Source organism: Marmota flaviventris, chromosome 4 (genome assembly GCF_047511675.1).
Source record: "Marmota flaviventris isolate mMarFla1 chromosome 4, mMarFla1.hap1, whole genome shotgun sequence".
NCBI classification, from domain to species: Eukaryota; Metazoa; Chordata; class Mammalia; order Rodentia; family Sciuridae; genus Marmota; species Marmota flaviventris.
In genome coordinates, this window is record NC_092501.1 from 98,956,401 (window position 1) to 99,028,489 (window position 72,089).

Consider the following 72,089-nt stretch of genomic DNA (forward strand, 5'->3'; position numbering starts at 1 on the left):
ATAATAGTGGCTCAGAATGAGGCAGTTGGAGCGAGATGGGGAGGAGGGAACAGAGTTCAAGAATGTTCTAGGAAGTAGATGTTTTGGAAGGGTATGTCAAGGGAGAAAAGCGAATTTATTAGATATTATGACTTCAGAGTATCTTCCTTGGAGGATGGTAAATTTCATTACTCGAGGTAAGAAGTGCAGAGAAGATGCCCCTGAGACATGCACAGGGTTGGTGCAGGTAGGTGTTGCGGTCAAAAGGGGAATCTGCATTGGACATTAGGAATTGACAGTCCTCCATCTGTTTGACAGAGAAAAGTGTGTAGTGAGAAGAGGAAAGAGGTGAAGAAGGAAAATAAGAAAACACAAAGAGAAGGGTGGGTAGAGGAAAAGTGGTTGTGTAGAAGAGTTGGAGGGATACTTGATCCTCCACTCCCCCTCATACGGGAAATGGTTGTGGGCATGAAGGATGCTTTGTTTTGTTTTAGGGAAGCAAATCCTTTCAGGAGTGGTATAGGGCACTTTGCAGTCTTTTCTAAGGAGCACAAGATTTAGTTTTGGTTTTGCTCCTGAGGGTGCTGAGCAACTTTGTGAAAGCTGATTCTGCTTTTGTTGATAGAGCCACTTTCTAAGAGTAGAAGCACACAAGGACGATGCAACTACCTCAATGTGTCTTCAGCTGCCTTCCTATTAGAGAGAGCTTATTGCCCATCACTTAAGAAGTACTTCCTGATTGGAAAGAGCTGGTGGGGTGCTTGCTGACTTCCAAGAGTCTTTGAAGCCTAAAAGCCTATGATTTTGTGAAAGTGCTTGGAAAAAATTAAGCTCATCGTCAAGGAGACAGTGAAAACCAAGCTATAGTGATGGAGCACAGTGAGGAGATTGAGTTTTCCTTCCACATTCTCTCCAAATTGTGACACCTCAGTCCCCCTCTCCCTGCATTGTGATATTCAGGCTTATAACGTGAATTAAGCATTCTAGGGAAGGACTGGGCAACTTTGCTTGTACTGTTACCCTATCCATATTTGAAAACGGGGGAACAAGTTTGTAACTGTTTGCAGTCAGTCAAATTATAAATATTTTTCCAGCAAATAAATGACTTATCATAATGCAGATTGGTTAATATGCTAATTCACAATTAGAACCTGAACATAGACTAGATAGGGTCACTCTTATTGTGGCACTAAAATGCCATATCTGATATACCAAAGAAGACTTGGACAAGAGACATCCATTACTCGTGGGGAATCCTTGAGAATTCATGAAAGGGAAATAATCAATTGTGCTGGTCACATTTGATTCTTTCACAGCCAGCCAAGTGTGTTAGGACCAGGAAGTCTATCGCTTTTTTATAGGGAAAAAAAAAAAAAAACAAAAAACCCAACCCATTTCTGATGTGGGACATGGGGATTCAAATGTCAGGATTAGAACTAGGAGTAGACTTGACTGAAAGTTGGGTTGTTCACATAATTTCTTCTCCTTAACGTGGATTTTATTCTACTAAATTACAATTTGCATCATTCAAATGCAAATGAATTTTCAGAGTTGTGTGTGAGTTTCATGTAATTCTTTTGGGCAAGTGCTGCTCAGTGTTTCATTTATTTGAAAGAATTTAGTGGTGCAACTGATTCCAAAGGGGGAAATACTTGAATTTGAATGTGCTCTTCATTTTGGAAGGGACGGTATAATCAAATCAAATTCACATCTGGTTGTATTTTCCTGTTTCTCCACTTGGCTTCCCTCAAGTATATGTGACCTGTGGGATGCAATGCTCTTAACTTGGCTCTGCCTTGTTTCCCAGACTCTGATTCTTTCCAGAGTTATGGTCCCACTTAAATATTGACTATAAAAGCAGGAACACACAAGAAAGTTTTGAAAAGCATAATAAGCTAATGATGTTATGGAAATGTGGAAATTCATTCACCAGTAACACTTCATCTTTGGTCTTTAGGAGCAAATCTTGCAGCAGACCAAAAAGCTCATAAGGCAGGTCACTCTGTAAGTCACCAACCCCCACTTGGCAATTTATTTTAATGGCGTTTGTTCTAGCAGGAAAGAAAATATTCGAACAGCTTTTAATACTCTCCAGCTGTTCATTGATGAAGGCTTCAACATGAGGCTTATGGAGAGAAATGTGCTGGGTTTAAATTGTAAAAGGGACTCTACAAAAGGCCTGAAGCTCTTCACCTCCACTCTGAGGACCTGTTTCTTCTCTCAGTGGCCCAATGCCACATGCACTGCTTCACAGGACTCTTCGGGGTGATGCTTTGCTCACCATTTCAGGTTATTAGTGAGTAGCTAGCAGGTGTCAGGCACTCTCTGGTTCTCTTTCTCATCAGGTCTGTCCTGAGCAGATCGTGAAGGATGATCAAGGCAAAATGAGTGCATGGAACTCCTTTCCCAATAAGTTTGGAAAATGAGTTTAAGAGCTTAGAGTTAGAGATAGCCGAGGTACTGAGGTCTGAATGTGTCCCCCCAAATTCACACTGACATTTAATCACCAAGGTGGTGATCATAAACCTTTCCCACACTTCACTTGGGCTTAAAAACCAATTACTACCAGAGCCTTGTCACTAATCAGCCTTATTACTTTGTCTTTGTCCTAAAAGATGACTTGGCTCCAATTCCCTGGCAATATGTGCTAAAATTTCTCCACGGATTTCTTCTTTCCATAAGAGAACAAATTTATCTTCTCCCTCCCTAACCTTCTTAGGGCTTATTTCTGGACATTGGCATCTCAGAATTTAGTTTTTCATATTCAAGACAGAAAATAGGCCAGGCTCTAACAACCTTTGTGCATTGTATTCCAAAGTCAATTTCATATTATTTATCAAATATTGCTTTTGTTTTGTTTTGTTGTTTGCTTTTGGTCCGTGGAACAGCATTGTGAGAAAAGTATCAGGTAACCTAATGGAGAATTCACATGACATATTCAGTCCTGTCCCTCTCAGTTCTTTCAAAGTAATAATATGAATCTGTCTTTCAGACTAGCATTTTTCATTTTATTTTCTTAGTATTCTCTTGAATATTGCCCCCAAAAGTCATATGGTCAAATAAGATAATAATATTGTACTAAAAATGAGCAACATCATGGACTATGATCTTGGCACTCGGCCAATTGCTTTTTGTATATTATAGTATTTGCTTTCCATTGTAAGACTATAAGGATGTTCTCATTATTTCCTTTGCATAAATGATACACAGAGAATCTACATTGTACAGGGAAGTAACTCGTTCCTGTTTCATAGCTAATACTAAGCCTGATATTTGAGTCCAAGTCTGTCTTATGTTCAAACCTGGTGCTCTTAAATGTTGTGCTCTACTTCTGGTATAAGCAGAATTAATTAGGAATTCTTTATGCCAGAGTTTCTTAGACTTTTGTCTTAGTCTATTCCTGCTGTTACAATAAAAGACTTCAGATTGGGTAATTTATAACCAATAGAAATTTTATTTCTCACAGTTCTAGAGATTGAGAATCCACAGATAGGTGGCCTTTTCTTAAGGCATCTTTTCATGGCAAAAAAAGTGGAAGGTAAAAGAGACAGAAGGGCAGAAGGGGTGAAGGGCTCCCTGTGCCACTCTGAAAGGTCACTAATCCTAGGCCCAGAACTCCGCCCTAGGTCTTAATCACCTCCTCAAGGCCCCACCTCTTAATCAATATTTGATAAATAATATGAAATTGACTTTGAAATATAATGCACAAAAGTTGTTAGAGCCCGGCATATTTTCTGTCTTGAATATGAAAAATTAAATTCTGTGATGTAAATGTCCAGAAAGAAGCTCCAAGAAGGTTAGTGAAGAGGAAGATAAATTCGTTCCCTTATGGAAAGGGGAAATCCATGGAGAAATTTTAGCACATATTGCCAGGGAATTGGAGCCAATTCATCTTTTAGGACAAAGACAAAGTAATAAGGCTGATTAGTGACAAGGCTCTGGTAGTAATTGGTTTTTAAGCCCAAGTGAAGTGTGGGAAATGTTTATGATCAACTCCAGTAACTGCTCTATCAGTTTTCTTCTCTCCCCTGAGGGACTCCTTGTCCTTTTCTGAATTCCTCCTCACCCTTGCTTAGATGAGATAAAACCTTATTGAAACCTGCTTTTTAGTTGGCTGAATTTTTTAAAGGATCTGATAACTAATTCACATAAACATGTGAAACTGGATTGTTCAACCTCTACTCTATTGACATTTGGCCTGATAATTCTTTGTGGTGGGAACCTGTTCTGTGTGCATCAAAGGATATTTAAACCAATCTCTGACCTTGCCCCACTGGATGTCAACAGCATCCTTGGTGACACTCAACATCTCCAGATATTACCAGATAATCCCTGAAGGCCCTTCCCCTTTAGAACAACCTGAAGTTTTTACAGCAGTTGAATCTGCATCATTCCCTGAGTCTGAGTTAGTTTTCCCTTTTTATCATCTGTAGTTGCTTAATTACCAAAGACAGAACTCTTTACAAAAAAAGTCATTTATAAAATATAGGTCAAGGAAGAATATTTTTGTGCTCAAGGCAATCATATCAGCCAGGAAGATAACTCCCTTATTTACCAAATAGATAGCTTCTGTTGGAGCAAATAAAATCTCCCTTGAGCGCCTGACTTGAGAAAAGCTTAAGGCTTCATCTACAGCCATATTAAAATTTTGAGGTCTATTTCCCACCTTTTATTCTGAATATTTTTAATGGGTGAGCTTTCAACGGCAAAAAGGGTCTCTGCTAGTCAATGTTCACTGGTCATTAATAAAGCACAATACACTGACTGGTAGTTTTTTTTTGTTCTTTAGTAACTGAATTAGGTTTATTATTCAACAAACCCTATGGCGGAACAGCTCTTCCAACAGGCAAAAAATAAATTCTAGATTGGTGATATTTCACGGTGTCTCTAAATACACTTTTGGCATTGAATCCAAAAGAATAGCAGCTGAAGTCCAAAGACTGCTGTTTTTTCTTTAATTTGCATTTGGCTTTGTGAGTTAGATCCTTTTTGCATGCGCATTTCCCTTTTTCCTCCTCCTTGGTTGCAGTTCTTCTCTGTGAACTTTTGTTTAACAAAGAGGAACACGTACTGTGCAATGAAAACATTGGCTGTAAATCATTTTAGCTATAAAATGTAGCTGTTCGGGTCCAGTAATTGGGCCTGCAGTTCTGAAAATAAGGACTGCCAGCATCTGAATGCTTTGTTTAATTGGCCCACAGGGAGAGACCCTGGGAGTGTCCAAGAGACCGGTTTTTGACCTTCTGATGTTCTAGTTTTTTCCATGGGACCTGCAATATCCCCTTGCTAACCATTTACCACAACTAACTGTTTATCTTGCGTGGTAAAATACCACTGGTACCACAGAATTCATAGCACTGACAGAGAGGGAGTCTTTCAAAGGTTTACATGCTTGGCAGGCAAAAATATGTGCACTTTGTAGATCCAGCGCAAAGTAACTAGAAACATTTCTTTATGGTCACAGTGTGGCTGGGGACACCAGCCACAATGTTATCTGTGAAAGCCAGGTTGGTAGCAATGCAAAATCCTTGCCCTGGTTACAGAACTAATCATTAACTAACTTATTTTAGGCATTTGAAATGTGCTCAGAATTCTCACTGCTTTGTGAAATCCACCCTTGAAGAAGGAGGTATGGTATAGAACTGTGTAGATTCCAAGTAAAAAAGAGCCAAAGCAGTGAGAGATGCGGTATGTGGATGAATGCTTTGTTCTTTGAAAGTCCATGTTGAGATAGTTCATTCTCTGAAGTTTGGAAGTGTGAATTCCCTGTGATAAGGATCGGGTTGAGAGCTTCCTCCATTTTGCTAAACATGAGAGAATGTGTTAACGTATGACTGTGTGCTTATTTTTTAAAGTTAATAACTGTGATTCCTGAGACCAAGAAAAGGGGTCCCATAGATGCTGGGAATGTCCATTCCAGAAGCACAGGGAGAATCTGGGTCACTGAGCAGAGGGTTGAGTATTCACTTCTCCTTGAGAGTCTGTGGAGAACTCTGTGCCCTATTGTCTCCTTTCCTGGGTATTGGAGTCTGGTATCTCTGGTGTCATCACACGGTTCTCAATGAAAGCTTACTTGAGTTAGTTCATGGTGCTCATCACCTTCATAGAATTGCTTCTGTGACTGGCAGATTGGAAGAGCTCAGCAAGGTGGAGAATGACAGAATGACAGGCAGGTAGTGAGTCAGCCCCATAGAAGTTTTTTTTTTTTTTTTTTTTTTTTTTTGTGTGTGTGTGTGTGAGTAATAGAAATCCTATTTAAAATACTTAAACTGAAAGGGTAAATTTTATTCATCAATATTGAGGGGGACCTTATTAAGTTTAAGGATAAGAATTGAGTCAGAACCAAGGAACTAGAGGGGACTCAACCCCCACCAGAACTTTCTTTCTAGTCCTTGATTCTGCTTGTTTTTGTTTATTTGTATTTTTTTTTTCTCTATTTGAACATTACCCTTCTCTGTCTTTTTGACAATTTTTTTTTTTTTTTTTGGTACTGGGGATTGAACTCAGAGACATTCAACCACTGAGCCACATCCTCAGTCCTATTTTGTATTTAATTTAGAGACAGGGTCTCACTGAGTTGCTTAGCGCCTCACTGTTGCTGAGGATGGCTTTGAACCTGCGATCCTCCTGTCTCAGCCTCTCCAGCTGGGAGTACAGGCATACGCCACCATGCCTGGCCAACTTTTTTTTTTTTTTTACCTGCCTCATATCTCTGGGCTCTGAGTTTGAAATTCCTGAGGGATGACCTTGTTGGCCTCATTTGGATTAGAGAAGCACCCTGGGCAGTTGAATAGGATCAGTTTGTTGAGTATTGTGCTACGAAGCGTGGGCTCAGGCCCTTGGAACAGTGAGAGGTATGGCTCCTTGAAAGTGCCACGAAGCTCATGATACCTAAAATGTCCACTGATTTCAATGTAACCCTAATTATGAAGGGATGAGGAGGAAGGAAAAAAAATGTTTTAGTCACAGGTAGGCCTAGTACTTTTAGAGATGTAAGGAAACATATCACTGGAGGTCACTGGAGGTCATTAGGGGCTATAAGATGCTGGTGAAGTTAGAAATGGCTTATGCAGGAGGGAAAGACTTGAATCTGTCCTGAGGGGAATTGCTGGATCTGGAGAGATACAGGAGAGAGAAAGTTTCCCAGACAAGAGCTGTATGAAAAATAGGCCAGACAGGCTGATGAACTTCCCACTTGGTGGCAAGGGGATTTGGCCTGATTGGGTGGAGATCTGCTTTCAGGAGATGTGCAAGATAAATTTGGATAGTTAGGGTGATTCCAGATCGTAGAGGACTTTGAAAGATGGGCAGAGGGTGTAGATTTGGTAAGAGGGAAACAGGTAACAGTTTTGAAAGAAAAAAGTAATATGAGAAAAGTGAAGTTTTAGAGGGTGGGCGTAGTCACAATGTGTAAGACGTACTAAATTACCAAGTCATTGAGGCAGCACAGCTTGCTAGGATACTGCCCTGGAGTTCAGCATAAAATAGAGATTCCCAGTCAGGCATACTGGTGCACTCCTGTAATCCCAGAGACTAGGTAAGCTGAGGCAGGAAGATTGCAAATTTGAGGCCAGCCTCAGCAACTGAGCAAGCGAGGCCCTAAGCAACTTAGTGAGACCCTGTCACAAAATTAAAAAATAAAAAGGGCTGGGGATGTGGCTCAGTGATAAAGTGTCCCTGAGGTCAATCCCCATTATAAAAAAACAAAACAAAACAAATTACAAATTCCTGGGTTTCACCCAAGTATTAAGACAGAATCTCCGAGGTGAGGACTGGGAGTGTCTATGGAAAATTCCGCAGGTAAAAAAGTGCTGAGGATATGCCTGACTGCTGATCTATTATTTTTCAGCTTGAGCAGTTCCAAACTAAAACTTATGAATAGAAAAACTATATTGTCCTTTTAAGTACAGTCGATTCTTCATTAATTAGAAAAATGAAAGAACAGAAGAGAATAATAAATAAACCTAAATCTTAACTAATTCAAAATTAAGGGCAACTCTTAATGATCTAGTTTCCCTCTGTTTTCGTTTATTTAATTAGTTATTTTATATAATATTAAGGATCATCTTTGAATCCACACTAAAAACCAAACCTGGGATCCTGACAGTTACTTAGCCCTACCTGTTCCTGGCCTCCATCCCTCACCTCATTGTCTGGGTGTTTAGCTACCGTCGTTCAGAACTATCATTCTGAATCCCATCTCCTTGTTCTCTTGCTTTTCTTTTGGTGTAGGTTATTGTACCTATATAGTGTTTCCAAAAGGCATATGCTTTTTTATTTTTATTTATTTTTTTTGGTACTGAGGATCGAACCCAGAGGTGCTTTACCACCGAACCACATCCCCAGCCTGTTTTATGTTTTATTTAGAGACAGGGTCTCACTGAGTTGCTTAGGGCCTGGCTAAGTTGCTGAGGCAGGCTTTGAACTTGCGATCCTCCTGCCTAGCTTCCCCAGCCACTGTGATTACAGGCATGCTCCACCACACCTAACTCAGCATATGCATTTTTGATGAAGTTGTTTTTGACTTTGTAATAAGAGCAGTACGCCGTTGGTGGTGTTTTTGAACTTTTTTAACACCACATTGCTACTATATTGTTGAGTGCTACTATAGTTCAGTCCACCAAACTTTAGGAGTAACTGTGTTATAGGGCACTAGGAGCTGAATTGAGCTCAATAATTACTCCAGCAAGCTCTAAGAGGGACTGACTGTCTCCAGCCGCCTTTCCTTTCCAGGGCAGGAGGAGACAAGCTACACCAGGGTTTTATTTTCAAGAAAAGAGGAGGCCTAGTGAAAGGATTTCCTGTTCCTCAATCACAGAAGCTCAGAGGGGTCAATTACTTCTTTCCTTTCCATACTTGAATCAGCTATAATCTATGCCTGCCTATTATTAAAGAGAATGACCATGGAAGTGAGTATTGATTATGGGTAATGTGCAAATTGGTGAATTCACCTTGATGACAAGAGCCAACTTAACATTCAGGCCAATCTTCTCACATGATATGCAATTCCCATCTATAATACCCTCATGTAATGTAGCACTTTATATATTATATTGCTATATAACATTGCTATGGGATGCATTGTGTCCCCCACATAATTCAAATATTTCAATCCTAAGTCCCAGTACCTCCGAAGGTCACTGTATTTGGAGACAGGGTCTTTAAGAGGTAATTAGTTTAAAATGGAATAATTGATTTGGGCCCTTATCTAATATGGCTTATCTAAATTTCTTCTCTATAAGAAGAGAAAATTTGGACACAGAAACAGGAAAGGTTGTGAGAACACATAGTGAGAAACCAGTCATCTGTAAGCCACTGAGAGAAGAAACCAACTCTGCTGTCACCTTGATCACTTCCAGCACCCAGAGCTGTGGGAAAATGAATGTATGTTGTGTCAGCCACCCCATCTATGATAATTTGTTAGGGCAGCCCTAGCAAATGATATGCGTGTAATTGTTTTTATGACCAGAGCTGATGTGACAATTAAAGTAGTTTATGTGACTAAACTTCCTGGGTTCCAATTCGGTCCTTACCATTTGTGTGTTTATAAGACCTTGGATCGTTCTGGTTCCGCCAAGAGAGTAGCCCTTTGCTCCTAGGTCTTTCTCCTCACCACTAAAAAAATCTCTGGCATAGAACAGCAAATAAGCACAGGAAGTCAGAAAAGTGAGAGAAAAATGGGGTGCCTAGGACTTGGGACTTGAGGAATGGCAGGTGGTGAATTCCTGGGTGACCTCCTTGCTGTCTACATATATTGTAAAGATGCTACAGAAGCCTTCAAACCAGTCATCAATAGGTATAGACATGAAAAGCTCTGAGAAAAGACTCTTTTCCCTAGGCAAAGGCCCCAGAAATATTTTGGCAATACTTATCCTACTCTAGTCAAATGCCAAAAGTAAAGGGAGAAATGCATCCTTTCCTCTCTCCCCTACTTGCTGGGGGGAAGCGTGAAGAATGCTGCCATTGCCTCACAGGGATGTATCAGCAGGGTCATGTGGGAAGCTTATCCCCATCCTGAGAATGGCAGAAACAGGCAGTGCTTCATTTCTCCCACTGGGTGGTGTTGACAGGACCAAGTGGGCAGCTGATCATCCCCGTTCTGCCCAGGCTGGGTATCAGTGGGATCCAGTGTTGACATGAGTCTATATCCTTACCCAGCAGCAAGGAGACTTCATGGGAGGTGCAGGCTGAGGCAGTCAGCATGACACATCTCCCTGTGACAGCAGGACTCAGCAGGTACTAAGCCTCTGCTCCCATCCAGGAGCAACAGGACAGAATTAGGTGGATGGAGGCAGGGCCACTTGGCTCTCTGCTTCTCTCTCTCCCCCCCTCCCTGCTGGCAGCAGAGCCCAGTGGGGAGGGAGTTGGTGTCCCACTTTCACTAGTGAGATGTCAATAGAACATGAGGGGAAATGGAATCAGGAGTCCACTGTCTGCAGTGAGGCAGGGTGAGCTGGTGCCTTACTTTTGCCAAGGTGGTATCTCCAGGGCCCAGTGGGATCTTGAAGATACATACCCCCCAAGTCCTTGCATGGCATTTCACCACAGGGACTGCCAGAATCTCATAAAACAATACCTCAATTTCCCAGGATATGGTAGAAAGTCACTTATTATACAAAGATCCAGGAAAATCACAACATGAATGAGAAAGGACAATCAACAGATGCCAGCCCCAAGATGAATCAGATTTTGCAATGATCTGACAAGAATATTAAAATAGTCATTATGATAATGCTCCAGGAACCACTACACATATTTTTGAAACAAATGAAAACTTAAGAAATCTCAGCAAAGAAATAGAAGTTCGTTCATTCCGTCTATCTATCTATCTATCTATCTATCTATCTATCTATCTATCTATCTATCTTATAGAATTCATGTTGAAATTATACAACTGAAACATTCAATTACCAAAATAAAACCTTACTCAGTAAGAAAGATATGACGGTGTTATAGTTTGGATGCAATATGTCCCCCAAAAGCTCATGTGTAAGAGAATGCAAGAAAGTTTAGAAGTGAAATGACTGAGTTATGATGGCCTTAACCTAATTAGCATATTAATTCACTGATAGGTATTAACTGTGAGGCAGGTAGGATGTGGCTGGAGGAGTGGGTCATTGGGTTGTGCCTTGGGGTGTATATTTTGTTCTTGGTGAGCACAGCTGTATCTCTCTCCCTCCCTCTCTCTCTCTCTCTCTCTCTGGCTCCTGGTGTGATGTCCTGACCTGCTTTCTGCCACCACTCTCTTCTGCTGTGATGTCCTGCCTTACCTTGAGCCCTGAGGAATGGAGCTGGCCATCGATGGACTGAAACCTCTGAAACTGCAAGCCCCAAAATAAAGTTTTTCTTCTCTAAAATTGTTCTTTTTAGATCTTTGGGTCACAGAAAAACAGGTGGGTTTAGAAGGAAAGTGGAGATGGTATAGAATAGAATCAGTGAATTTGAAGATAGACCGATAGAATTTGTTTAACATGAAAAACAAAGATAAAACAGACTGCATTAAAGAGACCTTGGATAAGTTACTAAAACCTTTTGTATTACACCTTATTCATCTTTAAAATGAGGATTATGATTGTAGCTATACTCAAGGAATGTTGTGACAATCAATTGAGATGTATAAAAGGGATTATTTGGCACAGTGCCAGACACATAATTTCTCAATACAAGTTAACTATTGTATTCACCTTGGATAGATAGCCATGTGATTGTACCTCTTGTACAGTTAATTCAATGTAATGCAAACCAATTCAATATGCCCTCACTAACTGTATACCAGTGAGAAATAGCATTTAGCCTGCACAGTCTGGTGGAAAGGGCATACACTTTGAACTCACAAGGACCAGATTCATCTCCAGAATCTGCCACTTACCAATGGGGGGCCTTAGACATAATTTGAGACTCCTAATGCTCATCTATAAAATGGAGACAAAACCATCCATCTAGAAGAATTAAGTAGATATCTAGTATATAACAGAGGGAGAAAATACTAGTTTCAATGTTTTAACTTTTATTAAAGACTCTTAACAGTCTTGTAGTTGCTATACTAAGAATTGTATGTATTCAGTGTGTACAGTTTGATGAGTTTGGAGTATGCCAATAGCTGTCACGTCATTATCACAATCAAGGTTATAAAATGCCCAACAGTTCCAAAAGTGTCTTTATGAAATGCTCTTTCCCCCAACTTGTTATTAAAAAATTTAACCATACAAAAAATTGCCAAGAACAAATAAAATAAATACTTAAAAAAATTCCCCCTAACCAAAGACGTTTTAAGCAACTGAGCATGGCATTATAGTGTTTTATGAGATGTGTTAAAGAAAGGGAAGACAGGCCTCCTCCCTTTTACAAACTTTTACTCTAAATGAGAAGACGATAGCACTGAATCATGGAATTGTAGAACTGGAAAATACTTTGTAGCTACACAGATAGCACACAGCCAGAATATATGAGGCCAAAGGATAAGTGATGGTCTTAAGAGCTGAGAGAGATCACTGTGGGGGATGGCTGGGTAGGGGTGGTTTCTTGACAAAAGTGTCGTTAATCAGGGCTTGGGAGAAGTCAGGGGTCAGGATGGACAGACAGAGGTTGGCACCATCTTGAAGAGGGACGGGGAGTCTAGAATTTGAAAGAGACATGTTCAGAAGCTGATAAGGGACCTTACTAGAGTTCATTTCTTATTTTCTGGCTAACAGAATAGAAAGAACAGCAGAAGGACACACAAAAAAGCCAGGCCCAGGCTCTAGGGGACCATTTAGGAAATGACATTGGCATTGAAAGTGGCTCTGGTATAAGTGAATTCATAAGAAACAAGTAGTTATGCTAATTACCCCATAGAGAGCTCAACTCTTTGTCTCCTTCTAAGCCACACAAATGCTCTACCCTTTGGGTTTATTTGAAGTATTCTACTGTCAGCAACGGCTCCTGCTTATGCTCACCTGTGCCCCACATGCACACTCAGAATCACACCTGCACTTATATACTTGTGCATTTTTACACATTTTCATATGCATACATACTCACATATGCACTCACACATATGCTACCATGCACACCACACAAATACACTACATTAGATGAATGGATAAAGAAAATGTGGTATATATACACAATGGAATATTACTCAGCATTAAAAGAGGATAAAATCATGGCATTTGTGGTAAATGGATGGAGTTGGAGAATATCATGCTAAGCAAAGTTAGCCGATCCCAAAAAACCAAATGCAGAATGTCTTCTCTGATATGAGGATTCTGATTCCTAATGGGGATTTGGGGGGATCATAGGAAGAATAGACGAACTTTAGATAGGGCAAAGGGGAAGGAGGAGAAAGGAGGAACACGGGGTTGGGAAATACGGTGGAATGAGATGTATATCATTACTCCATGTACATGTATGAAAACACAACTGGTGTGACTTTACTTTGTGTTCAGATACATGAAAAATTGTGCTCTATTTGTGTAATATGAATTGAATTCTATTATCATATATTCCAAATTAGAATAAATAAAATAGAAAAATTTTAAAAACACCAAAAATATTACATTCACATATACAATCATACATTTCACAGCCACCTCATGCCTGCATACCTTACCCCCCACAAGCAGTTACACACATACTCTCATATCCTTCAACTGTACAGATCTGCAGAAATATAGGCATGAACATCTTTTGAAATATCCTAACATATTTTCATGACGATATGACATACTATCAACATGCAGACACTTCTACACATTAAAAGTAGTCATATATTCTGCTGTTTATTTAATGATCTCTACCAATGACAATAGAGAATGACCATTTTCTTTCAATACATTTTAGAAATTTTATTAAAAACAATAAAACACAGAAACATCAGATTCTCGTTTTAAAGTCAAATCAACAGCATCTTCTGGAATTTTCCTGATGTTGCACCATTCTTGCCATTATTAAGAAACAAAACCAAGTTCCAGATCCAAAATAACAACTGAAATATGTGTGTGTGTGTGTGTGTGTGTGTGTGTGTGTGTGTGTGTGTATGATTTCAAGCTTTATTTTTGTGAGAAACAGCTTCAAGAGTTTATGACTACTTTTAATTGAAAACCATAGTGGGATGTCTTTTTATTTGCTTTGGGTTTTCATCAGCACTTTAATAATGGCATTAATGGCATAGCTACAAATCTTAAAATAAATGAGTGCAATTTTATTGAATATATTATTTCAATCTTCTCAGCATTTTCAATTTTATTCTATTTTCTGGAACAGCCATTATTTTTCAATTGGCCTTGTTGTTTTTCTTAGAATCATCTTTTTGTGGTGGCTAAATTAATTTCCCAAGTCTTTGGATTTTTATTCTTGATGTTAAAATCTGTGATGTGTTTTCCTTACAATCGATTACTCTCATTTTCTTTCGTTTCTCTTTTTTTGTAGGAGACTGTCTTTATTTTAATATTGCCTTTGACACTGTTGTACACGGTCATTTTTGCTGTGCCTGTGAATAGCCTGTATGAGTGGGTAGGAAACTAAAACACATGATAAAGGGTCCAGCCTAATTTGTACAAGGTTCCAAATATACATTTGTCATGCTGCGCACCTAATGGTTGTATCCAACACTAAAGCAATAAAGGGAGCACATTAAGCAGATGCATTGGTGCTCAGTATGTTTGCTTCAAAGAGAATAAATAAATATTTCTCAAATACATAAGCACCACCTGAGTTTTCATCTTACCAAAGACAATTGGGAGTCATAACAATAACCGGGAATTGCTTCTTTATTGCTTTCTCGGTTTTTGGTTAGGTAAAGAAGGGTATGTAATTTAGATCAGGTCCATTGGCTCCATAATGAGAAAACAAGGATTAATAATGCCAGTTAAATAAGTAATATACCTCATCTCTGACCCAGGATAATGAGAACGTTCTTATATAACTAGATATATTTAGCCTTTTTAAAAAATTGGGTCTGTTAACCCAGTTAGACAATTTTAGACCAGCCCAGTAGGAAATTGGGGTAAAGATGTAGTGACCCATAAGTCGACTTGGACTTTTCAGTAGATTAGGCGAGGGCCAGGGTCTGTACTGATTTGGGGTTTCCACCCATGTCTATCTTCCCCCAAGGGCCATGGTGCTGGATGCTGCCACATCCTAGGTGTCTGATGAGACCGCTGTACTATTCTATTGAAAGAAACTAGCCTGTCCCTGTAATCCTTCTCACTCAATTTTTATTCTTCTCTTAGGTGATGGTGTCATTGATAGTTGTGGTAGAAATAATGGTAATTACTTTCTCTACACTATTCAGTGCATAAAGTTATCACATGAATCCTCTGACCCCAATGACATATCGAATGACCCTTTCCACTTGATTAAGGAGAAAATGGTCACAGAAAATTTAGACGACTTGCTCAAAAACCTGCTCTTGTTCCTCATGGGAAAGATACTTATTGAACATCCATATTCTGCCCCACATTTATCTGAGCCCTTGTGGCTAGATGGAGCATGCATTAAGAGCCAGGACATGAATGTCCATTTGCTTACTTTCTTGGTGTCTATTGCCACAGTGACCTGAAAACAGTTTGAAATGCTGGTGCCACAAGATGCAAGTGTACCTAAGAGAGCTTGCCCTAGAGAGTTGTCAGATGTGCAGATGATATTGCCCAAGTGGGAAATCTTTGATATATGGGGTCACTTACATTTAATTTACTACTCATTACTACAGCATAATGAATCAATTCATTATAGTAAAATGATCCCTACTTTTATATAGGTATGTATAGCTTACAAATATGTTTGCATATATTTGAAATTTTATTTCCATAAGAACTCTGAAAGTGACATGTTTATTTCTACTTTATCAGTACTACAATACTGCCATTTTCAGATTATTTTAGGTTCTTTTACAACTATACACTTTTCATTAATAGCATTTATCACAACTGGGATTTATGTAATTCTTTGATTAATGTCTGTCTAAAGTTCAAGCTCTTTGAGGATAGTATATTTCTTAGCCTGAATTAGGTGGTTAGTGCCTATTTGTTGAACTCAGTTAATAAATGAGAGCTAGCATCAACAGATGAGTGCATTTTATCCCTATAGACAAGCCCAAAGATTCTACTTGGAACAAGAAGAATTAGTTATGTGATTTGAGTAATCCATGGCATTTGGCAAGTGGAACTTGATTAATTCATCTTAGTTATAGGGCTGCATCTACCTCTGAGACCAGATAGGGCATGTCCTTGGGCTAAGACATCCATTCTTCTAGATGTTTTGATGTGGGAAATACTGACTTTAAACTCTTTTCACATATTTTCATGTTAAAAATGATCGATACTGATGAACAACCTTAATGCCCAGTTTATTTGTATAATATGTTCTGATGGCATGCCAAACTTTGTCACGATTACTCTAGGGGTAGAGCCAATTTAATTGCATTTTATGTTTTAAGACCATAGGGAAAAAATCCACAAAAGTTTGATTGCAGTGATTTTGCTTGTGTGGACATTAGATTTTGAACTTTTGACACTGTATGTATTAATTATAGACATTAAGTATTAAGCAGATGCTGGTCTGGAGTTTACATAAACCCTGGATGAATAGTACTCTTAAGGGAACTCGTCTACATTCAGTGTATTGTTTCCACAAGAAAATGACCTATCTTTTAAGGGTGAGTGCCTGTGAATTATTTTATATTCTGGGAGAGCGTGGATTCATTCTGATTTAGCCACAATTTCTTTCTTTCTTCTTTTTTACAGTCTCAAATATATTTTAATTGCTTGTTATAGCACCAAAACATCTATTTGTGTGATTTACTGGAAGAGTAATATGTCAATTGTCTATTGTAAGGTAATGATGTTTTTTCTCTTTTTATGGCAATTAACTCAGTAAAACTAACAATGCAGGTACAATATGAGTCTCTTACCTGGAGCAGTATCTTTCAGGATAAAAACATTTAAAATGTCATATAAAAATATGCACATTTTTCTTCTAAAATATTATTATAGAAGTGAAGATAATGAAAGAGATATTTTTATTTATTTATTTGTTTGTTTGTTTATTTTCTGAAGTAGGTGTTCTTGGTACCTGTTGTCCTGAGAAAATTGACCAGGACAAGTCCAGTCTGTGGTCATGGAACTGTGTGACATTAACTGACAAATAAATAGATTAAAACCATGACGCTGACATTATTAAAATAATGTGCTTATCATATAAACTCCAGAGAACTGGTTTCAAGGAGAAAGCTTAGAAGCAAGGAGAACTGGAGAAATAACATGCAAAACTTGTATGTGTTTTCTCTGGATTCAACCAGGACCACAAATCTTGCTCAGTTGTATACTCCACCACAGGCTTAAGGACACTCATAATTGGATAACTTCATCATCGCTGCAATGGAGAAAATGCTTTGGGCTTATTTGGACACCGCTCTCCTTATCCATGCCTGTGAACAGAATGCGTGACAGTAAGACGTCAAAACAGTTGCTGCACTGTCAGCTGAAAGAGGGCAGCATGCTCAGGGCAGACAGAAGGAATAGTCAAGGCGTGTGTGGGAGCCCCTGACGTCAGGGTGCTGTGGCTCCAGTTGGATCAGCTGGCTTGTCATCTGAGATAAGGACTTCAACTAACTGTATCTTACTTGTGAGGCAGAATCCTGGGGCCCTCAACAATAAGTAGCCCAATATATTTTCTGTCAAATACAGACCAGACACTGGAAAGGAAAAGCAAGTTGAAACAAAAACCCCTCTATTAATCAAACTGCTAAGTGGAGGAGAGTCCCTGTTGGCTGGATATAGATCTCTTGACCCATAGGACAAGAACACTTGTCCTTGGGCTCACAGGAAGTAGAGTGAATCATGACATCCAATCTAAGAAAAGCCCTGCACCTCTGGCTATGCAGCTCCTTTGCGATTTATCTGATTTCTTGCATAAATCTCTGAGTAACTATCCTCTCATTCAAAACTGAGGGATATGCTGCAGTGTTGCGAGACACTTCAGGGAATTATTATGGATCATGCATTTAGGTATTTCTGAAGTTGTAGGAAGCAGCAAATGGTTCCTGCCTCTACATTTCAAGAAATTATCTTATTGTCTGAAGTGAGAGAAGAGGTGAATGTGAACAATTGAAAATTCACATAGCTTGGGAAATAGATTCTGAATGAGGAAGATTAACAATAGTCCCCTGAAAATGTAGGAGGAAGCAAAGAAGTTTCCATCAAGTGTCTTGAAAATTGACAGTGGGTTGTGCGATGAGATGGGATCACATTGCTTAGCTATTTTCCCTAAATCTCCATGGTAGGGGTTACATCAGCAAAGGATGCTTTTTTATTGCACTGTTCTCTTTTCTTTTCCTTCTCTTAAATTTCTCTTAAGAGAAAACTAGGAAGCAGCATACAAAGCTTCCAGAATAATGTAAATTTACCCTTGCATGCTGATAATGTAAAACAGATATAACTGTTTTTTTTTTTTTTTGCATTTGAGTGGAGTACATTTTGTGGTAGTTTGTGTAACATTTCTCAGGGTAGGCAGACTTAAACCAGCATGGTCATTTCTGAAAATGAGGCCCACGACAATTCTTTAAAAAATTTCCCTTTAAAGAGTCTTCCTGTGTTTAGTCTCACGGAAAGAAATATTGGTTGCACAGAGGGCTTTTAAGGAAGAAAAACGCTATATAAATAGCAAGTATTATTAAGTCAACCCAATTCTCCATTCTACGAGGCAGAAAACAAGGTTTTTTGAAAACTGGTGGTGGAAAATGTTGCTAGATCTAAAGGAGTTTGAGAATGGAGGAGGGGGAACCTGTTTCCTCATTCCATGCCAGGGCAGGGACCAGGGGATGTAATAATTGTGATAATAAGAGCAAACACATTTACATTGACCTTAAATTGCTCCAGAAACTTTCTAAGCACCACTGTTTAAGGATAGTTCTGTGACTCCTTCCTTATCCCACCAGATAGGAAGATTTTTTTTTCCTTTTTTGCAGATGGAAAACTGAAGTACAGAGAGATTATAGGACTAACTAGAGATCACACAAGTAGTATGTGGCTTTGTTTATAGAAAAAGACAAGAGCGAGGGGGTGTGATTTGTAGTTTTTCAGGAGACCCCTTAATAAAATACATTTTTCCATAACACCCTCTGAGTTCTTATCTTAGGGTCTGGAGTCCAATCAATAAAAACTTCATTTGAGTTAAGCAACATACTACATTCAAAGGAAAGCTTCAATAATAGTTGATTATTGTATCTGGAGCCTCTGGGTTGGGGAGGAGAACAGTGAGGGTGGGCAGTTTAGGGACAGTAACATACCCTCCCACCAAGGGCATGGCCGAGTGAAGAGGGAGGAAAGAAGCCCCAGGAAACAGGGTTTCCCATCAGGTAGTTGTAGGTTTGAAACCTCCTCTACCATTTCCCAGGCTAGTTTCTTCACTTCTGTAAGCCTCACTTCTTACCTCTGTTGCTTCCTGGGGTAGTTCTAAACATTTCGTGCAACTATGGGGGAAAGGTATTTTAGCATAGATATTAGCACATTAATGGAGAAGCAAAGTGAAGAGCCAACTCCAGACTACCTGGTGCAAGTCCAGGGGCCTTTCTCATTAGCTGTGTGTTTTTGCATATGTTTTTCTAATATTCTTTATAATTTGGGACCCTTGTAGTACCAAATGCACAATGTGGTCTGCAGGGTGTTGACTGAGCTAATATGCTCTCCTAGTTCATTTTTCATTGTTGTAGCAGAATAACTGAGACTGGTTAATTTATAATTTATAATAACAGGGATTTGTTTCTTCGAGCTCTGGAGGTTGGGAAATCCAAAGTGGAGGGGCTGTGTCTGGCAGGGGTCTTCCTATTGCATAATCTCATGGTAGAAGGTGGAAGGCCAATAGAACATGTATGAGAGAGAAACAAAGGAAGGGGGCTCAATTCTTTTTATTAGGAACTCACTGCCATGATAACTAAGTGCCTTATATGGTAATGGCATTAATCTTCTCTGGCTTCGTGTCCTTAGCACCTGTTAAAGTTCCCACTTCCTGACACTGCTACACTGGGGATTGTTTTTAACACAAGAACTCTGGGGGACACATTCAGACAAATAGCATTGGCATCCAGTGCTTAAAACAGACTCTAGTATACAGTATGTGCAGTATAATTGCTACTTTTTTTTTTTCATACCAAACACTGAAAAAATAGAACTGATATTTGTAAGTAAAATAAATATTAACCTACTTAACCTTTTTTTGTTTTCCAGCATATCCAGGTCATACACTGGTAACTCCCAGCTTTTAAATAAGATTTTTGTTGTTGTTTTTGAGTTTTCTTATATCCATAGTAAACTGTCTAGCTATTTTTTTTTTGTTGTTGTTGTTAAATTCTCTTGCCAAGCATGAGGTTGGTTCAACAGTGTAATGCAGTTAAGTAATGAGGTAAGATTTTATTCTTTTAGACAAAGAAAAGCTGTCATTGTAGGTGAGAAGTCCATCTTTTTGTTTAGAGTGAGTGACACCCTAGCGGGGAATGTAAATTGTATGTGGCCTTGTTCTCCAGATTATCTGCAAATAGACCGGTGGCTTCCTGTTTAGCTTCCTAAACTGTGTGTTGTGTTGTAAAGCTTTGGAACTGGGGCTGCTCCAGAGCTTTGTTCTGGTGATACAAAAGACCAGGACTCTAGCCACATGGCCTAGTAAACTGCTGACGTGCTCATTTTCCAATACATATTTTTTTATTATTTTCTGGGAACCTGTTTAAATGCTGTCAGTGCTTCGTCTGGCCTCTGTCTCATGTGTTCTGAACATTATTTCAACCCAAGGACATTGTGAAAAAATGTGAAATGCTGGCAATCATATTTTTCCAAGCAGTTACATTATATTTATCTATTCACCTATTAGCCACCTAAAACTTACTCAATGAATAATATGTGCCAGAAATTATTCAGTCACTGGGGAAATTTGGCAGTGAATAAACCAGACACCAATCTCTGCCTTCAAGGTGTTTGCCAAGGCTCAGAACAAGAGGATGCCTACTGTGTGTAGGGCAGAGCAAGGAGGCCACAGTGTCAGCTGGAGAGGAGTGAGTGTTGGAGAGAATAATGGGAAAGAGAGTCACAGAACAGGACAGAGAGAAATTATAGAAGCCTTGTCGGCCAGGGTGGAAGTTCTGCTTTATTCCTGGCAGAAGGGAAACTATTGTGCAGTCTCAGAGAGAGGAGGAATACGATCTGACTTCCATTTTGCCAGGATCAGTCTGGCAGCTGAGTAGAAACTAGACGGAAGGAGTGGGGAGAGAACAAGGGATGAAGAAAAGACCCTTGTTCCATGGCTATCATGGTGATCCCAGGGAGGAGAACCAGGACTGGAAACAGGGTGCTGTCCTGGTGGTGACAAATGGTAGGATTCTGGAAACATTCTGGAGTGTCAAACAGTACAGCCCCTTAGGACAGCAGTAAGGCACTTTCTAAAAACATGCAAATGGATAAAACAAAACTGAACTAAACTTCCATTCACCGTACCATTCTTCAACTTCACTCCCAGGCACTTACCTCAGAGGGAATGAAAACTTCACGTCACACAAAATCTTGTGTGGAATTATTCATCCCAGTGTTATTTGTGATAGTACTAAACTGAAACGAAACAAAATTAAATCCCCTTCCAATAACTTTTATGGGTCTCAAAGGTATTATGCTGAGTGGGAAAAAAAGCCAATCTCAAAGTCACGTATTGTCTGTTTCCCTTTATATATACATTGTGTGCCCTTCAATGACACGATTGAAATGGTGAAATTAGAGAGATGGAAAATGTGTTGGCAGGGTAAGGAAGGCAGAGGAGGAAGGTCCGGCTCTAAGGGAGTGGCATGGCCCAAGGGAATGGTGGGGGAAGTTCTGTGTCTGGACTGCAGAGAAGGTTACCCCAACCCACATGTAGGTGACATGTAACTAACGGTCACTGGCACACCAGGGTCAGTTTCCTGGTTTTGACATTGTACTATCTTTATGTGAGATATAACCACAAGAGGAATCTGGGTAAAGGATGTGGGACCCCTCTGTGCTATCTGTGCAACTTCCTGTGAATTTGTAATTCTTTCAAAATGAAAAGCACAACTAGCTGGGGTGGGGGGTGGGGGCAGGAGGATGCAGGGGATGGGGAGGGTTCTGAGAGGCAGACAGAGTCCTGGCTATTCTTGGGGTCTTTTGTGTTCTTTGGCATTTGTGATTGTAATTGTGTCTCCTTTTGAATTCCTGTAGCTGTGTGAATCTTACAGTTCTTTAATGATAACAGAAGATGCTGATGAGGGCAAAAACTACATGGAGCCAACCGAATTCGCTGACAGCGCTGATGTGGGAGAAAGATCTAAAGATGGCTCCAAGAGTTTCAGCCTGAGCTTCTGAAAGAATGGAGTTGTAATTACCACCAAAGGCGTGGTTGGGGAAATCTATCAGAATTCAGTCTTAGCTGTGATAAATCCTGAAGCCTCTTTGACACCTTTGGAAGTCATTGGTTGAAAATGGTATTCTGAGCTTTACACCTGGATGAGATTCTCAGGGAGTGAGTAAAGATAGAGAAGAGAATCTGTGACTAAGATTGGGACACTCCAACATTTAGAGATTAGGGAGATAAAGGGAAAACCAGAAAAGAAAACAAGATGAATTGTTCAGACTGATGGAAGGAAAACCAAGTGAGGGGGCCATGACAGGAAGATAGATACGATCCGCCTGAAATGCTGAAATGTCAACAAGATGAAGATGGAGATCTGACCATGGCCGTGGCAGTATTGGAGGGCACTGGAGACCTGGGTAGAGTTTTGAAGGTGAAAGTGACTGGAGTGGAATCTGAGACAACTGCAAGAACGAAACAGAAAACACTGCTCCTGGTGGCTCTTGGCACCACTTTATTATAAAGGGAAGGAGGAGGACCCGTGCAGAAACCTGTAGATGTTAGTTTTTGCTTTTTTATGATGAAAGGGAAAGATCACATTTTGTTCTGATGGAAAGGCTCCAGTATGGAAGGAAGATTTGGTGCTGCAGGAGAGAGGAGAGAATAACTGCAGTGGTGTCCTGGATGAGGAAAGAAGGGATGGGACCCAGGATATGGGTGAAGCACAGGTGTCTTTCAGAAGACGTATAAGGGTGTGATGTGGGTGCGTGGGGCTGGGCAGGGAGGTGCAAGCTTGTGGAGCTCTGTATGAGCAGATTCTATCTTTCCAGTTCTCTCTGGCTGCATTCTGTCTCTCCAGTGAAAGAGAAAGCAAGGTCTCAGTGGTTGAGGGTGAGAATGGGTAGGTGCAGCTGGGAGCTAGCTCCAGGAGAAAGGAGGATACGTGTTTCGGTATGGTCTGAGGGCAGTAGAAAGCGCCCAGTGGAGTGGGTGATGGGGAGAGCGGATGTGTGGTTTTCCAGGGCACCTTCCTTCGTATGCAGTGTGTTGAAGCAATGGGACCTCTCTACCCTCAGATCGCCACAGCTGTCATTGCAAGAATTGTGCTTTCCTGTTGAGCCAATAGCTAGGCAATGCAGGCAACTGCTGTGACCTTGAGTCTCTTTTAACCCCCTGAATTGAGAGGTTATTTAGAAATTGTGAGTGTGGGGAGGCAAAAGGTGAGGGAAGGGACATCTAATGAGAAGAGGTGTGGAAATCAGAAGCAGAGCAGAAGCAGAACAGTCGTTTGTTTCATCATTTAAAGAACTTCGAAAGGGTTTCAAGTCATCAGCATGCAAATAATGATAGTTTAAGTTAAATGGAATAGTTTGGATATTTGTGTTATATTCATCCAAACAGTATTTATTGAGACTCTAGTACTGGGCCGGCCACCATATGTCAGGGATGAACTCTAGAAGGTGAGGGAGAAAAATGCAAGATGTGTGGTAAGTGCCCACTCTAAAGGGAGGTGGGCGTGGCTCAGAAAGATGCTCAGCTAGGAAGTCTGGACTTGAGATTTACAGGGCGAGTAAGGGAAGAGCAGGTGATGTGCGGTTTTCAGGGAGAAAAATGGTGAGGGCAAAGGTGACAGGTAGAAGGGAAGAGAAGCTGGGTGAAGAAGGCTGAAGGTTGGGAGCACATCATTCTTGCAGTTTTACTGTAAGATTAAATACCTCATGCTGCTGACATCTTCCTTCCTGTCAGTTAACTCTCAAAAAATTTGAAGGGTTATGATGCATTGCAAGATGAAAATTTTGACTGTAAGCAAACACAGTGACATTGCAAGAACCTTCACTTGGTTGGTATGGAAGGAGTTTGAAAACTGCATCTCCTCCCTCACCTTCCTCCCAGCTCTGGAGGGCATCTCCTTGATACTTTCTTGTCCCCTCGGCAGGTGGATAACTCACCATGACATAAACATGCTACTTGGAAGCAATTATAAGGAGAACAGGTAGCCATTTGTCATAGACGGCCAATGTAATGAAGTGCCTCTGTGTCATACCTGGAAGTATGCAAAGTGCTCTCAGATTATGATGACATTACCTTAACTTATATTGACCACCTACTGTGTGCCAAGTAGTATGCTGTTTTATTGACCACCTACTATGTGCTAAGTACTAACTTTTCATGTTATTTCACTGCATACTTAACAACCACCTTTTGAGACTGGCCTCATTGTTATCTCTATAACACAGAACCCTGTATTATAGCACTGGGGTGTTCTTGTTTCGCACACCTGAAGAATGAAGTACACAGAAAGAGAGGGTGAAAATTCAGTGTGAGATTTATTAGAAGCAAGCAAGGAAAACCCCACAGCATGGGAGGTGTCCCCGAGAGGGTACCTATCTTTGGAGGCTCTCTGTCTAGGGACCTTGTATAAATTTTGATGAGGAACTAAACTTTCATTAGAGAATCACTCTTGATTGTTCTCTTTTTTGGACTAAGTTTAAAGCACACGATTTTGATTTTTCATTCCAATAAAGGGATGGTTTAATGCCCTTGTCAACCCAAGTTCATCCTGTACTTGTTCCTTAAAACAAAAGCTTGCATTCAAAATAAACTAACTGGGGTTGACTAATGTTAGAGTAGTCAAGAAAACATAATTTCTCACGTGGCCTTGCCTTTCTGGGGCAATAACAGAATGTATAGGTTCCCAAGAGTGAGTGGGGCCTTCCAGTCAGGCAGCCAAAAATACACAAACAAAAAACAAACGGTTTTAATCTGGGACGGTGGGATCCCATTCTCTAAGGTTCTCATTTTTATCTGCCTATAGATAATTCATCTCTTGCCTCATCTCTGTTTTACAGATGAGGAGACTGAGACACAAAAATTACTCGAATTTTTAGGTCATGCTATTTAGGGCTGTCCCAGGACTTGGACTCTGGCTAAGTGACCCACTACAAAGCAGGAATCAGATGTCCTATTTGTGGGTGAGGAAATTTCCTTTGTATTTTTTTTTCTACCATATTATGAGCCATTTCTGTAAATCATTATCCTCTCTTTGCAAAAGTCCTGCCAAAGAGGTCAATGGGTAAAAGAAATGACACATTTCCAAAGATCTGCTTTCCTCTTTCAAGTTCTTTCTGGCCACTTCTTTTTCCTGTTGTGCAATCAACCCAACTCTTGGTCTGATGAGACAAGTCTGAACCCTCTTTCTATGGCTGGTCTTTGTTGATGTTCTAGAGATGAGATTAGGCTGAGAGCCCACTGGGAAGCTTTGGGTTCTGCTTGGCACTTAGTGTACCCTGGATGCTGGGTAAATGCTAATTACTGGTGATGATAACAAGGCATATAAAACCAGCTGTTCATGTTTCATGCTGTTCAGCTTCCCTCTTAGGGGAGGGGCCAGAGCAGCATGAAGCAGACAGGGTGGCCACTTCCCTGTTTAATGCAGGGCTCCTTGGGTGCTGTCTGTAGCTGTCCATTACAATTTGAATAATCCATTGTACTAAGAATAGAGGAACTAATTGAATTTCTACAGGGCTCCTAGGAGCTACAGTAACTCACTTTAGGATGATACAGTTACCTGCAATTGTCTTGCTAGAAAATGAAGAACAATTTGGCAACTGTGATTCCCTGCCCTGAATCTGTTGTTCCTATTTTGTTTTTAACTCTTCGGAGTGAAATTCCTCTTCCTGGGCCTCCCAGCTCTGGATAAAAGTGGTGCAGACTCTAAGGAAGTGAGTATCTTCTCTGCCCTTCGTCTTGTTTTGTTTCAGGTGTTCTCTGACTTTTCACTTAACTTGGGGTTGAAGGGACCCCATTTCACATGGTTTCTGAGCCTGGGATAAATCTTCTGATATCTGGATTTTCTCCCTGCTATAGTTTCTGTTATCAAAAGCAGCAGGAAAGGCTTTACTTCTGAAACGAAGGGTAAGCTTAGAGATGAAGTGAACACATTTCTTGGTAAGTGTAAATACACAATATTTAAAATGCTCAGTTTTAAAATAAAATGATACCAATCTAGGACTGTCTGGCTGATCTCTAAATATTTCAGAGTATGCTCTTTGAATGTTTAAGAGGCACAGCCTAAAAATAAGTGAGAAGATAGAGTTTGCGATCACATGTATCATTGAGTTCAACTCTCTTCCTCAGGGCCAGGCTGAGGTGAGAGGCTTCTTTTATAATCCATGCAAGAGTTCAGATAAGGAGCACCCTACTTTCCATGTTCCTATGAGGAATTATGCTCTAGAGACAGAGGCCTGTCCCTGGGTTTAGGGGTAGTTAGGTGGTCTTTTGGGCATTGGTGTCCTCCACAGATATTTGGGTTGAAGCCATGGGAAGTGACAGGCATGGTGACCTAGAGAATGACAGATAACATGTGGAGCATTCTAGGTGAGTGGGTGGAGGTGAGGATCCAGGATTCTTGTAACCTGTGATTGATAATTTCATGTTCATTTGGGTAGACTACGGGGCCCAGTAGTTTGGTCAAACATAAATTTAAATGTTACAATGAAGGTATTTTTTAGATGAGATTGACATTTGTATTGGTTTTCTGTTACTGTAACAAATACCTGAGATAAATCAGCTTAAAAAGAGGAAAGTTTATTTTGGCTCACAGTTTTAGACATTTCAGTCTGTGATCCATCAGGCCTGTTGCTTTTGGAGCCTGTGGTGAGGCAGCACATCATGGAAGGAGCACGTTTTGGAGCAAAGCACTCACCTTGGTACATGCAAAGAATATAGGGAGGGGCTGGATTCCCATGATCACTTTTGAGGGCAATAATCTAAGGCCTTCTGCTAGGTTCCACCTTTTAAAGGTTCCACCACTTCCTAATAGTTACTGGATGGGGACCAAGCCTTTAATATATGGGCTTTTGAGGACATTATAAATCTAAATTATAGCAACATTTACATCAGCAGAATTAGAGTAAAGCAGATTGTCCTCCATAATACGGATGGGCCTCATCCAATTTATTGAAGGCTGTCAGAGAAAAGACTCAGGTCCCCCCAAAGAGAAAGGTATTTTGCCTTTAGACTACTTCTGACTTTTCAACCTCAAAAAAAAAAAAAAAAAAAAAAAAAAACCAGAGGGAGATTTTCTAAAAAATAATGGTATTTATTTGGGACTAGCAGAGTATTCCAATGGAATAGCAGAGATATATATATATATATATATATATATATATATATATATATATATATATATATATATATATCTGCCCGTAGTAAACTCTGGGAATATTCAAGGAAGTTGAGGAAAGAGGAAATATGAAAGACAAAAGAGGAAATATGAAAGACAAAAATGAAGAGTTTTACATCTGCTGTTTGGCAACAATTATCTGGACCAAAATAATGAATAACAAGAGTGGCATTAGTTCAAGGTTGAACAGACAACTGTCCTATATAAGGACTTTCTGTAAAAGGTCATAGTGGCCTCTGTGCAAGGTTGAGCTTCTGGCAGAGTCTTTTGTGACAGCTACTCTCAAGCAGTCGTGTATAAGATCCCTTCCTTTATAACCTCCTGGTTTAATTTATTTTTTGCTAGTGTCGACACAATGACTCCATTCTGATTCTGACAATTTTCACATTTTTTTTCACAGACTCAAGATCGCAACATTGACTACTGCTACAATTTCCAACCTACCAGACTGTAAAATTTGGACCTAGAAGCTCCCACAATTACATGAGTTAATTACTTAAAAACAAAACAAAATAAAACAAAACTTCTATCTATACACATTCTATTGCTTTGGTCTCTTTGGGAAGGCCTAACTAAAACAGGACTCTTCTGGACTCTGTTGGGACTTTAGCATGTGTTCTTGGGGTCACTGGAGGGAACTTTGCCTGGAACCATGGGCAGCTATGTGGATTCTAAGTGTGGCTGCTTCTTTCAGGATGGCCTCAAGTCCCCAGTTTGCTCAGATTGTCCTGTGGTTTGGACATATAGGTCAGTGGGTTGTGGTAGCTCATTCATCTTTGGATTCCAGTACTCACAGGTGACAGGTTGGCTGCTCATATTTGCATTTAGATGCTAGACGGTTTAATGGTCCTTTGGTAAAACCATGTTGCCTTGAATTTTAGTTGACCTACTCTGAACATGTCACAATGTCCTGGTATCTTTGCTTTCTGTCTCAAGGATTCGTGGCTCTCTCAACACAAGAGACTGTCTAGTAGGTATCAGGAAAGGTGTGGCAGGAAAAATAGCACATATCAAGATCCAAAGGCTTCCCTTTTGAGAGATGGAGTGCTATTGGAAATTGTAAGTTAAAAAGTTATCAGTTAAAAGAGAAGGTGCAAGAAGAGGGATGAAAGTTGCAAGTCTCAAGGACTAAGCCAGAAAGGAAGCAAGAGAAAAGCTTCCATGAACCAGACAGGAGTGTGATGTCAGGCACCATAGTTCACAGCCTCGGGCGTCCATCACTTACCCCATGGGTCAGTCTGAGCACAACAGGGGTCTGGAGTTTACATACCTGAGACCAAATGCTTTTCATTTTCCTTTCAGCGATTGTTTTCCTCTTTACTTTTTACAACTTTTTGTTGGGTCAACTTGTTTGCTTGTCTTTATGTTTTTGGCAGCAGTTTCGCCCGGCAACAAGTCTTCCTATATGTGAATGTAGCCAGATCATTTTGAGATTCTGGAGCATATTTAAAAGCATTCCATGCTTTTAAAACCTCATAACCCTGAACTGAAAATGCAAACTCCCCAGAATCATGACAGATTTACATCAGGACATCCCGGGATATTTATGTCTGGCTTCAACTCAATTGCATGTCATTGCTACTGTACTCCATACAGAAATTGCAGTCTCGTGTTAAAGATTTGTTAGAATGATTCTTGTTTGTCCCTCCATCCTGGTTTATGATATGTAAATAAGAGGCACCAGGTCTTTCTTATATTTATACTTTAAATGTATCTAAACAAAGTTACGTGGATGATACCAAAGTGATCATCAGTGTCATAGAGAGGAAGAGAAGTTGGGGCATCTAGGAAGTTATGGGGGTTAGAGAAGACACTAGAGTAGATAAGTCTGTCTTTTCAGATCTATTTGAAGGGATGCTGCTAGGAAGCGACATAGACTGGTGAGGGATCTTTGCCTGCTTGGGAGGTGCAGGGTGAGTGATGAATGAGAAACTGGTGATGGAAAGAGCTGTGGCTGCTGTCTTCTCCACTGCTTCAGGAAGGGAACAGAGGCAGACAGGTTGGGCACAGATGACAAGCCCATTTCTATCAGACAATATTTCATCCAATTTTTTTTGACCTTTTTGCCTGAGTTGCACAATATATATTACAATTTACAGAATCTGAATTATAAATGTGACATACTGTACATCCTTGTGCCAGATAACAAGTTAGTATGGTTCACTACCGGGACTATCCTAGTTTTGATGTCTGAATCACAGGGCAGTTTGGCTAGTGGAAATGGACACCTAGTATCACCCCAAAGGGGCAGGCGTATAGAGGAGCGCCATTATGGAACACAAATCCAGTTTCAGGTTTGATCTAGAGACAAGTGGATGCTAGTACCTCCACAAATGGGAGCTACATATTACTCCCTTTTTTTATATACATCCTTTAGTCTCAGACATTTTGTTATAGCAGTGGAAAGTTAACTAATACAGAGGCCTTCTTAAGTTTTGTGCTCACCTTCTCTTGTGTCCTACCTTTGCCCTCATGCTAAAAGGTAACATTTAAGCCTGGAGTCTCTGGTCTTTAATTTTTAATCTCTTTGCTATGCCCATCCTATCCCCCTTCTACCTAACTAAGCAGTTGCTTTAACAGTGGATTTATTTGGTAAAACAACACCTTTACTTTTATTTTTGGCTAGTAGGCTCATAAAGTTTGTTGGACTGGATATTGTCCTCATCTCCTGAGAAAGCTACTGCTTTACTGCCACTGCTAAATCCCTCTTCAGTTCAGGGTACATATGTTTGCTTTTTCAACCCTGCCAAATTTCGGATTGTGATTTTGGTCAACTTGTAAGTGAGGCCACAAGCAGAGAGTGTTACCTTTAGCCAAGTGATGTTTCTTTCCATCTCTGCTTGCAGATTCATTAATGCTAACCTTGAATAATTTTGCTAAAGGTGGCAAGAAGGAGCTATCAAACACTACTTTTCCCTACACTGCAGCTTCAGTTAGCAGGTCATCCGCCTTTTAAGATCAGAAGTGTTTTACTTTGAACCAAATGTTTTGCTACTGCAAAATAAAAGCCACCCGTTTTTTCAGTCTTCAGTACTCATGCCCTCTGTGCTCACTGTTTGATCACATCTGTGAAGCCATTGCGATATTTTTAAATTGTCATGTAGCTCTCCAATTTTAAGTACTAAATTCTGTATCAGATAGTATTACATCTGGCTGCCTGTGACAGAGAAACTAAATCTGTTTAAACAAACAGAATATTTTCTCTCATTTAAAAAGTTAAAAAGGAGTTCTTAACCAGTTTTTGGCTAGTAGAGAGAATCCCCAAGTCCTCAGGGTCATGGGCCCCTTCATAATTTCAGCTCCACAACTCCCAAAAATGTCTTTATTCTCATGATCCACAAAAACTGCCAGGCATCACTACTATGTTCTGGGCAGGAGGATGGAGGAAGAGGGAAGAAACATGCTTCTGCCCTCTAAGGACACTCACAGATGTTGCACTAATACCTGTGCTTACCCCTAACTGGCCAGAAACTTAAGTAGTTGAGCATGCTGAGCTTCAGGAGAGGGGGTAAATTAAGGCCCTGATGCCCACAGCTCTGGGCTTAGCTGAACACTAGTGCTCAGTGACTGAGACAGTAGGGGAGAATGGATATTTTAGACAGCCAGTGATTCTTTTTATCAAGTGCTGCTTGGTAGCATTGAATTATTTCTCTCTCTCTCTCTCTCTCTCTCTCTCTCTCTCTCTCTCTATATATATATATATATATATATATACACACACACACATTCACATACACACACATATGTGTGTGTATGTGTGTGTGTGTGTGTGTGTGTGTGTGTGTGTAATAAATATTGACTATCTGCTGTGTGTCAGGAGGGGCTCAGGTCCCACAGGAGAATTACATATGACGTGGACAGAAGAATTATATAAGGTCATAGAGATGAAGATGCCACAGTGGTGGGATCTAGTTATTTTATTAAGGAAGAAAACCACTGCCAGTTTTAATTGTAATAAATATTTTGGTTTAGATATGCTAACAATTTCAAAGATGTTTAAATGTTAAAAATTATATATATATATATATATGTGTGTGTGTGTGTGTGTGTGTATCTGAATTAATATAATTAAATATTTTAGAGTGCAGATTTTTGGGATGTCTTTTATCTCTCTTAGCCTTAGTGTTCTCATTTGCAAAAAGAGGATACTAGTTCTCCTGGTATCAGAGTGTGAAAGGATTAAATAAGCTAATTCACATGAAGCGCTAGCCCAAAGTTATAAATGCAGTAAGTGCTCATGAAATGTTAAGTTCTCATGGTTTTAAGTAAGGGTTCCTGCCTTCGAAATGGCTTCCCCTCTAACAGGTGACACTGTAACACAAGAGAGGCAACAAAATAGGGAAAGGAGTGGAAAAGTCCCTTTTAATATAGTTCTAGGAGAGCAAACATGTGTGATAAATATTATGTCCATTTAACTGGTCTGAAGCAAATCCCCCTGAGAATCAGAGGAGAATTATTAACCATTCAAACAATTCCAATGCATTAAGTCCGTCTCAGTCCCCTTGCCTGCCGAAGGTGGACCCAGCCAGGAAGCCCACCTGATGCCCACAGCTCTGGGCTTAGCTGAACTCCTGTATCATTGCAAAAACCCGAGTGTGGCTGAAGGGAGCTAGAAGTTCCTCCTGGTAGACTTCCAGAATGTGTCCTTCTGCAAATTTCTCACATTTTCACCAAGGACTGGACAGATAAATTTCCTCATAGGATTGCCTCTCGGCAGCAAAAACCTCACTGAGGGAGGCAAACTCCTACTTATTTTTGAGGAAATCTTGACTATTGCAAAGGATGCAATCATCCTTCCCACCCCTAGAGAGAGCGAATTGTAAGAGACTTTATGACTCTTTGCAAAAGCACCCTTTCCCAGCACATTTTCTCCCTTTGCTGGGTTTGATTTAGAGCAGGCAGAGTCTATCTCAAGTGTGTTTATTCCTTTTGGTTAAGTGGTGCCTCTGACATTTATGGCCCAGGAGAATAAAACACATCTATTATGTCTTGAAGAAATCAACCACATGAAGCTCAACAAATTCTCTCTCAAGAAATTTTTGGCTTTTTAAACTAGCTCATATGTTAAATGGTTTACATTTGAGGTAAAAAAAATGTTGAGACCCCAGAGTTTTAGTCATCCTAAAATAGTTTTATATTCTATCCAAGGAATTTTTTTTTTTAAATTTCTTTTGTATGTTGATGGACCTTTATTTTTATTCATTTATTTGTATGTGGTGCTGAGAATCAAACCCGGTGCCTCTTACATGCTAGGCAAGCACTAAAAATTTTTAAATGACTTAATTTTATTTATTTATTTTTTTTAACTTTAATCATTATATTCTTGAGGGCTATACTTGGAATGTTGGCTGCTTGTTAATGGTATTCAAATTTTTTTTTTTTTTTTTTGCTGTGCTGGGGATTAAACTCAGGGCCTCACACATGCTAGGTAAGCACTCTACCATTTAGCCACATCTCCAGCCCTTCATATTTTTGATACAAGCTCTCACTAAGTTGCCCAGGCTGGCCCTGATCTTGCAAACCTTCTGTGTCAGCCTCCTGAGGAGCTGAATTACCAGAGTGAGCCATTGTGTCCAGCCTCAACAACTTTCTCTGGTGAGGGGCAGGCCTGATTTGACATGATGGCCGCATTACCCAGAGAATCCTCCAGAAGACAGAAGAAGTGAGGGGCCTACATACACAGTAGTAGTTATTGCCTAGGGAGCCACTGTCCCTATGCTCTGGCTGATACTGGTACCCTCATGGAGGGTGGTTGCCTAGGTGTTTCTGGTGCTGTACAGTGGCCAGTGCTGCTCTGCTTGGCCATGTCCAACTTGCCCTTGACCTTTGTGACCTGGGGTCATTATCCCCTGAGATGCCGTGGCCTGGAGTTCTGCCTTCTAGTCTATGGTACTCAATTCTTTAATAAGTAGGAAAATGCCTCTCATTCAAGAACCCAGTTCTCTGTTAGAGGGGATGTGACGGGGTGGGAGGTGTCTTATAAGACACACTCCCAAGATGTATGGCTATTTCAGTTATATTACCAGCTCTCCAGTGGTAAAGTGGCAAATTTCATATGGCAGAGTGACTTTCAGTCTTAGATTTAGAGCTTTTCACATTTAAAGATGTTTCTGTGAATACTTCTCTCTTTCTTAAGGTTCATAGATAGTCCTGCCCAAAACATTTTTGAAGCCCAGGGAAAAATTCTAAATACTTGAGTGCATAAATTAAGTGAACATACAATGTTATATAGAACATTTTTTATTCTCCTTTGATAAATATCCACTCCTAACAACAAAATTTCTATTTTTTAAATTTTAGTCTTTTTACTTTTCTAAACTTCATTTTATATTTCCTATCATAATTTTAGTTTGTTCTCAATATCAACCTAAAGAATGAAAGACAAAAAGAGGTGGTTCTATTTGGAGTGTATAAAAGATTGAATGAATCCTTAAACAGTATCAATTAAAATAAATGTAAACATTGAAAATTAAGATCTTTTTATGATTTCAAAATAGAAAGTCTTTTCATAATTTCAGTTGAAATTTCAATCTTCTGAAATTCAGAGAAAGTTCAAATTTTAATGAGGGAATAGCAAAAATTTCAATCACTTATTTAAGTAGAAAATGTAATTTTCTGAATCTAAATGAAATGATTTATATATAAAATGTTAAAATAAATCAACCCCTACAAAACTCCCAAGACAGAAATATTCAAGTTCAGTTCAACTTTGGCTAATCATTTGACCTTCAGGCAGTCCTAGGTCCTCCTGACCACCCACATCTCCATCATTAGGCTGGGCAATAAGAACGGGCTGTGTGAGAAAGAGGTGCTGCTATCTTGTAGTTTTTGCAGTAGAGAGGTCATGACTTGGTTATTAGGAAACACGACTTAGGTCATGCATGACTACCATTTTTTTTTTTTTATATTAAGGAAATCAGAATAGGATAGATGGAGCAGAAAGGATTCTTAGGGAAATAAGATTACTTGATTTGATACTATGCTGGTAGACACAAGTCATTATTTATACATGTGTCTAAATCTGTACAAGGTATAACACCAAGAGTGAACTTGGGGGTGACATGTGTTTCCATCTATCCGTGCAGGTTCCTCAGTAGTAACCTGTGTGTGGTTCTGGTGAAGGATATTAATAAGGGGGGAGGTTGCACATGTCTGAGAGCCTGCTTATATGGGAAATCTCTGTACTTTGCTCTCAATTTTTTTGCTCTTTAAAAATGAAGTCTAAGAAAAAAGAAAAGAAAATAGAGCCTGAGATAAATGAGAAATAAAAAAAGTCTATTCAAAACATTTGACGTCCTAAAGAGGAGACAAATGAACTCTTCATTGAATTTGAATAATGAAAGCTCTTCTAACACGTTAATTGGCTTTCTCTGCTTGCTTCCTTTTAGGTCTACATGGTGTTCTTGAAAATTTCCAAAGATTCCCTTTCTCACACTATGAATGGTGCTGTTCCCAGACTGGAGTCCTCTCTCTCCACCTCTCCAGGATCCCTAATTGTTCATGAGCTTGCCCAACTATTTCATACTCCTGAGACTTTCCTTCCTCCTGCGAGCACCTTCAATGTTCTCTACATTGATTCAGTTTAAACTTGTGTAGGAGCAAAATCTATGCCTTATACTTTAAAAATGCCATACCCCTTGCAGAGTTTGGTTATAGTTCTGGGCATATTGAGCACACAGTAGGTATAAATTGAATACATTCTGTTTGAAAAAAATCTTCCTTTGACTTGATCAGAAAACAAGAAAAATTTGACAAGTCTTTTACTTTTTTGTAATGCTTTCAAAACATGTCTGGCATCTAGGTTTCTTATGTTTTAAAATGTTTCTGCTTTGTTTATTCTTGTGTTAATGAAGAGTGGTCTCAGAGTGCACATCAGATCTAATTTTACATACAGCAGGGACCTTTCCGTCCAACTGAAATCCATCTGGAAGTAGAAAGGTGGTAGAAACACCAAACTCAAAAATAAACTCTCATAGAGATTTTGTTGATAGCACATGCACTGGATAACAGCCTCCAATGCTCAGGATGCCAAGCAAGGAGAACTCTGGCAACGAATCCCTTTCTATTTGCCTGTTTTTCTTGACTCAACAAAGAAAATAACATGTCAATGGAATGCAATGTAGTGGCCAAAGGAAAACCCCAAACCCAGAATGTCCCGAGTGTTAAATGACCTTTTAGCTGGCTTCTCCTTTTTCTCTGCTTCTGTTTGTGATTCAGGAAAGACAGCTCTTTCTGTTGTCTCTGCTAAACCTGCACTCTCAACAGATGCTATCTCCTGGAAAACAAAACCAAACAGAACAGCATAAGCCCACAGATAACTCTCCCAGCTCAGAGCAGACGAGGCATGCTCTGAAATCAGGGAGAACAATTATTCTCTCTTTGTATTTCTGCATGTCCAATGATAAGATTTGACTGTCTATGTCTCTTAAGTTTTCTTGTTTTTAGAGTTACCTAGACCATGTTCCTTTCGTTTTGCACATCTTCATCATATAATCTGGAGGTTTCTGATAAATATTGCGTAAATCATCACATTGGCTACACAATAAAAGATACGGCTGCGTGGATTATTGAAAATGAAAGTCTATCATTATTTGTGATTCTCTTGGCAGAAGTAGTAGTTAGGAAGATAGGCTTGGTTGGTTCTGTTACTGATTTCAGCCTTCCTCTTTTCCTTTCTTCTCTCCTATTCCTCCTTCCCTTTTCTCAGTCTGCCATCCATTCTAAAGTGTAATGACCCTCCAGTGTCTCGTATTTGGCCAGTCAATACAGGAAGCAGTGTCTGGCTCAGTCTTGCTGCTTTCCTTAATATCTACTTATCCAGCTACATTTTCCCTATGGACACATCATCAGAATTTTTAAAACAGTTTGCTTCCCATTCTAGTTACACTCAGCGTGATTCTCTTTAATGTCTGGCTTATTGTGTCACTTAGATTTTCCATGTATTTTAATATGTATTTTTCTCCAGTCCTCCTTGAATTAATTTTCACTGCTCTCCAGTCTTTGTGGAAGATTCTTTTTCAAAAATGGCATGAGATGAAACAAAAAGCAATCTGGAAAATAGTTTGACATTTTTAAAGTCTGTTTTGATTTTGAAAGAAAATTTATATACTCCCCCCACCCGGCTCTTTCATTCCCCTGTCCAACTATTTGAGGAAAATCAGGAAGAGGAAACTAGATAGTGGATAGTATACACTACAGTATGTAAGGAGGAATAGTAAGTAGTCTCTCTAAAAGCCACTGGCATTTCCTACCATAAGAGACCCTGATAAAGAATAATATACCATGGCATTGAATTAGTAACGGTAGCTGGAATATTAAACATCACTGGTTTTGAAACTAGCTTTGAAACTCAAATGTGAAAAGAGTAGCTTATCACTACCACTGAGAAAATAAAGACCTTCCAAGGCATGTTCAACTGGGAGCCAGGGAAGCAGCCAGAATGGTTGAACTTGCAGAGAGGAGAAAAAATGAGACATGAAAGAGGGAGCCAACACTGTCCACGTTGTTTCTCAAGGCCTTCTAGAAAGAATCTAGCAGAAGCTGGATGACTGAACTTCCCGAATGTTGCAAGCAGAATGCTTCAGCTGGATGAGGGTGTGGAGCAGATGATAACCACATTGTGTCCACTATACAGTGTGACGAATCTGCCTTGCATACCTAACCAAGGTGCAGGACATCATTAGGGCTGATGATGGAAATCTGGCATTGAGCTTTTCTTGTGGCTTTGACCTGGTTTCACCTGGCCGCACCCCTGCTTCCTGTTTGCTGTGTGTTGGGAGGTTGTGGTCCCTGCGGTTGTTAGGGAAGTCTGCAAGACTGCACAGGAAGAGTGGGCCTCAGGGAGCTTGGAGGAGCACCCAGGCTGGGCTCAGCAACCAGGCCTATGCTGTTCTTCCACTAGTATCACAAGAGTTATCTTCTTGTTTATTTTAGAGAAGTTGGGAGTGTGCAAGGTAAAGTGTTATAGGATGTGCTATAAAAGCCACAGATCCTTGGGGAGGTCCCGAGCATGGGGTTAGTTGAATACAAAACATCAGTTGGGACCTTGCATCTTATCCAGGGGCATAGCTGTGGTGGCAGTTTTAACTGCAGTTTTTAATGCTGATAGAGATGGTCTATTCCTGTACTGACTTTGGTGTATCAAGCTAACAGGAAGACAGGAAAAGGCAAGGGTGGGCCTGGGAAAGAGAGACATGGTATGAGAAATACATGGATGTGTTGAGAGGAGAGAAATCTTTGTAGGATGGGGATTCAAAACATGGAAATAGGAAAAGATATTCTTTGTGTGTGAACAGAGCAAAGAAATCAGACTAGAAAATGAAATTGACTCATAGAAATAGAAGTCCCTATTGACTAAATAAGAGGAGAAGCAATGGAAATAATTCTGTCTCATGGAAAATAGAGCCTGTACCTCTTCTGGCTGTGTTGTACCTTATCTGGCCTATCTCCAACCTCCAAGTTCTAGATGGGGGCACTTCTGAAATCCCTTGTTTCAATCTAGGAGCTAGATGATTTAGTCACTATGATAGATACCCAAAGTAGACTGATCTTAAAAATCAGTTAAAGATAGCTTTGTGCCTAAAATTTCATATTGGTAGAAATTGGAAAGCTTAGAAAGTCCATGAAAAAGAATAGGTTTTTTTTGTTTGTTTGTTTCATTTGAGAAGAAATTTGATTTGAAACACAACTACTTAGTTAGTAAAAACTTGCTGTGACAATGATCTTGTACCTGTGAATGATATACTCAGACTGAGCTAAAGTCCAGCATAAGTCTGTTTCCTGAGAAGGGGAAAGGTGCTCTTTTATGGAAAATATGGGCCATATTTTCAAAGTTTAACTGACATATTAATAACACAAAAATTGTACCTATTAATGGGAGAACGTGTGATATTTTGGTACATATATACACGTGTAATATTTAAATTAGGTTAAGCAAATCTACTTCTCAAACCTTTGTCCTTTCCTCAGGGCAAAAACTTTCAAAATCTTTTATTATAGGTTTTGTAAAACACAGTACACTAGTGCTATCTGTAGTCACCCTACTGTGCAAAGGCACCCCAGAACTTCTTGCTTCAATCTAACTGTAACTTATGGGTCATAACTTTAAAAACCATGTTCTCCATTCATTGGTTATCTGGGGCTCATATTCAAACATAGTGTTTCTCTGGCTCACCTTGCAAGCCCATGAGGTTTTTTTTTTTTTTTTCAGAAATTGCCACTTCTCACAACACAGCCTTGGCCCTGCTATGACCTGGACACTGCTCCTCTTGGTAAGATGAGAAGAAGGGCTGGAGACTTCTAAGCCATAGTTCCTGCCATCCTGAACCTCACCTGCAGCTCTTGATGAGGACACTGTTGAACCCTGGGTAAGTCCTGTAGTCAGACTGGGGGGCAACTCCCTCAACCTGTTGACTAAAGCAACCCTGACACATGTAATGGGTAGTGCTTGGGGGAGGAGAGTGGCATTGAGACTCCTTCCTGCAAGGTCCTGTCTTAGGGTGGCTTCCCAGAAAAACTGAACCTGAGTCCAGGGTTTAAGTGCAAGTGATTTCTTTTGAGTTGCAACCCCACGAAGCACCATGAGACAATGGGGAGGGGAGATGGAGGGGAATGCGGATAAACAATGTGTATGTAGTGTGGTAAGGAGTGGGCTGCTGTGGTGAGGACTTGGAGTTCCATCCTGGGAGGAACCTTCTGAAAGACTGTGGAACACATCTCAGAGTCCTCCTACAGCGGTGTATTTATTCACAGACTCTACCCCTCATTAACTGAGGGCTCTAACTGGGGCCATTAGTCTCCCACTGCCAGAGGCTGCCTGCACAGGCAGAGAGAGGCAGAAAGAGATTTAAACACAAATGGTCCATGGTTACCCCCTGGATGGATGGAGAGGATGTGGTGCGGCACCAACAGGGTTTGCCCGGCCCCCAACCCAGGGGCTCTGAATCCACCCACGTCTCTAACCCAGCCCACACTCCTAAGCTGACTCACAGAAGGGGAACAGAAGTGGGCTCCTACTTCTGCCTTCTACACTCATTCCCTCTGGGGAAGGCTCAGGAAGAGGACATCTTGCTTCTTTCTATTCCTCACTAAGGCTGCCCCAAGAGAAGGGAAGGAACAGTTGGATAGAGGCTCAGCTTGGTATCTCTACAGGAGGCTGGTCCACGGGGTAAGGCCTTGTGTTTGGTTGCAAGGCCCTTTCCCTCTCTGCCTCAATCACTGGTATGAGGACCAGGTTTTTTTTTTTTTTTTTTTTAACTTCTCTTTTCCATTAAGGTCAGCACAGACGTAGGGCTGCGGTTGCAGTGACAGAAGTCAAAGCCATTTTTCTCTTCCTTTTGCCACTCCACCAGCATCTCACTGTGTGAAGCTGGCCCATGATTGTCCACACAGCAGCTGGTCAAGGTCCTCAGCCTTCAGAGTGGACCTCAAAGTCTTGGTTCAGAGAGCAAAAGGAGGCCCCAGGAGTCTTCAGACTTTAAATTTAGTTCTCCCACATTTTTCTTAAGAGATTTCACACTGGCTCCCCTCCCAACCCAATAATAAGGGCAGGACCAATCCCAATTTAGATGTTGACTCTTTGTTCATTTTTAAAGAAGTAGTCCTCTTCTTACTCTCTAAAAGAGAAACAGGATGTGGGCCTCAAACCCTACTCTGAATCCCTAAGAACATAAGTGAACTGAATTCAAATTACAGTGCTGACACTTGTTAGTGTGCAAACTTTGTCCAATTAAATAACCTTGTAAAAACCTCAATTTTCTCTTTAAAATAGAAAAAACAATGCCTATCTCATCGTATTTCAATTAAGATTAACTGAAGTAGTACAACTGAAATGAATACTACAGTAGTACAATTAACTGAAGTAGTACAACTGAATGTGCATAGCATACTGTATTGCACATAGTAGCTGCTCAGTAAAAGGTAGTTGCTGACAGTTAAATGTCTGGAAGTAACTTCAGCTATTAATCTCAATTACTGTCCTCCCTAAACCTGAAAATCGTAGAAGGTATTTATTACTTATTATGTAGCAGTTAATACTTGAAGGAATATTTCTTGCACATTAACAACAAATAATTGACTAGATTTATGACACAAACAAGGTTATCATTTTTCTCCCTAATATGTCTTTAGAGAATCCACCTCCAAAAGTCTTAGTCTGTGAGGTTTGAGTGGGGTTGATTCCAACCCTCCAGAGTTTGGTCCAAGACCAACAGTTGGTTTGATAGACTTTGGCAAAAGGCATGTGACACATGCCAGGTGTTATGGGCTGAACTGTGTCCCTTCCGATTCATATGTTGACATCTTAAGTACCAGTACTGTACAGTATAATTGGAGATGAGATACTTAAAGAGGTAATTAAGTCAAAGTGAGGTCATTAGGGTGTATCCTAATTCAATTTGAGGTCTTTATAGAAGGGAAAGTTTGAGAGAGCCGATGTTTATAGAAGGGGAAAGGTTGAGAGAGAAGGAAGACAAGGTACACAGAGAAAAGATGACCATCCACAAACTAAGGAGAGAGCTCTGGAGCCGATCCTTCCTTCAGAGAGAACCCACCCTGTACTCTGGGCATGGCAGCCCTGGTAAACCAATACACTGGACAATTAAAACCATTCTGTGGAACTGAAAGGTTGAGGCATGGTCCTTTCACTGGGATCACTAGTTAAAATGTGTGCAGTAAGTGCCCGCCTCCTCTCTCTGTCATACCTTCTCTTTGATCCTTATCTGCTCATGAGTTTTATCCCCTTCTCATTAGTGAGTAGCAGATGTCTCAATATAACGGTTTTACTCCTGTAAGCAATTTTTCATTCACTCTTTACTTCATTACCTTAAAAGGAGTTATCATTTTAAAGGAAGAAGCCACGATTTAGTGTATGTGGTAAATACCTAGCTCCACCTCTCTGTCATACCTGTCTTTGATCCTTATCTGATCATGGAATTTATCCCATTCCTGAAGCTTCTCCTCTCCTGACCTGCTTAGCCTTCTGCATCCCCTCTCCAGAGGTGGGAAACTTTCAGAGATAACCTTTGTGTATTTTTTCTTCTGTTCAATTTGTTCTGTTCCTTCTTCAAGAACCATTGTGCATATGCTAAATTTGTCTTGTTTACCTTCACTATCCATTACCTTTTCTTTTTTTAACATACTGTTATTTTTCATTGTATTTCAATTTTCTCAGACTTATTTGTATTTTCCATTGTGCTTACTCTTTTCTTCTCCTGTCTTCTAATATAGCTTTCCTCTCGGAAATGTTTTTGTTTTTCTCTTCTGTTTCTTTTCTGAGCTTTGCCCAATTTAATACAATATTCTTCTGTAGTCCAATAAGCTTTTTTTTTTTCCCCCCCTGAGAGGGGGGTCAGAAGTCCATTGAGGAGTTTTTTTTTTGCCCTTAAATAAATTTGCCTTTCTTTACTATGAGGCCAAAGAAAGCTATTGGCTTCTTATCTCTTCATCTGTTTGCTTTCCCATAGTGATTCCTCCTTTTTGGAAGGGGACTGACCATTTATTGGCAAATAATTGAGAGAGAGAGAGAGAGAGAGAGAGAGAGAGAGAGAGAGAGAGAGAAAAGAAGGGATGCTAGAAGTGGTGGCCATCCCTTGTTCACTGGTGGCTTCTTATCTTGAGAACCTTCTGTCCCCCACAGATTTCTTCTTCTTTTGCTAGAGGTATAATTCATTTTGCTCTTCAGAATTCGGAAGACAGCATAACTAAGAGCAAGCCATGTGGACCACAGATTTGCTGATCTCTGCCCATCAGGTTTTTTCCCTCCAATTCTTCTACTCTTTCCCTTAGGTAAGAGGCTGGGTCATCTCACAAGAAAAACAAGGTGTCATGCTTTCTCCTGCAGCTCCCCTTGCTCTGTTCAGATGAGTTCAGGATATTCCATGCGTCTCACATGGTCTGTCCTATACTAAGAACTTAAGATTGCAGTTCCAAGGTTCTGGCCACACCTCCAACTTTTTACAGGAGATGTCTTCATCTTGCCTGGATCTGAGGAGCCGTCCTCCAAGATACATTACCGGGGACTCAGTCCAGATTTGCATAGCACCTGCCAGGCTGGCCTCAAGGTGTGGGGTTTGTAGTTGTGGAAATTTCCATCTTTCCCTGAAGTGGGAGATTTTCTGCTGAAGTTTTAGATTTTTTTTAAAAAAAAGTGTGGGTTTTTAGGATGGTAAGCTAAGCAAGAATGCTGTTATACTAGATTTAGTGACAGCACCTTATCAGGAACATTGTAGATGCACAGTAATTATGCATTAATTATGGATGTGAAGGTCTGGGGTGGAACTTTAAAGGAGGCTGAGAGGGAAAGGAAAGGTGGGGGATTCAGCAGGGGCACTGAGGCTGTCAAGGCTGTGACTTCCATAGGGTACCAGCTCTTGCATTTTCTAAACCTTGAAGCTGAAATCTTTAGGGGCATCCATTAAAAAGAGAGGGAGACGTCTCTTAGCTTTTGATCTCCAACAGAGAACCTGGGCTCTGGAGGGCCTTTACCAGTCTAGGGCTGGAGATCCAACTATAGATAATCACAGGGGTTACTCTCACATTTTTCTTGCCCTGCTATTTCTGGACATAGATTAGCTGTGGTGATTCACTAAGCAAATAAGTCATTTTCTAGTTTGTTTACAGCTCAAGCCACACTGGTGCTTGTCTGGGTCTCTCACAATCTTTGCCTCAGAACAGCTGGTCTCTTTTCTTAATAGTAATATTTTTTTTTTATTTAGCTAATAGGTTACAAAGAATTTTGTTTATATATATATATATATATATATATATATATATATATATATATATATATATATATTTTAATCAAAAGATGGATGCAACAAATTAATGTCATCTCAAATGACATGAATATTCAGGAATAAGGTCTGATAATAGTTGATAATTCTGAAAGTTGATAATTTTGCTTTATTTGGTCCCATGTTGGAGTTTAAAATGGTTGTAATGTAATGGCATTACAAGTTTGATTGTGGCGATCCCTTTCCTGAGCCTTGTAAGAAAGTTAAATGGGAATAAGTTTTGCATGGTTTGGAGTCAGAATGTGAACTTTTAGGCAATTTCTTGAAGTTAGCCCATCCAAGTTTTCTAATGAAAAACTACTATTTATAGAAAAAATGGGAAGGAAGAACCATTGTAAATAATTTCTTCTCATGTATTTAGTGATCCTGAATCTAATCCTTCTGTAACAACTCATTTAACATACTGAATATGAAAATTCTTTTAGTTATAAAGCATATGATAATGATGTTCAGATGGTCTCAGAGAATTCTGTTACACCAATAAGTAAATTTTCCTTTAGGTTTGGGTATTCTGGAGAAAGCTGTTCTTAAGTCTTCATCTAGACTCACAAAAATTTAAGGGACAGACAGCACTTTATCATGTGGCTTTGCTATATTTTTCATGGTGTGTGTTTATAAAAACTGATTTAGTTTCACTGTGTACTATTCCTTTCATCGTGTACTATACCTTTCTAACTTAGTTAGAAATACCCATAGTACCACCATCTTTGAGATTTACTACTCGTTTCTCCTTTCTGATATTACTGGAGTTGTTTTCTGTACTTTTATCAACGTGAATAAAAAATTTAAACATGTGTCCTCATGGGGAACCATTTTTTTTGTATTTACGAGTGGTTCTTTCTCCCTTTCCCAGTTTTTTTCCCTTCTGAATTCCCATATTTTACCTCTGTCTACCTTCTTTCTGAATCGATGATACTTCTTTTTGGAGAAATCATATATAATTGATTGCTTTGCAACCAACTGAATAAACCCTATTGCTATCTAAATAGATATTACAATAGGCCAACATTTTTATATATTCCAGACATACCCTGAAACTGAGCATAGAAGTAAAAAATGTTGGCAAAAATTAAAAAAATTATACCAGGAAATTTCTTTCCTTTTTTTTTTGCCTGTTCTAATCATGTTGTTTTTATTTTCTGTTGTCACGGTGTTGTCCAACTTTCTGTGGCTATGACAAAATGCCTGATAAGATCTACTTTAAGGAGGAAAGATTTGGTTTGGCTTATGGTTTCAGAGGGTTCAGACCATGGTTGGCCATTTCCATTGGTTTGGGCCTGAAGTGAGGCACAGCATCATGATGGAAGGGTATTTCAGAGGGAAACTTCTCAGCTCTTGGCAGTTGGGAAGTAGGGGTGGGGAAGAGAGAGAGAGAGAGGTTTCAGGGACAAGGTATGCCCTTCAAGAGCACATTCCCAGTGATCTATTTCCTCTAACTAGGTCCCACTTGCTGTAGTTTATACCACCTTCCAATCTTATGTTGGGTTATGGAACCCACCAATGGATTAATTCACTCATTAATTCACTGAGCCTCATTATCCAATCACTTTCCTGAAGCCCTGTTCTGAACACTGCTGCTCCAGCGGAGATCACGCTTTCAACAATGAAACTTTGGAGGATATTCCCGATTTCAACCAGAACAGTCACTTTGCCTTTTTCTCTTTCTTTTCTCTACACATTGCTTTGATCATATGGGATTTTTTTTCTTTTTAATGCTTTCTCTGTCTTTTAATTTCTTCTCAAATAGCACGAATGTTTAGCTCAGCCTAGGAGTTCCTCTCCTGTGAGCTTTTCTCATCAAACTCAATCTTTATTCCTCCTGAGAAGGATTATAAAAGGAGCAATTTATAATTCATTGTCTTGTCATGAATTAACATGACAAAGAAAGATGTTAATGTAAAGTTATGTTAAAAACATTAAAAAAAAAACTTCATCATTTTTGCTCCTGTGGGATTTTCTCTATTAGAGTGGCTTTAGCAAATAGGGACATTCATTAAGAACAACAACAACAACAACAAAAACATCTATCTAAGTACTTTTACAAAAATGAAGAGCCAACACAGCATTTTTTTTTTTTTTTTTTTTTTTTTTGCTGGGGAACACAATAGCTCAGAAGTTTGGGGAATGACTCCTGCTTTGTGTAGGATGTACTCCTTTGGTTTTCAGTGCGGCCCCTCCTGTTCCGGTGAGTGCCCACAGGCCCATGAGTACACAGAGCACAGAGCATACACGCCGATTAGAATCTGGTTTATTTTAACTTCCTGATTGTTTTTGTTAATCAAGGTGCTCAGTTAAAATGAGTGAGGCTAATGTCAAGTCCCTTTTATTGTCCTCTTCCCCAGTCTTTTTTTTTTTTTTTCCAGTGTAATAGGAAATTCTTCTTCTTCCCAAACAGTAACAGTTGCAACTGGAAGTTGCAAATCAAGTTAGTAAGTTCTTCTTGTGGCTCTGGGTAAAAGACAACTGTCTGCTACACTGGCTTGTACAACCACAAGAAAATTGTTGTTTATCACCTTTTTTTTTTTTTAAAGTAAACTCTGCTGTTCTCTCTCTAGCTTATTTTGAATTTTCTCTTGAAAACTTTGCTGAAGGACAGAATAGCAGACCACTTATGGGTTGGGATTCAGGAGTGAGATCTGGCTTAAAACCTGACTCTACGGTTTACTGTAGAGGCATCACATATTTTTATCTTTCTAAGTCTGTTTTCTCATGTATTAACTAGTCATCTGTGAAGGCAAAATGAAATAATACATGGAAAAAAACAAGCTTTGGTAAAGTGTAATTCTTGCTCTCTTGATAATAGTCATCTGTATTTGTAAGCTAATTTATTATCTTTAAAATATTTAATCTTTTTAAGCCTATTTCTTATTTTAATTTTTTTTTTTGCAGGGGATACTAGTGATTGAACTCAGGGGCATTTGAACACTGAGCCACATCCCCAGCCCTATTTTGTATTTTATTCTGTATAGGGTCTTACTGAGTTGCTTAGTGCCTTGCTTTTGCTGAGGCTGGCTTTGAACTTGCGATCCTCCTGCCTCAGCCTCCTGAGCCACTGGGATTACAGGCGCTCAGCTTAATTTATTTTTATTATCATTAGATTTCTACCTCTGGAGGACTCTCACCAGCGATTGCCATTATTTAAATTCAGCAATCACAATTTTTTTTTTTAATGTTGTAAATGGAACAACATAGGATTGGGCTCTTCCTGTGTTAGAAAAAACTACTAGAAGCACCCATCTATTCCCTTAATGTGCTAAATGTCTGCCCCAGCTAAATATGAAGGTGTGGAATTCAGTAAGGGAGGAAGACTTTTTGGGGAGAGGAGCATATTTCTAGAATTCCAAGAAGCATTCTTGGTTCTTCCTCATCACATAAAATGGACCACGAATCCCATCTCTAACACCAATTAGATATCCTACCATTTAACTTTCTGGAATATAGATCTCCTTATTGAAGGGTAATTTTCCCAGAGAAGTGCTTTAATAACATTAATTTATTGCTTAAAATCTCTCCTTTGCTCACCAAATTAATGTCCAAACTAAATGCATGTTATTCACAGTGCTCCAGAGAGGTAAACAGGATCTATATCTACTGTATCTATGTTTGTATACAGGGAGAGACATATGAGAGGGATTGATTAGAGAAATTGGCTCACACCATTATGGAGGCTAAGAAGTCCCATAATAGATCATCTGAAAGGCTTGTGTAGTGTGGCTCAGTCCAAGTCCAAAAGCCTCAGAACCAGGGACGGTGATGATGTACCTTTCAGTTTAAGGCTGATGGCACAAGAAGCAGAGGAGCAACTGGTGCAAGCCCTGGAGTACAAAAGCTGGAGAACCTGGGGTTCTGATGTCTAAGGGCCGGGGAAGAATGATGTCTGGGTCCCAGGAGAACCAGAGCAAGAATTTGCCCCTTCTCCACCCTTTTTTTCCCTAGGGGCTCCCAGATGGATGGTGCTGCTCACATGGAGACACACCCACAAATAACGCTGGACTGCTCTAGGGATTCAAGTTGACACAGGAAATTAACCATCCCCGAGTGCTCAGCCTGCTTTCCCAGCCTCATCCACCATGCTGCTGCTGCATGTTACCTCATACTCTGGCAGAGTGGTGTTCTTGTTCCCCAAGGGGCTCCCATGCTCTTCTGTCTCTGCCTGGCCCAAATGCCCTCCTCCATCTCTGCCATGTGCCTACAGTGAACAGCACTGCTTCCCACCCAACTGCCACACACAGAGGGCTTGTTTCCCTTTCACGTTCCTTCAGAGTCCCTCATTTATCACCCAGGCCTACTCATTTTTGCAGGTCAAAATTTTTTAAAACACTCTGAGTTCTCTTGGAATTTTCCTCTTTTGGTGTGGCTTTTTCAGATCTTGCCTAAATTACTGCACTTGTGATGGTTAACTTTGTGTCAGCTTGGCTGCACATGATGCTCGTTAAACATCATTTCTGGGTGTGTCTGTCATGATGTTTCCAAAAGAAATTAACATTTGAATTGATAGACTAGGTAAAGCAGAGGCCCTCTCCAGTACAGGTGGGCATCATCTAACCCACTGAGGTCTGAATAGAACAAAAAAGCAGAAGGGTGAATTCTCTCTCTCTACCTGATGACCTAAACTGAGAAATTGAACTTTTCCCATCCTTGGACTTCAATTTCTCAGCTGGAAGATAGAAGATCATGAGGCTCATCAGTCTCTATAACCACATGAACCAATTAATTATGATAAATATCATGTCTGTCTTTATCTTATCTATCTATATATCTATCTTCTACTGGTCCTTGGTTTTATTTCTTGGAGAACACTGACTAATATAACTCCTAATGCTTTGGGCTTCATTTTCTCCCTTTCTTTAAAAAAAAAAAAACTTTATTTACTTATTTATTTTTATGTGGTGCTGAGGATCGAACCCAGGGCCTTGCACGTGCGAGGTGAGCGCTCTACTGCTGAGCCACAACCCCAACCCCCATTGGCTCCCTTTCAATCTGTCCTCCATCCTCCCATTACGGTGATCTTTCTGAAATGCAGTTACAATCTCATCATTTTCTACATACAGTCCTTCAATGCTTTTCCATTAGTTTATGGCCAACAACCCAAATCCTTTCACAGCCCTCTTTGTATTATAGTTTACGTGCTCTTATTTTGTCTTTTCTCTTTGAATAAAGGCGACTAAAGAGCAGGGAGTATGTGTTTCTTAGTTTTGTATTTCTCAAAACATGCAGCAGAGTGGCTTGCATACTAAAATGTTCACTAAATGCCTATGATGAGATTCTATGAAATGGAACCAATATCATGCACTTTGTCTGTCTCAAGGTGAATATTATGACCAAGTAATACATAGAAAAGTGTTGACAAGGTTAGAAGGGTCCATCCTTAGCAATGCTATTTTATTTGAAAGCCTGGGTGATTTATATGTTCATAAATACATCTGAAAATATAATTTTCTTAACAAACAATTCAATAAAAACTCGTGTTCACATGGTTAATGTTGGAGAAATGATAAATTACTGCAAGCCTCAAAAACTGTGATATGACTTCATAGTCCAAGAAAGATGGAGGCAAGATGTAGACTATAGAACTTCCAGCAACAAATAGGACAGCATTGCTTGATGAGTCTTAAGACTCTCTACAGAGAGCCAACGAGCATTTAATGAGCATCCCAGAGGGGTGTAATGTTCCATACCGTTACTCAAGAACCTTTTTTTTCTTGGCCAAAATTACTTGGTTAAATCTACAAAGCCAAGTGGCCTGTTGCCAGAGTTCAAATAGTCTTTCTCTCTTCTCAATTCCTCTCTCCCTCTCATTGTTGCAAGGCAGGGAAAAGAGGAAATGAGACGGGACTGCGTGCTCATCCTGGCCTGATTCAAGCACTATTGCGCTATAAAAATGGAACTCTCCACTGCTCCTCTTAAAGAGATGAAAACTTTCTGCTTAGAATTCAGTGACTCATTCCACTTGGACACAACCACATTCTTTCTAGGGCGGAAACCCTGAATCCAAGTGTAGCTGGCCAAGTTGGGGAAAGAACTTCAAGCCAGTTCTGGGAAAGAACTTTAAGTCTTCCCACTGATTATGAGAAGAAGTTTTGCTCTTTTGCAGAGAGTTAGAAGCAAAAATATGTTTTGCAAATAATAACCTTGAACTTGGCTAAAGAAAGTTTACTTTGATTGCCATTAAAAAGTATTTTTTAAGTTTAAGCTTTTAAGTACCCATATTCTTTTATATTAAAATGTTGCCCAAGGATCAAAGGAAGTAAAAGTACAGAGCAGAATGAAAATAGAGGTAGATTACCAGACTCTTATACAAAGAAAAAGTACTTTTTTTTTGGCAAACTCTATTGTAGCTAAAGCTAGCATTTTCAATGCTATATGTAATTGGGGATAGCTGTCATACTTGAGTGCTTATTCTTATATGTCAGGAACTAAGCTAAGTACTTAACCTGCAAAATTTCATTCATTTCTTTCATAGGTCCCATATGATGGATGGACTATAACTGCTACACTGGATCTACATTTTCATAAGAGACCAAAGGGCACTTATTTACCACTATTTAGGGACTGTGACAAAGGAGGAAAGGTACAGCTCTTAGGGGAATCCTGTATGTATTAGAAGCCCAGGAGAGAAGGGATATTGAAAGAATGTTAAGACAGATGCCCAACTCCCTGGGCATCTCTTTGTAGCTTTTATAAATACAAAATGTGTTTTGATTTAAGTTTTTTTTTTTTTTTTTTTTTGATCTGCATGCTTCTAAGGTCTTTAAAGTCTTTTAGAATCACTTAGCACTTATACTCTCACCCAGGTTAAAGAGAACTCGGGAAGAAAGTCATTAGCCTAATTTTCTAAACTAAAACCTTGTGAAGTGGCCTAGAGGGTCCTAAGAGCCTGCCATGGTTTAAGGCCCCAGGAGGCTGCAATTTAGTAGCTAACCAAGGCATTCTTTTGTGTCTACCTTGCCCAAATCCCTTAAGAACATCTATACATCTGGGCGATTTTCAGGACAAATCCTTTTCAAGTGAAAAATAAACAAGGATTTAAAAATCTTTCCTTCTGTTCCAGACAGAATTCCAGCTGTCTGTTTCTTGCTTCCCTCCAAGGGAAAGAAGACCAGCTTTTGCGTCCGTTTACAGTCTGCAGAGTTTAATCTTTGTGGTATCTTACAGGATGTGTTCCTGTTGCTGTATTTCCTATTTTGCAAGCTCTTCCATCTTCTGCGTGATCTCGGTGTCCTCAGAGCTTCTTCATCAGCACCACAACTCTGTTAGCACCAGTATTTGTGAGTTTTCCTATTATTGTTGCTTAATAATTTTGGGGCTCATTTTCAGTCCTACCCATTTCCTGCTGATCCACTCCACTACCGCCATTACCTTTATAGAACATATCACAAGTGTCATCTGCCTTAAACCTGTTTGAAACTGGTGTTTTAAGGCCTACAGGATAACATACCAACTCCTTGCTGTTGGGTTTTAAAGTAGAGCTTAATTATTCACGCTTCTTCCTTTCTTGATTCAGAATTGAATATGAATTAGACATATAAGTCAGATGGGAATGAAAACTCAGTACACCGTTCAGTGCTGACAAGGCTGAATTTGGGGCTTGGGGCAGAGGCAGGCTAACTATGCTACTGCAATCCACAACTTCAGAAAGAGTTGCTGGGGAACTGTACCCCATTTCCTTTTGGTGCCGGTTTGGTGTTCTGGGAATTGCTTGAGAATGGAATAATCAATCACAATACTGTCAGCTAGATTTGAGTTGTCTCTAGAAATAACACATCTTTAAATCTCAAAGGGAGGCAAACCCATTCGATTCTGGAAATCCAGTGGGCTAGTCATTCAGGCCAGTGATCACCCCATAATGTGGTCCTGGAGTTCTACTTGGATTTAGATTTCCTTTCTCTTGCTAATGACTCTACGTGCTTGCCTCTTGGCTTCTGCACATGAAATAGTGGGCTGGGATGAGGAAGTGAGTTGTATGTATCCTTAGGGATACCTCTTTAAAACGGGGAACTTATTGATTTTTAAGATGGGAAGGAGGTAGCCAAAAGTTTTTACTAAGGACCTAGGATATTAAGTTTTCCTCAATGCTCCTGCTTTTTCTGCATCCTGATGTTAAGTCTTTTCAAAACAAAAAGTTCAATCTGGGCACGGTGGTGCATGCCTAGAATCCCAGCAGCTTGGGAGGCTGAGGCAGGATTGTGAGTTCAAAGCCAGCCTCAACAAAAGCAAGGTTCTAAGCAACTCAGTGAGACCCTGTCTCTAAATAAAATGCAAAATAGGGCTGGGGATGAGGCTCAGTGGTTGAATGCCCGTGAGTTCAATTGCCAGTACCAAAAAAAAAAAAAAAAAAAAGAAAAGAAAAAAAAGTTCAGTCTTAAATCTACCTAAGAACTGCTGGACAAAGAACTAATCTCTGTGGTGAGCCCATGTGGGCCCTGTTTTTTTTGGTTGTCAGAAGGACAGCTTGGTCTAAAGCTTCTAGGATGATAAGGAAGACTGGAGAATTGTGGTCAACTCATTTGAACTTTGTTACCAGGGTTCCCCAGACGCACAGAAGTGAACACAATAAGGAAAATCTGCCTAGCTGTTACCATTTAGACAAGCACCATGACCTTCCTCACAAGGGAAGGCAGTAATGGCTGACCAGCACCCTATCTATTTTCAGTCAAATCCACATTTTAATATCTGTGTAGTCCCAATACTTCATTTATAGGGTACTGATCTCTGCATTAGCAGGGTTATTTTGTTTGAAAGCAAGAGAAATTCAACTCAGCATAGATTATGGTTAGTACTTGGAAATCTAAGTGATGCCTGGGAATCTAACAACAGCTGCCCCTTGGCCATAGGCTTGCCTGTACCCCAAGGGTGTACATTGCCTGATGAAGACATTCTCCATATTGTGACTCTTTCCTCTGGTGATCTTCAGCTTCATACAGGCTGTACTTTTATAAGTGCTAGTGGAACTAGAGAAAGAAGGATCTTTCTTTGCCCAGAGATCTTATATCAAGTATGGTGGAAAATGTCTGATTGGCTTATCTTGGGGCCCCCATCAATATCCCTTGACAAATTGCAGTGACCAGAAGGATGGATTGCTGTGAGCAGCTAGGTCTGGAACATTTGTTGGGTGTCCATCCTGAGCACATAGGGGTAAAAGGAGAGAAAAGATCTTTTGTGAGCCACCTTGGAAGGAGGCTGAGGTTTCCCAAAGGAAGAGGACAGAACGGACAAGAAACCTTTGTCCACTACACAGACGTTATTGTGAAGTGCTATAATCGTGTGTTTGTGTGTCAACTTTTAGCATTTCCTATGATGAGGTGGAATCTATGTCCTTAGTGTGGAATCTGGGCTGCACTGTGATGTGCTTTGGCCTGTAAAATGTGTCAGATTTGGCCTCCACATCAGACTCAGAGCTGCAGCGTGGTGAAGAAGATCACAGTTTGTCACTCTCACAAAGTCAGAAGAAGATGGTTAAGTCCAGATTTCACTCCCTTAAAAATGGAAGAAAAGCGGTGCCGCAGCCTCGTGGCCATGTGGCATTTGCTCTGAACACCAGGGCCAGCTGGGTCAACACCCTTTCCACCACGCTGAGCCAGGAGGCTGGCACAGCCCTTGCCCTGTTCATCCTGGCACCTCCCCTGCTGCAGGCTGAGGCTCAGCGTGCTGTTGCCTTGGAGGTCTGCAGAGATGTGGCCTAGGCCAAACCACCTGCTCAGCCTTTCAGTGTCTCACAGACTGCCAAGTTTTCCCAGCCCACAGGGGTGTCTCAATCTGGGACAGAGGATTAGCCATGATGTAGTGAAATACCCAGTCAAGGTGCTGTCACCAGAAGAGTCTATATCCCAAGTTTGTTCTCTCTCTCTCTTTTTTGGCTTGTCTTTTAAAAAATAAACTTCTTATTTTGAATTAATTTTAACTTCAGAGAAAAGTCACAAAAACTGTACACATTTCCCACATATCCTTCTCTCAGCGTCTCTTCATCTTGATGTCTTACCTAAAACTACGATGACTGTGTCAAACTTGGGAATTAATATTCCTATTTATTGAAAGCAGACTTTATTCAGATGTCAGCAATTTTTGGCTATTATTATTATTATTTTTCTCTTGGGATACCACATCGCCTTTAACTAAGTTCTTTTGCTTTATTCACAGAACTAATTCTCTGGTCCCTGTGGTAGATTGATTGTCCTAGTGGTTTGGATTTATCAGCCTTGTAAACATGGCCCATACAATGTGAAATTTTAGCGTTTCCTGTGATGAGGTGAAATCTGTGTCCTTAGTGTGGAATCTGGGCTGCCCTGTGATTTTCTTTGTCCTATAAAATGCAGCAGATAGGAAGAACCTGGGTCTCAAGAAGCCCAGTTCATTCTCTCAGATCCCAGCCTCCTTGACAAGGTCAAGGCTGAGGTAGGCTGCTGACCCACGTGCTATATAAATCAGACAGGAAATATTCTAGCTGAACACTGAGGCCAAACTAGAGCCAGCTCCTTGCTGAACTTCCAGGTGACTGTAGATATGCTTAAGTCTATCCCAGAGCAGCAGATCTACCAGGTAGACTGTCAACTTGTGGGCAAAATACATATTTACTATTGCTACGCACGGAGGTTTAGTGATTGTGTTCATGTGACAGTACCGAATGGATACTGATAAGGCTGGGCCAGGGTAGATTCTGGTCCTGGCCATCTGGTGGTTCAGGATGCACTGTTGCCAACAAGTTCACTTAAATTTGTTGAAGATTGTGGGTCATTTGGGGACTGGTCTTAGACTTTTGTAACCAAAGTTAAGTGACTAGTTCCTTTAGGAGCCATATCTCTTTATCTGAATGGATTTGAATGGAAAACCCATGCCATGGAAAATTATTTTTCCCACCAGGCAGCCCTGGGTACTTTTCTAACCCTTGGTGTGACTGGTTTGTGCACGTGGATGGCAGCAGTGGGTTGCCACAGTGTGCCCCCAGGTGTCTTACTCTCTAATTCTAAGGACAAGAAATTTACGTTTATTTGCTCTTGGACTTTGCTGTTGTGGGTATTTTCCAAATAGGCTGTCTGTACTGGCAGGGTTTTGTGCTGACTATGGAGGGTACAAGTCTGGAATTTAAATTTGATGTCTTCAACCATCTTAGAGCTAAAAAGAAAAAAAAAGTTTGTTTTTTTTTTTCTTTCCCAGGGTAGCCAATGTTGCTTTTATAGAAGTGTTCTCAAAACTGTGGAATGCTGCATTGGGGGCAAAATCAGTTGTAAGGGGGGCAATTATACAACTATATGACTTATTATTTATTTATTTTTTATTTTGTGATGAGATCTTGCCAAGTTGCTGAGGCTGGCCTCAAACTTGCAAACCTCCTGCTTCAGTCTCCCAGATTGCTGGGATTATAGGCATAAACCTCTGCACCCAGCTCAATGTTTTCATTTTTAATGAAGAATTTGATGGAATCCGTATTTATTAAGAGCAAAACTTAAGGAAGTATGTTGCTGAGACCTCAAATGTCAGTTGATTTGATAACTTCATCAAAGACTTGTCACTTGACCCTAACATGTGACTGGGAGGAACATAGACAATGCTCCAGCATTTTGCCCAGTAGAGAACCAACGCTTTTGATAGATTTCTGTCCATCTGGCAGCCCTTTGCATCCCTTGTCTTTTGCATGTCTGCTCTCTACGCACTCAACTGGTATAATCCCAGTCCTTTTAATTCTAAAAATCAGAGATGGCTTGAATTATAATTCTTGAGAAGTTTAAACACAGGGGACATCATTAAATTTGGAAAAATTTCTGTTCTACTTGTTATCACATCTTCCCTGATACCTATTTATCTCAAAAGAACAAAGGTCATGATATCCCCTAGGCTGCTTTATCCGCAGGACAAGGGATGGTACACATCTAAGATCCTTTCATCATCCTCGGTCTTTTCCAGGGGAACATTGGGATGGCTCTCCTTTCAGCTACAGCTCTTTGCACCTGTGCCCCGCCTCCACCAGACGTAGATTAACACATTAATTAAATTAAGCTTTTATTTCCTGTGTGTGTGTGTGTGTGTTTCTTTAGATTCCTTGGACTAAATCCTTAACACTTGCCTCTTTGCATGCAAGAGTTCTGGCACTTGTTTCTGGAATCTGCAGGTCTTTCATGTGGCTCTTTCTATGTTAGATGTTCACTAACTTGTGCCTTTCAGCATCTGAAAGAGATGAGGGAGCTAGGGTTGTCCCTAAACCCTGACATCCTATGTGTTTAAGCAGATCAGGACTATTTTTTTTCTGGATTTATTATTCCATTTCTTCCCCCACCCCCATAGTTGCATCTTGTTTTTAAAAATTCAGAAGACATTCAATCATTTAATCATTATAAAAACTCAAACATAGTAGAAGCATATAAAATATATACCAGAAATAGTTCACTTTTCCAGAGGAAATGTTCTGTATAGTTGAATGTCTAGTCTCCAAACATTTTTTCTTTAAAATTTTTACATATTGCGGTTTTAATAGTATGTGTATGCAGATTCAAAGGTCAGAAGATTCAGCAAGACTTTGGACAAAAAAAGAGCCTCCCTTTGCTGCACTCCTCTCCACCCCTAAGTTCCAGTTCTCAGAGATCATTTTTTTATCTGTTTGTGGGTTTTTTCCTCTGATGTTCAAGTAGGAGTCTTGAACTATCGGTGCATCTTATTTTGGCTGTATTTAATTAAAAGCATCTAAAGATGATTGGAAGGCTTGTGTTTATGGATGTGGGAAAGGGTATATAGACCATAGAGAGAAATTCGGTGGGGCTCAGATGCTGGGTTGGGTCTCCCCAAAAGTCTTTGTGTCCGGGTCTTTTCTCTGGAGCTCTTTAGCGTGTTCAAGGAAGAATCCTTTAAGTTCCTGCTAGATCATTGGGTAGAAGGGAAGGTACTATATGTGCTGACAATATTCTGGGGCCAAAGCTGCACAAAGGGACAGGGAGCATCTGTTTCGTAGGAGACTTTAAGTGTTATTCCTTTCCCTTTCTCTTCATTACTCCCAGCCATCTGCCTCTGCCTCTCATCCTCTCCTCTTTTATCCAGTCTTCCTCTGTGCCTGGGTCAGTGTCTTGAGCAGCCTTTTTAAAACAGAGTTTTATGAGACAATCAGATCTGTAGAAAATAATTCAAATTCCTAATTTCTCAGTTTTCCCCAAAATGGCACACATCTAGTACTGTTTTAGAAGTCTGTGGGAGAAGTTGAATTACATTTCAACCTATGCCTTACAGCATCAGGGCTTGATTTTCTCCTGACCATTTGTTGAGAAGGGCTGCTCTGGAATCCTTCTGACCGAGTTTCTTCATAGAATGAATGTCTAGTCTCTGGTTGGGGCAGGGAAAGGGTAGTTGCCTGGATGTGCCAGTTGGGGAAGAGGATCTAGAGGTCTCTCTCCCTAATACAGGTTTTCAGACACCCTTGTTTGCAGTCCCTGTCCAGCTTGCTGAGGTAGCTGGTGCGTGAGTCTTTCTGGGTGTTAGGAGAAGGAGTGACTTGCTTCACATTCGCTTCCTTGTTCTCATACTTGGTGTGCAGCTTGCTTAATTTCTTCCCACTCTTGTATCAATGTGTTCACACTTCTTCCTCCCCATCCTGTCTACTTAACATTCCATTGGATCTTGTAGATTTATGTCTTAATTTTATTTCTTTTTTTCCAATTTAGTGGGTTTTGTAAAACAGGAGCATTCATGTTTCATCTGCTACAAGGTCTGAGCTCTTCAGATGTTCTGGGTTTTTGTGTGTGTGTGTGTGTGTGTGTCTGTGAGACTATATCTCAATAATTGTATTCTTTGGGAATCTCATCTTGCTTTAAAAAATTACCTCATTATTTTAATAGAAAGATGCCGCAGTCTGGCTGGGCACAAATCATGAGCCACTGAAGCAGGAACAAACTTTATTTTTGAACTGCAGGAAAACACTTCACACAGCTCCTGGGGAATCCTCCCGAACGCCAAGCGGCTCGTCCAGGAACCCCCAGCCGGAAATATCTCTCCCGGAAATCCCTCCTCCTGCACTTCCCCAACCAATGGGAACTCTCGGGGAATCCCCGGAAATCCCCAGGAGAACTCCAAAATAGTGCGAGAACTCAAAAGTTGCGGCAGAGGCGGATAGTAATGCCTCGCCTGTCAATCAATACTGTTGGCAAAATGCCAGGGGCCATACAGACTTGGCCTTGGCTCTCAGCAGAAAGAGAGGTTGAGCTAGAGAGTTTAGATTTTTAAAGAAAAAAATTTTTTCTCCATAGGGATCTCAATAGCTCTTATAGGTTTAAGAACAGTAGTAAAACCAAAACATCACTGGGAGGAATCTAATGTTTGATTATATATGGTGTTTGTTAAGAGAATGGATTTTATTTTCTTATCACTATCAACACAGAGCTTAACACAGCTTGGCTCATCTTCATGTCATTGTGATCACTCACTCCCTTTCACCATAAGTATGATAAGCGCAACAGGAAGTCATACAGATAGAACAGCTGTGGGCTGCCTTTCTCTTCTGTGAACTTGATCCTGGATGTGATATTGAATCAAGGGTAGGATGTGATATTCACATCACATGTAAGCGCCCACATGCAAATATTATTTTTTTAAAAGATAAAGTATTTTATAGCTTGTTCTTTTCTATTTACATATTATGAGCCTTTTTCATGTCAATACATACAGCACTAACTCATTCCTTTACTTTTTCCTTAAGCATCGTTTTCAAATTGTTCTTCTTTTTTTTTTTTAACTATTCAAAGCAGTGTTGTAGTATACATGACTTGAAGGACACTTTTGATCATTTGTATACATATTTCTATAAGATTTTTCTTCCTGGAAGTAGAATTCTAGGTCAAAGAGTCTGCTCTCTTCAGGTTTTGATAGATAAGGTCAAATTGCTTTTCAAAACACTTCCATCAATTGATGCTTTCCCACCAGTTCAGTGTCAGAATGCCCGTGTTTTCCTTCCCTCTTCAACACTGGATTTATTTTCTCCTTTCCATCTTTGCTTAGCTGATAGGAGAAAACGGTCATGGTTTGCATTCTGCTGATTGCCACTGAGGCAGCATTAGTCTCCCTGTGCTCCTGTTGTCCCGCACAGACAATGGCACTGTCCTCCCAGTTCTGATACACGGTGGAAGAGTGACTTGTTCAGCCCTGGAGTTTTTAGCTAGTCCAGATGCATGTTCGTTAGAGGTCGGATGTCCTTGATAACATCAATGACCTGAATAGCTTATCTAACTTTTCTATATCCTGGTTCTGTCACTCTTTGTAGCATCCCAGAAATATGCCAGGTCAGGGCTCAAAGGTTCTGTCCCTAGTGCCTCTTCCACAGGGTTCAATGAGAAGAGTTTGCTTCTCAGTAATAATTGTCTCAAGCTATAGGGAAAATAGTCTCTTCAGCTGCCTTTCTTGGTGCTTTTGTTCAGCCATCGGGAGGTGTGTGTGTGTGTGTGTGTGTGTGTGTGTGTGTGTGTTCCTTAGAGCAGTCATTAGAGATGTAAACTGGCTGAAGGTGTCTGTGACTTCAGATGAGAATAAGGAAGTGAATTGGACACCTATTATGAATTTCTTTAAATTCTTTGGGCCTCACTTCCTGCTCCAGCCACTGGTTCCTTGCAGGCTTCAGCAAATTTGGGAAGGTGAAAATTGATTGTACCTTAGCTTGAATACCTTCCCCTCCCCGCTCCCCCCGTTCTGGGGCTTTACTGATGCTGTAGTTATAGGATGCCATAGGACTCCACATGGCCCAAATGCAAATGATTTCTGGACTGATGGGGCTGGTGCTCTCAGATACTTTCTATCCCTTTCTTCCTCTAGTGAGTATTCTGAGATGGAACTCAGCTGTTTGTAGGTTCTGCAGGTATGAATTGCCTACAGCAGGAGCCGTTGCATCTATAGTAGGCTGGATGATGAAACCACAAGGGTGAGCATGTCCTAATCCTTGAAATCTATAAATGTGTTGTCTATACCACAAGAGGGACTTTTCAAGTGTGAGTAATCTAAGGATTTTGAGATGGGAGAGACAAGAAGTGGAGTGATTTGAGTCAGGAATCAGGAGCTAGGAACTACTGGTTTCTAGAATCTGGAAAAAGCTGGGGCAAGGACCAGTAAAAACTGGCTCTGTCAACATCTTGATTTTAGCCCTTAAGACCAAATTGGACTTCTGACTTTCAGAAGTATATAATAATAAATTTGTGCTGTTTTAAGCTTGCCATTGGTAATATGCTGCAGCAGTAGTAGGAAACTAACATAACTAACCACATTTCATTTCCTTGCCCCTTACTCTTGTACCTTGAGATCACATTCCCAAACTGGGTGCTCATGCAAAAGCTTTTGCCACAGAATCAACTTTCGGGGATCCTCAGGCTAAGACAGAAAGTAAGAAGGCTTTTAGTACCGGCTTTTAGTTTGCATTTATCCTGTGCACTAAATCTCGGACATGTGACTTTCATTCATTTTAGATTCCATCTAAGATGGATGTTGGCAGGGAAAGGAAACCTTAACTCAAAGATGCTCAAGTGTCCCTAAGTCCAGGGATGTAGGGAGAAGCTATAAACTGTAAGTTGTAAGCCAGAGTATTCTCCTAAGCCATTGAAGGTGAGGTTCTCATAAGTAATGGGGAAGGCAATGTGTGTATGGGAGGTACATCGGTACAACAGACACTAGTATGGCAGTATGTAAAAAAGTGGATGTGGAACCGATGTGAATCTGCAATATGTATACGGGGTAAAAATGGGAGTTCATAATCTGCTTGAATCAAATGTATGAAATATGATATGTCAAGAACTTTGTAATGTTTTGAACAACTAATAATAAAAAAAAAGAAGTAGCAAGAGAATCCAAATATACTGAAAGAGCTGCAAAAAGAAAAGAAAAGAAAAGAAAAGAAAAAAGCAGAAACATCTTCCTAAATTGTAATGGAAGAAGTTTACTGCAGGGAATTGTCACCTGCATAAAAGGTGACAGGGGATGAGAACCAACAAGATGTGGAGAGGTAACCCAGAGATGGTCAAGAACAGGAAACCACTATATCTTTAGTCTGGAAGGAAAAAGTAAGAGGGTATGCTTCTGGAGCCTGTGGGCTGGATCACTGGAAAGACACTGGAATCCGAGTGGACTTTTCAGTAGGAACTGAGCTTCTGAGGGAGCACCATTGTTACTGGAGAGGGCACCTGAGCCAAAATGAGATGGGAGAAGTGCCTTTGCTTCTCTCTTCCCTCTCACCTTCCATTCCATCCAGTCATCAATTGGCCAAACCCAGAAGAAGCCATGTCTGTTGTAATACAGAGAGTGGTAAAGAGGAAGGGATGTATCTCAGAGTGAACAGATGTAGGGCTGGCAGAGAGCGTGCTGCCAGAGCCTATAAAGAAACACCCACGAGAGACTGAATCCATTTAATCACCTGCCAATCTGTGGAAGCCATTCCAGATTGCCAGCAGTTGAGCAAAGCCTTCTCCCCTTTAACTGCTCTCCCTTTCCATTTTCCAAGGTCAGAAGGGTCAGAAGCTGCAGCCAGTGAGCAGAGCATTTTCTTGGAGATGCTGACAGAATAAAGAAGAGCTAATCTTCCTTTTCTATGCTTTTCTACAGCTGGCTTCCCACCCACACGAGCTTGAGCTAGGGCAGGCAGAAGTTTTAACTGAGTGAAATGAGTGTTTTTGGTTATTACATTGGAGCATGCATGAATTACCCAAAACAGCCTGTTTAGGCACTAACAGAACTGGAGGACATCCTATTATCTGAGAAAAGTCAGATAAACTGTGAAGACTGCCCGAGAAGTTAGTTAAAGTAATGGGAATAAATATATTATGCAAATCAATTTTTGAGAGAACACAAATTAGTTGAGCCATTTTAATCCCATCTGTGCACAGAAGCTTTGTGACTAGTCTTATTGAAGTTTTTCTCAATTGACTAGAGGTGACAAGAAAAATTTCACATCCTACCCTTTATATCTGCTAGTGAGTTAGGGACCAAGGGTCATAAGTTTTTTGTTTTTTTTTAAAAACTACTTCCATTGTAGGAACTGAAATGTGGAATTTGGGGCATTTGGCATTTATTATTTTGAGGTTTCCATCACAACTCGGATGGAAACAATCTATTTTAGCTTCCTTTAATACTGGCACATGGAGTGATTATGTTTTTGCCATGAATAGAAAAAAAGTGTAAGAGATATGTTGAGTTATGAAGATGTAAACAAAGCTCCCCCTTTGCACATTCATCTTTTATGGTTGCTAACAATCCTGCCCCTTACACATGCACATTTGTCTAGAATTTTGAAGAATACTTGTATAAGGCACAGATAGAACTGGAATGAGGCACTTTGAAATCAGATTTGGGGCCCTCTGAGAAAAATTATGTGCAACAAAGGTGATTTTCAGAAACCCTTCTGACAGAGACTGTTATAAGCCTGTGGCTGAAAGCATATCATAGAGAGGGATGAACATGGCAAGATCTCGGCTTCAAAATACAATCGATCGACAAATATATGAGAAAATGTTCAACATATCCAGCAATTAGAAAAGTGCAGATCAAAACTACTCTACAATTCCGTCTCATTCCAGTCAGAATGGCAATTATCAGAATACAAGCAACAATAAGTGTTGGTAAGGATGTCAGGGAAAAGGTACACTCATACATTGCTGGTGGGACTGCAAATTGGTGAAATCACTTTAGAAAACAGTATGGAGATTCCTCAAAAAACTTGAAATGGAACCACCATTTGACCCGGTTATCCTGCTCCTAGGCATGGAGTTAAAATCAGCACGATACTATAGTGATATGGTCACATCAATGTTTATAGCAGCTCAATTCACAATAATTGAGCTATGGAACCAATCTAGGTGCCCTTCAACAGATGAATGGATAAAGAAAATGTGGTATATATACACAATGGAATGTTACTCAGCCATAAAGAAGAATGAAATTATGGCATTTGTGGGTAAATGGGTAGAGCTGGAGAATATCATGCTAAGTGAAATAAGCCAATCCCCAAAAGCCAAAGACCAAATGTTTTCTTTGATATGCAGATGCTAATTCACAATAGGGTGGTAAGAATAGAGTTACTTTGAATTCAGTCGAGGGGAGTGAAGGGAAGGAAGGATAGTAGAATGAATCAGACACTATTATCGTATGTACACATGAGACTATACAACCAGTGTGATTCTGCATCATATACAACCAGAGAAATGAGAAATTATACTCCATTTATATATGATGTGTTAAAGTGCATTCTGCCAGCATGTATAACTCACTGGAAAAACAACAACAATAAAAAAGATCCCAGCTTCAGACACGAAGGTGTTGGTATCGAGAGCAGTGAATCTTTTCCTGAATGGAAGGAGGCCTGGAGCCTAGGAGGGGAGTCTTTGCTTTGGAGGCAGGGATTGGACTACATAACTAGGCAAAGACAATATCCTTTTAAAGTTAGGATTTGGTACATTAAAGCAGATTTGGGAGATCTGCATAGAGCAGAGAGGGGCCAGAAAGTCAAGTCATATACCATCCTGCAAACTAGGAGACCACACTGCAGAGACTCAGTGACTGGGAAGGAGAAGGAATTGCAGGAGACTGGGTTGATGTTTCACCCAATCATTCTCTGTCTTACTGTCTTGAGCAGGGACCATCTGAAGCATTTCAACTCTCCAAGGAAGTCATGCTGACATTTGAGGCTGAGCAATCTGGGTTGGGTGGTCATGGGTGAGGTTAGTGATGCTGGGGAAAGGGAGAGCGTTCTGAGAACAACAGTAGTGATTCTCTACTGGACAGCTGAAAGCGCTTCACTGGGAATTTAGGACCCACCTCCACACTCTTGGGTCTCCTAATATTATGAAGAAATAAATTCCAGATGTTGACTTTGATCCCACCTTCTGGAAAGAGCAGTTGTACGAGGCACTCTAAGACATTAGCAAATGTCATTTGAGGGATGCAAAGCTTTATTGGGGATGATGTGAAGCAAAGCCTCACATGCATTCCCCCTCCCCCCACCTCCCAACTACCCCAACTATGGGATGAAAAGAGATGAAGAACCTTGGAAGACAAGATTAGGATGTCACCATTATGGGGAGGTACTGCAGGGTATGCATGAATTGTGACATGTGAGGAAGTCTGTGGCCACATGATAAGGGGAACAGGCTTGACGGGAGCCCATGGAGAAGAGCAGCAGAGCCTTGAGCATCTGCCTGGCTTCTGTCATGTTGACGTTATCTGGGGGAATGGAGACCTGGTCAATGCCTGCCCACCCTCACCACATGACCTGCACCAGTAACTTATACAGGGAAGCCTCAGCAGCTGTCCTAGTGGATATCTGTCTGAATTCCTAGTATGTCTCACTCCCTTTCAAGGAACCAGATACTTATAGCTCCAATGTCACTCCAAATCCCACCTATAGAATATAGACAAACAGAAATTTAGACCCTTGATAGTCAGGTGGCTATGTGGCCTGGGAGAGCCAGCCCCTATCTTTTACTTTGTGTACTCAAAGAGGAAACAATTTGAGATGTTTTCCTCAGTGTTCAGACACGTGGAAACACAAATATGTGTATTGTCTGTAATATGAGCCCAAAATGTTATTTTCTGAAGTCATCACCATATTCCATAACTCCATTGCCACTTTCAAATTAAGCCCAATTAGTATTCTACTTCAACTTTGATTTCTAGACAGGACCCCAAATATAGAAGTCACTACAACTTTTGTCATTTGCATTTCTCTTTGACATCATGGTCTATATTACCTCTATAATCTCAGCATTAGTGAATGTTATCTACTGGTTTATAGGTGTTGCTGACACACTTCACAATAGCTAAGAAAGGGAAACAATCTAAGTGTCCATTAATGGATAATGGGATAAAAAAAATGAGGTACCTATATATAATGGAATACTCTTCACTCTGTCATTTATAACTACGTGGATGGAACTGGAGATCCCCATGTTAAGGGAAATAAGTCAGGCACAGAAAAAATAAGCACTACATGATTTCACTTATGTGCAATCAAAAAAAACAATTGCTCTCATAGAAGTTGAGAGTAGATGATGGTAAGCAGAGGCCAGGGACAGTGACAGGGAGGGATGGGAAGAAGCGCATTTACAAATACTAAGTTACAGTTAGGTAAGAGAGAGAAGTTCTTTTGCATGGTATAGTGATGATAGGTAACAATTATGTACTGTACATTTAAAAAAAACTAGAAGGACAAGAAAGGATTTTAAAAGTTTCACCGCAAAGGAATGATACGTATCAGAGGAGATAAATACGTTTAACCTGATTTAAACATTACTCAGTGTACACAAGTATACAACAGTACATGGTACTCCATTAATATGTATGATTTTGAGTTTTTTGTGTACCAGTTGAAACTAAAAAAATTAGAAATACATTAATAAATATAGGTGTGGCTACAAGCATATACTTTCCCTCCCACACTCAGCTTGAAGTATGGTTGGTGAGTACCCTGAAAGATCAGATCGGCTACTTCTTGACAGAACTTGTCTAATTTGAATGATCAAGAAAAACAGGCAGAAGAAGTCAAAGGTTATTATGTTATTATTAGCAATTTATGAATATTTAACATAATGTCTCACTGGACATAGATTTACTTCGCTGTTTTGAAAGTACTTTTATCTGTAAGTGTAGAAATTTGGCCTAGCTGTGGAGAGTCTATACTGAGGACAGAGCAGATAGCTTTGCAGTTGCTAGCATGTAATTTCCACCTTGGGCAGGAAAGGGAGAAGGCCCAGGCCTTCCAGCATGATCCAATACTGAAAGGCAAGTAGGGCCTTTCCCAAATGAGACCATAGAGGATGCTTTCCCTGTGCATATATGAATGTTCTGTGGTAACCTCTTAGGCTGATAGTAAAGACACCAGGGAAATGCTGAGCTTGGAAAATGCCTAAAATTCTCTGTATCTACTTGTTTTTGTTGTTTAAGTAGATAAAGCAATTAGACTGCTGTTGGGGTAACTGGCTTGTCAGTTTCAATTTTTCAAAATTAAGCTCTTTGGAATTATATGGACACACACAAACACAAATCTGCCAAAGCTATTTTTTTAACTAATTTAAAAGTTAACTAATTTTTAACCAAAGTCTCCCAAAAATAAATGTAAACTTTCAAATTAGGTCTTATAGAGAGAAAATTCTCAATGAGGTATCAAAACATGAGATAAACTCATCTGACCTTATAAGCATTTGAAAAAAAATAATTTCCTTTTTGGGAATTTCCATTTGGGACACTATTATCCTCATATTGTATCTTGCTTTATTTTTAGACATGATGTAGCAAATTTGGTGACATTTAAAAGGAACTTAATGTTTTAAAAATTTTGCATGTAAGATTTTTTTGGGGGAAGAGAAGGGGAGAGGACTTTTACTTTAAGACTATATTCTGATTTTCTTCAAAATGAGAAATAAATGTGACTGGAAAATCAGAAGTGAAACCTTGTTAAGTTGGTGGTGGACTTCTCTCTGTTTCCATGTTAGGTTTTATTAGTTGCTACCAAGAGAGACCAGTTCTTTCTAGTCTAAGCATGTGAGGACTTAACTGAAGTGTATGAGGACTTTGAAGGAGGGAGTCTGGATAGCTAACAGATTCCAAAGAATTGCTGAACTACCATGCTTCTGGACAGTGTCTTCCCTGGGCAGTGCCTTTGAAAATGCAATAGTTTCCATATGTGTTTCATCCTGCTAGAAAGATGGATGCCATCTCCCAGGAACAATTGGTCTGGTGTGGGTCACATGTGTGTCCTTCAGAGCCTTTGACACCCATGGAACCAGAGGAACAGAAAAGGGGTAGGTCCTCCAAAGGAAGAGCTGAGGCTGTTACCAGGAGACAGGGAAAGGGAACCAAGCAGAACCATCAGAGTTTTCTTCCTGATTCACCTTGAGCCATCACCAAACACAAAATCATCATGAATGCAGTTAGAAAGATAAGATTCTAATTACAAATCTACTTCACTGACATATTTTTTAAAATTGTATGGATTCTAATAGGAATGTTCTGGAAGAAAAGGCATTGAGCTGGCAGAGAGGTATAAATTAAGGAAAATTTGATCTTATGGACAAAACATACTGACAGCCATGGTATTCCTTCTTACTCAGACACATTCCCTCATTGTCAGAAGGATTAAACAACCAAATGAACCCAATTTTCACTTTGTCTATTTTCTCCCTTAATTATAATAATAGTAATGTGTTCTCTAATTCATGCAGACTTTTGGCAAATTTTTATAAGAGTAACTAGAAACAAGTGCAATCAGTATTCTATATATATTTACCTCAACACTGGGAATTACCATGTATTTAAATGTAATGACATAAATTGCTCCTATCTGATTATAGTAACATAATGAGATGGTTTCCATATCAGACCTGCACTTAATTAAAAGAGTGTGTCAATGATGGGCACATAGGAAATGATTTGGATAATAAATGATAAACTTTGACTTCATAAACAATTTTATTTTTATACACTCCCATCACCTCTCCCACTTTCTGAGAGTTCTGAGGTTCTTATCTTATGCAATGAATAATCTTGCACAATATTTAGGAAAAGTCCCCACAATTTGACTGACTGATAGAGGTGGATTTATTTTGAAATGGATGGAGCTTTAATTTAAGCACCCCTCACTCTTCCCAACCCCTGTAGCTAACTTCATATATTTTTGTGGAATTTTTTCTTATAGATAACCCATAAGTTCTGTCATCATTAGGCCCTACAAAACCTGGATCTGTCCTGCTTACAGGTTTTGTATATGTAACTAACCAATGTCAGCTGTTCCCCCATCCACACACTGACTCTCAGCCTACACCAACCCAGATTGAGAAAATTTTACATTCAATGGTTTTGTCAAGAAATCCAAAGAGCAGGGGGGAGGTGTGTGCGTGCATGTGCGTGTGCATGTGTGTAGTGTGTATACAGGTATTTTGGTAGCATTTTAGGAAGAAATGGTGGAGTATGGGATGGGAATTATGTAGGAGTGGAGTCATACATTAAGAGAAATATAGTACATATTTGTGTTCACTGGACTTCTTTCTTGACCTTGACTCTTACCAAGATGATTCCCTTTCTCCTCTCCTTTCCCTGCACCTCTTTTTTTTCCTCCTCTCCTCCTCCTTTCTCCTCCTCATACTCCCCATCTCCCATTCTTCTTCTGTTTTTCTTTTTCTTCCTCTTCCTTGCCCTTCCTTCTCTGGATCCTCTTTCTTCCTCTGAATTTCCCCAGAGGTCTTCTGACTCCTTTGCCCTCTGCAGTGTGATACGGCTCTCTCACGACTCCTGCCCCAGTGTGTTTGCTCAGCTCACAGAAGACCTACAAAGACACAGGCACCATTTAACTGGTCTCTGCTCTTCAGAAAACACTAATGAAGCTTTTTTTTTTTTTTTAAATCCTGGAGCTTGTTTTCAAACCTGGGAAATGTTTCAGATCTCACTAACGTGAATCTTCAAACTATTTTGTCTTCCGAAATTGTGCAATACCTACACCAAAAGGAATTTGGGGAACTGAAATATTCTCTAACTCTATCCTCTTGCATGTGTATTTTCAAACTTGAACTGTACTTGGTTACAAACATGTGGGGACTACATGGTTTTCTGCCATGTCATTATTGTGTCACTTTGCCTCCTAGCCTGTTAGTAGTGGCATGTGGAAGAGGCTCACTAAATGGATTTTGAATGTTATGGAAAGAAATTACCATTTCTAAAAGAGGTGCATATTGGTGTACACATTTTAAATATGGCTTGATGCGAGAAGCTACAGTCAGTTACACTGACTGGGCTTTGCCCAGAGGGTTACAGAGACTATAAATTAGAAGAATAAAGAAAGGAAAAACCAAATGAATTTTATCTATTTACAGTTTTCTTTTCTTTCTTTTCTTGGTACTGGGAATTGAACCCAGGGGTGCTTTACCACTCAGCTACATCCCTAGTCCCTTTTATTTTTTACTTTATGAAAGGGTCTCACTAAATTGCCCAGACTGGTCTCAAACTTGAGATCCTCCTGCCTCAACCTCTCTAGTTGCAGGAATTACAATGTGTGATATTTATGATTAAAAACCTATGATGTGGATATTATGAACTAATTAACTAATTCCTACTATTGACCTATATGTGCCTTCAGCACATTTTATAATCAATACTGCACAGGAATTCCAATTTTCATAAGAAGATTCTATAGAAAAATAATATCACTTTTCAGAGGGCTTTTAAAATCTCACACAAGAAAATACAGAGATGGAATATGTAAAATAACAAAGAATAGATTTTATGATAGAGGAAAGAGCTAACAAGCCTTTCTGTTTCTGTCAAATATTCTGAATCCAACTGAATATTATCCTACAGGGAACAGCAATTTTCAAAATAGCAACTGAAGAAACAAAGTATTTTTAGGCCCCTGAAATGGCCTCTACTTTCTAGAGCTTCTTAGATGTACCAAATTGTAACTTGTATTTTTTCTTTATTTAGCACCAATTCTCTTCTCAGATGCAAATTTTCCGATTGTACCAAAGCAATCCCATGGAATCCTCTGTGGTGGTTGTATCATCCTTAGTTCACTGGGATCAAGTCTCTGACTCAGGTGAGAAAGAAGACACCAATCAGGGCAAAGCTTCCTTCCAGCTGATGTGCTCTCGGATTTTTTTCAGGCATTTCTTAGATTAGAATTTGTCATATAGCCCCTGCATTGGGATAAAGGAAATGCAAGCCATGAAGGTGATATTCACATGCTGTGGATGGCAGGGAGGGTCTCATTGTTCTGTGAAAGGCTGGATCATGGGTCCACACAGTATTTTAGTGGCGTTTTTCTATCAATTGTTCCCTTAAATAAGCTTACAAGACAAATTAAATCTACCCTGAGAGCCCAATATCTTTATTTCTAAGAGGCAACCTTAAACATTAGAATTTTCCTTAGTAAGTCATGACTTGGGAACGATTTGGGCCCAGCATATTTTAGAAGTCATGAGATTTAACAGAATAAAGTAGAGATTAAATGGAAAAAAAAAAAACACAATTTTTTTTTCTTTTACAGGTTCCCATGACACTATTTATTGTAACTTCATCTCCCATTCCGCCTTGAGAAATTTAGTCATCATTCTTTTTCTTAGCACTAGACAAGAGCTGAAAATCTGAAACTAAAATATTTTTAGGGACAGATTGACAGGAACTGGATTTAGTATTAGGAGACATTGTTAGTTTGGGACAAGATGTTCTTTTAAAAAGTACACTTGGGCCAGGATTTCTGTAGGAATTCATTTTGCAAATTTCAAAGTAAATAAAGGAAACATCAGAAAAATTTCCATCTAGCTTCCCCCTACCTTGTTATTAGAGTATTTTTTTTTAAATGACATCTTCCCCCATTTATTGCTTAACCTATTGATGTACTCATAGCGGTATCATCGATTTCCAATCTTCAGACAACCTTTTCTCGCTGCTGGAAGCCCAAATCTATTCATTTATTATTGTGTGTGCTCAGGGGAGGGAGATGAACCCATTGATCCAGTGGCGCACCAGCTGGTAAATATTTAGTATTTATTCCCATCACTGAAATTATTTCACATTTGGATATTGACAGTCATCGACATACACAGGTTGGTGTGCAGTTTACAACGTACTCCTTAGCAGGTTACAGTTCATTTTATCTTTGCAGATGAGCTTACTTGTGGGTAGAAGATTCCCAGTGTCATTTCCCAATGACTATTCTACAGTCTAGATTTGAATTCCAGTTGATCTTGATGCCTTTTGTTGGAAGGAGAAAGATGCTCGCTTCCTACTCTTGCCCAACAATTGAACATTAGTGGAGCTAAAATCCTTGAATGTACTTAAGAATTGTCATCTTTTATAATTACAATAACATCTGTGTTATCTCATGTTGTTCGATATCTTTTGCTGCACCAAGATTCTGCTTTAAGATTTTCACCACAGCAACAAATGCTTTACAACATGCCACGATAGTTGTTCACATTTCAGTGTTTAAATCTTGGTTTTTATTTTGAGATCACTAGCAGTCTGCCTGCCTGTCTTTGGAAACCATTGTCATCTTCTCAGCTATCAAACAGCTGCTGGCCCCTACAGAGGATTGGGAATACCCAGAAGAATTTGAGATATCTCTTTTGGGAGCCCATATCCAGCTGAGCTAGTTCTGATCAGCTAGGATTTTGACTTCAATATCACCTGGTTTTATGCTCCTTGTGTCAATTCCTGCCAATACTCTTGAATTTGACACATAACTTCTGTCCCTGGAGACTCTGAATTTCATTTTTCCCCAGTGTTTTTTTTTAATATTTATTTTTTAGGTGTAGATGGACACAACACAATGCCTTTTATTTTTATGTGGTGCTGAGGATCGAACCTGGGTTCCACCTGTGCTAGGGGAGCACTCTACCGCTGAGCCACAATCCCAGCCCTCCCCAGTGGTTTGTGGTTTGCCTGTTCTGACTTTGCAATCCGGTCCTGATCCCATCAGGTACTTTGCTCAGCACCTCAGCTGAGTGGGGCAGCACTTCTTTCAAGGAGAAAAATTCATATATGGCTTGATCTTTTCTATGTCCTTTACCACAAAACTGGTAAAAGATTCCTGTTTTGTTGGTGAGGATCTGTAGACAGTAGGTGCTATGATAGCAGTGTTCATGCTTCCATTTTAAGATTTTGAAATAATATTAACCATAGCTAATTCATTAAAAATTACACATTGTTCTGGCTTCTTTGCAAAATAGTCCTATTACTTTATTTTTCAGGGAAGCTCAAGAAAGCTTGAGAGAAGTAGGGTCTCTAAACAAATTTTAGGTTAGTCATAGTCAAGAAAGGACAGAAGATTGAAAAGCAGTATAATATTTTACTCATATGTTTAATTCAACAAGTGTATTTTTAAAGGAAGGTATTTTTTTGTATGGTTCTAATAAAGGATATTTAAATATGCTGGAAGATTATGTTTTGCTAAAAAAAATTACAGGCCCTGGAGGAGCAGATGAGGAGGCCCTTATCAGAATGTGTGCTCACTAATACCCTCATCTCAGACGCCCAGTTTCCAGAACTGGGAGAAAGAAATTTTTGCAGTTGATAAGCCACCAAATTCATGGTACTTTGTTACAGCGACCCTGACTGACTGAGACACAATTCCATCTTCAGCTTTCTCTTCAGCAAGGACACTTTCATCTTCTTACTTCCCTTTGGTCTGAGTCACAAGGCCATGACTGAACCAGTCAGCAACATGGGAAGAGAGATTCCCCTTGGACTCACCAGCTGCACCTCTGGATCTGAAAGTGGGGGTCCCTTTCCAAGAGGAGAGGTGCATTTTCTAAGATCATATAAGTGACTTCAAAAATGTAAGAACTTCTTCAGGGTCTGGTGTTAACAGTAAAAAAGAATTGTCTGAGAGTTGTATCTTATTGACATTGCTCAGGAGAAAATACCAAGGAATAACTCTTCCTTGCTAACCTGTTAGGGTGATTTTTTAAAAAATCCTAATTTCTTTAGTATAAAGAAGTTTAATTTGGAATTTTTGGCACTTGTCACATTTATTTTATTAATTTTTAAACTCATACACAAAATGCTTTTCATATTTAAAGTAGGAGAGCTAATAAAATATTGGTTCATTATCCTTAATCTTTAAATTAAAAAGTAAAAATACTTAATTTGTCTGAGAACCTTACATTTTTTTTTTTTGACTTGGGAAGGGCAAATATAAATGCCTTAACTTCACAGATATAATCAGAGGTAGAAAGGCAAAGCAATCATACTCAACGTCCTCAGACACGAACCCCAGGCCTTCTCATGATATTATGCATTCTGTGTCTATTGTTTACCTTGGTGTTCTGTCAACTAAAAGTTATGCTTTATAAGGTGAGGGACATATCTTCTATGTATCCTAG

General features: G+C 39.9%; 1 long non-coding RNA gene across 1 annotated transcript; it reads left to right on the forward strand.

The window, feature by feature from the left end:
- Positions 1–25,520: 25,520 nt before the first annotated feature.
- On the forward strand, positions 25,521–28,020 carry LOC114094919 (uncharacterized). Its single transcript, XR_003583160.2, has 2 exons — positions 25,521–26,024; positions 27,888–28,020. It is a non-coding gene; the product is annotated as an uncharacterized lncRNA (long non-coding RNA).
- The last annotated feature ends 44,069 nt before the right edge of the window (positions 28,021–72,089 follow it).